We start from the raw sequence: 68,643 nt of genomic DNA, 5'->3' as shown, positions 1-68,643 counted from the left end.
CACCTTTTAGAAATTGAGTCCACCCTTGGCAGAGTCAGGGACGTGGAGTCCCAGGGAGGCTGGCAGGCGCTTCAGGACTGGAGGCTGGTTCCCCAGCTTGTCTCCAGTGTCTTCCGCTGTAATAATTTGGTAAATTCAGTGGATTTCTTTAATTCTTTCAAGAAACGACACGTGACACATGCTGACGCACTCTAAATGCACAGCCTGATGACCTTCTTTTTGTGCACGCATCTGTGGGACCGTTTCCCAGGTGGAGCTATGGAATATTGTTTTTTGTTAAGTAGATTCAGGATGTTATATTTTTCTAACCGGTTGCTGCTGCCTGCTGCGTCAGGCTCTGCCCCAAGTGGGCTGTGGATCATGTTAATATTTGTGACAGCCCTATAGTAAGTACATGGTCAGCAGGTGACAGGTAGGAGGCCACACGTAGCTTTGTTTGTTTCTTTAAAGTGGGCTCCTGGGGCACCTGGGTGGCTCAGTCGGTTGAGCATCTAACTTTGGCTCAGGTCATGATCTCACGGTCCGTGAGTTCGAGCCCCACGTTGGGCTCTGTGCAGAGCCTGGAGCCTGCTTTGGATTCTGTGTCTCTTTCTCTGCTCCTCCCCAACTCACGCTCTGTCTTTATCAAAAAAAATGAATAAATACTAACAAGGAAAAAAAAAATTTTTAAGTGGGCTTCAAACCCAACGTGGAGCACAAACTCATGCACCTGAAATCAAGAGGCACATGCTCTACCAACTGAGCTAGCCAGGTGCCCCCTGCCTGTTTTTTAACGATTTATTGGCACATAGCCCAGCCCACTCATTGCTTATTATCTGTGTTTTTGTGTTGGAGTGGCCAAGTTGGGTGACAGAAATCCTGTGTCAGGACTGTGTGACAGACTGAAAATATTTGCCGCCTGGTTTTTCATTGAAAGGTTTGCCTGCTGCCATTGTGGAGACTGTGAGCCCGTCTCAGAAGGCCAGCAAGGCAAGGGCATGATTAGTGGTCTCCCAGGGGACCTGGCTCGTGTCCAGAGTCGTCACTCTGCCATCTTCTTGTGCTGCCTTCTGCGCGTGTCCTTCACCCTGTGGGAGTGGACATCTCCCATCCAGGGACAGCGGCTCGGGGTGGTCTTCCCCTTGATGGAGGGGCTGTTGCTGTGATTAAACAGCTGAAGGGTCACTCGTGGATCTTCTCACATGAGGTTTGCCTGTCCAGAGGGGCCTGGGCGGGTAGTGGGATGTCGCAGGAAGTGTGAATCTGTCTTCAGGTTAAGCATCCTCCGCTCGGGCTTTTTCCATGGTGAAGTTCACGTTTTGATCTTTGCTTTTCAGAAAAAAGTAAGTCAATCTTAGTATAAAGAGGCTAAAGGGGAAAGTGTTTGATAAAGTTCAGGTGTTTGTGGTTGGAAGAGAAACAATTCAGGAACCTGGAAAGTGACTTCCTTGTCTTGATGGAATTGTGTTGACTTGAAAGTAAATATGCATCACCTGGAGTCATGAAACCTTAAATTCGTTCCCACCAAAGTCAGGCCCAGCTGTTCAGTGCTGATGTGGGGGTCCTGACTGTCCTTTAAGATAAGGGGGGAGGCAGGGAGAGCCAGAGCTGTCTTTGGAGGCAGGAAAGCACAGAACCCTTTGAGTTTGTGAATTTAGTTTGGCCCTCCACACCTTCCCGCTGCCAGGCTTTGTGCTTGGTGCTCTCCCCCACTGGACTCCTGCCAGTGGGGCTTCGCCTCTGCACCTGCTCCCTCAGCAGGGCCCTGCTCTGCCAGGCTCTGTGGTTAGCACATGTAGCAGGGTCCCTCTGCTGAGGAGGAAGTGCACGAGAAAGGATTGCTTGGTCGTTGGGGGTACAGCATGGCCTTTGGGAGGAGGTGAGGCTTCAAGATTGAGGATGAGAGGGGAGTGCCCCGTGGCCCCTCTGAGGGAAGAGGTTGTGTGATCAGGGAGGAGCCTGCCCATTGTGTTGGGAGGGGATGTTGCCGAGGGCTTGATTTTGGGCACCAGGACTGGCCTGGGCTCCCAGTTTGCATCACCCTCGCGTGAGTCCTTTTGCCCAGCTTCAGAACTATTGTCCACACGGGGTCTGCAGCCACTGGGGCCTTGGCATCTCGCTGGTCCTGGCCAGCCTTGCCTCAGGCCCCGTTTTAGGTGTGGGCCTTGTGAGTCATTCTCTGTTGTAGGTGTGAGGTTTCTCCCTGGTTCACAGATGAGAACACTGAGGCTCAGGGAGGCTCACTTGGGGCTGCATCCTGGGTTTGAGCCTCCGTCCCCGATGCCCTCGGCACTGTGTGCTTCCCTGGGGTGCCTGGCACAGCCTGGGCCTGATGGCTGAGGCGCCCCTGGCTCTGGCACTGCCCTGTTGGGGTGATGAGACTCCTTCCCGTGTGCTTGTCTGCCGTCGGTCAGAGCGGTGGTGCCTGTGTAGGCAAAGCCCGTAGCTTGCTGAGAGCTACCTGTGGGGTCGTGATTGATGGGGGCGGGGGGCAGGTGCTTGGAGGCCCCTCTTTCTGTCTGGGCGACTGCAGGGGACTAATTCCTTCCTGTGCCTTAGTCTGTTGCGTCTTGCTGCGATACGGCTTTGGAGAGCATCAAGGCATCGGGTTTCACGAGTTTGATGTGCAGGGCCTGGCCTGTGGCCTCTGCTTATCCTTCGGACACCCTGGTGGTGCTCGGCTCTGGTGGTCAGAGTGGCTGGGGTGGTGGGAGAGGGCACACCCTGCTTTGGGTCTGAGGCCCCCCGTCCCTCCCCAGGTCAGGAGGAAGTGGGGCGCAGCCACTTGGTGCGGACTGCAGAGGAGGGCCAGGTCATGCAGCCATTGAGGGAGGGTCTGGACTTGGAAAGTCAGGAACCGGTCAGGCTGGGTGGGTGGTGTTTCCCTTCCTTCGAGCCCTGGGTAGCTCACACCTGATGGGAGCCTCTGGGAGGTGTTAGGACCCTGGGCCGAGCCACCTGGCAGGCCCCTGAATCCAAAGATGAGTGGAGACGGTAGGGTTGGGGTAGACGAAGAGTGGTCGTTAAAGGCACTCTGCTGGTGTGACTGCACTGTGACAGCCCTCCTGGGCTCCAGGGTCTGGGTACTGAGTGAACTGGGCACGTCCCTGCCCTCGTGGACCCTGAACCCTGAGCAGCAGGCCTCTCCGAGGCACTCCCTGGTCTGCTGTGTGTGACAGTGCCGGGCTGTTGTAGTCGTGAAATGTGCAGGACCACAGAGGAAGGGACCGAGGGTCAGCCCGAGACCTGAGCTAGACATCGGGTGGTAGGGAAGGGGGTGGAGCTGTGGCCTGAGAGATGTGGAAGGGGGGTGGGTGTGCCCGTGGGATGAGCGCAGACATGACCTGCCGTGGTTGGCGGGTTTGGGACATGAGCTTGCGTCTTTGGGGCTCCCACCGGGGCTGTCTGCCATCGTGCCGCCATGCGCCCCAAGGAGAGCTGCTATTGGGGCGCTCGGAGGCTGGGTAGGTTTGGGAGACCCGTTTCTGTCAGCTGTGGCTGGGCTGCTATGCCTGGGGTAAGCTTGTGGATGGCGGGATGTGGGCCTGTTGTCACCACAGCAGGCGTAATGGGCCTGTCCCTGTGTGCTGGGTAAAGCTCCTGCCTTGGGGACCAAAGCCTACTTACTCCCGTTTTCCCCCAGGAGTTGTGTCCACCGTGGTCCCGGACTCTGCCCACAAGCTGTTCATCGGGGGCTTACCCAATTACCTGAATGATGACCAGGTAGACCCCTCGCCTCCTCCTGACTGCTCCCCTCCCAGCCTTTACCCAAACCAGCCCTGACAGAGTTGCGGCCCTGTCTCAGGTAAAAGAGCTGCTGACATCGTTCGGGCCTCTCAAGGCCTTCAACCTGGTCAAGGACAGTGCCACGGGGCTCTCCAAGGGCTATGCCTTCTGTGAGTACGTGGACATCAACGTTACAGATCAGGTGAGCCCCGGGCCCCTGGTGCTGCTGCGTCCGTCCTTGCCCTGCACCTTGCTCTGTGTCCACACTGGTCTCCCCTCCTCTGGATGGGCGGGAGGAGGCCGGCCTGCAGTGGGGCCCTGCGTGGGGGACTTGAGCCCTTTCCCTCGGTTCTGGCTCTTTCCAAGCTCTGACCCCTTTGCCTTCCCCTCTCCCCCACCAATGCCCGGCTCTGGGGTATTGGGGCTTGTGGGGAGGTGTCAAGCTCCTGGCCCCTAACCCGCACCTCTTCGCCGCACCCCCCCCCCCCCCCACCCCTCGCCCTTCAAACACAGGCCATCGCAGGGCTGAACGGGATGCAGCTGGGGGATAAGAAACTGCTCGTGCAGAGGGCAAGTGTGGGAGCCAAGAATGCCACGCTGGTGAGCCCCCCGGCACGTCATTTTCCATTGGCTAGAGGGACACCTGGGGGTGGGGTGGGGTGGGGTGGGTGGGGCTGGGAGGAGGTCCTTCTAAGTCTTTGGCTCTGGCTTTTTGGTGGTGCTGAGTGGGCACCTGAGCCTTACAGGGGCAGGGCCTGGTTTTCCCTGGGTAGGCCTCTGGGCAGCTGGTGTGGCCTTGGCTGTGACTGCTCTGCCCTTTGCCCCACAGAGCACCATCAACCAGACCCCCGTGACCCTGCAAGTGCCAGGCCTGATGAGCTCCCAGGTGCAGATGGGCGGCCACCCGACTGAGGTCCTGTGCCTCATGAACATGGTGCTGCCTGAGGAGCTGCTGGACGACGAGGAGTACGAGGAGATTGTGGAGGACGTGCGGGATGAGTGCAGCAAGTATGGGCTCGTCAAGTCCATTGAGATCCCCCGGCCTGTGGATGGCGTCGAGGTGCCCGGCTGTGGAAAGGTGCGTGCGTGTGTGTGCGTGAGCATGCGTGCGTGCGTGCCCATGCGTGCGTGCGTGCCCACCCTTCCCCTCACCTTTCCCCGCATGGTGTGGTGTCCCCAGGGAGTGTGGCCCCGCAACTGTCATAGCTTCGGTCTGTCTCATGACCTCTTGCAAGTGGTTTGGTCTTGTCTGTGCAGTGGGGAGAAAAGTGCTGACCATTGGTCTCAATGGCAGCAAGCACGCTTGTGTCTCCTGGGTGCCAGGTACTCACTAAGCTTCCCTGTGCGACTCTGGACTCCCACAGCAGCCTTCTGGGCCCTACCTCAGAGGACACAGGCCATACAGTCACATTTCCCAGCCCACTGAGGCATGTCACTTCTGGCCCCCTGCCAGGAGTCTGCACCTTCCGCTCTCCTTGGGAGGCATGAAAGAGGGGGTGACTTAGGTTCATCCAGCCACTCACCTAGTGATTCAGGCTTTAGCTGGCCAAGTCCTGGGGCCAGCCTTGTCAGACAACATATCTGCCACCTTAGGTGGTACCTGGGAAGGGAGGAGGAGTGCTCTGGATGCAGTGTTGAGATTGGAGGCCAAGAGGCAGTATTAAGCAGGTCCAAGTGACACCAGGTTATCCCGGCAGGCAGGTAGGGTCCTGGCCAGGGAGCCCAGTGAGCATAGATCTCCTGGTATCTTTGGGGACAGTGACCAGGCAGCCTGAGCAGAATAAAGCAGATGGGATTGGGGGCTGAGACCCAGGGTGGCAAATCAGCCCCAGAGGAATGTTGGGTGTTTTCTGCAGTGAGCAGGAAGCCTTTGAAAGGTCCCAACTGTGGTCTGTGGCCTGGCACATGGAGACGGTTCGTTAGAATAAGGTAGGGGTGGCCAGGGATTACAGAGCCGGTACCTCCTCTACCCTGCAGGGCTGGACTCCGCAGCCTGGGAATTTGGAGGGGGCAGAGGGGATAGTGGTAAGATCTCTGGAGCTTTGGCATCTAACAGCTTGTGATCAGCTTGGTGAAAGATGGTGATCAGGCGGACGGAGAGAAATAAGTCCATGGATTTGAGAAACACATTACCTGTAAATGCCCACTGATTTGAGTTATGCTGCAGGGGGAAGAGGAGTCCAGTAAAATGCTCAGACTTGTGGCTTTGGTGATTGGGTGGAACTGGCAGGTGAGAAGGAAGCGAGAGAGTTGAGCAGGTTTGTGGGGGAGGGGGTCAGTGTCGATGGGCAGGTTGACAACTCAGCAGAGATGTGTAGGAAGCCGTGAGCAGGACAGAGCTGCGTCCCAGGCATGAGGTCTGATAGAAGTGTAGGTGTCGTCAACATACTGACCCCTGTTTTGGTGTCAGCTGGATGAACTTGCCCAGGAAGCAGTGGAAAGAGCATCGGGGGCCAAGGGACGACAGGGCTTGGGTGAGGGGAGGGGGCGGATGGGCATTATGTCCTCTCCCGTTTTCCTGCCCAGTCCTCACTGTGTGGCAGAAACACCCACTCCCCGCATGTCCTTTGCAGTCAGTGCTATGACAGATGCTGGAATGGAGGCTGGCTCTTGAGGGGCGGAGTAAATACTTGTGGGAAGGATGAATGGGAAGACCTGGCTGGTCTCTGGGATCATCCTGCCTCTTTTGTTTTTTTGAAACTTTTCATTCTTTTCAAACATTTATAAGAGTAGAGTCATCGTAGTGGTGTATTACATACAGTACATCATTTAAGTTGTATTGAGCATACATAGCAGCGTTGTGATGCCCCATCACCCAGCTTCAGGTTATCCATATCTAGTCATTCTTAGTTTCTATATTTAGCTTCCCAGTTTCCCTTTTTTTTCCTAAAATAATTTAAAGCAGATTTCCAAATTTTACCTGTAACAAACAAGGGCGTTTCTATAATATCTGAACTTATTAATATTTGGGGCCTGGTAAAACTTGCTTTGGCTTTTGTGCTGTGTGCTTTTTGGATGTTAAGCTCCATTCCCAGCCTCCACCCAGTAAATGGAAGCACCTCCTAGATGGTAGCATCGGATCCCCATTTGTGACCACCAAAAACGTCTCCAGACATTGCAGAATGTTGCCTGGGGACACACAAGCTGGTTTTGAGAAGTGCTGCTCTAAACGTTTTAACAGATCATTTCTAAAAAAAAAATCTTAATGAAGCTACAATACTGTTACTACAGTAACAAAATTATCCTGAGGATGTATTTAAGTTTGTGTTCAGATTTCCTTTACGTTTCAAAAGACTTTTTATATTGTTTAAGGATCCAAACAAGGATTCATGCCATTTTGTTTAATAAAACTTTATCGAAATTTATCAGTTCTACATAATTGTCTCTGCCCCCCCTCCCCCAGCCATTTTGTTGAAGCAGTAGGTCAGATTTGTATTAACAGAATCCCGTATTGAGCATTAGGCTGGTATTATCCTCTCCCTCCCTCCACTTCCTGTAAACTGGTGGTTTAAACAAGATGACAAACTTCATTGGGTCAAATATCTGGGATTTTTTTTTTTTTTTTTAATCACCTTGGGTTTGAATCTTAATTTCTGAGCTTCCCTTCATCTGTCCTCTGGGGAGAACATGGCCCTTGGGGGGAGCTTGGGGAGCACCCGGCACAATGCCCGGTACAGGGAAGACATTCCACACAAGTGACCTCTTTCCTTGGCGAGCGTGCAGGTGTCCCATGTGACTCTTGACTCTAGCTCCCCTCTGTTCTTCCTCACTCTGCATGCCTCTTTGATCCTGGGGTTCTGCAGGACGTTGGCCAAATGCTCCCAAACCTGTAGCGAGGCCCTCTCCCTCTTGTGGAGTTCTGGGTTTTGGGTAGATGCTGGCTGGTTGCTCTGACTGAGCCAGTTTGTCCTTGGAGGCTGAAAGGCCACCTTGCCTTCACAACCCGTCTCTTATCCCCGCAGATCTTCGTGGAGTTCACCTCTGTGTTTGACTGCCAGAAAGCCATGCAGGGCCTGACGGGTCGCAAGTTCGCCAACAGAGTGGTTGTCACAAAATACTGTGACCCCGACTCTTACCACCGCCGGGACTTCTGGTAGAGGTGGAGGGGGAGGGTGGGGGAAGGGCTGGCTGGGGGCTGCTCCCCCTCCCACCCCCCCTCTTTTCTCCCTCTGAAGAAGATGGGCAGAGGAGTGACAGCCGAATGACAGCCGGCAGCAACTGGAATGGCAGCAATTAGGGTGGGGTGGGGGTTGGGGTGGGGAGGGGAATTGGGGAAGTGCGCGCACAGGCCCACACAGACACATGCACCCAGACACAGAGGGAAGGGGTCGGGATGGGGAGGGGGTGCACAGCAGGGCGGGGTAGGACCCCCAGAGCCCCTCCCCAAAACAGCCTCTCCTCCCTTTTACCCTTTTTCTCCCCTCCCCCACCGTAGAAACATAGTGTGTTTATATTTTATGGCCAAACTATTTTGAATTTTGTTGTCCGACCCCCAGAGCCCCGCCTTCTCCCTTTCCAGGACCACAGCTCCCGTCCTCTTGGCCTCTGGTCCTCTCCCTGGTGCCCGCCCTCCCCGGTTTCTTACGTAGTTGATTCTCTTCTCCTTAGTCTTCCCCGACCTGTGCCCCAGTCCCGTGGCCCCGTCCCTCTCCTCTCTGTGGCAGTTTCATATTTGCTAAGACGAATTTGCTCATTAAACATTTTGTTGTATTTTACTTTACGGAGCTGCTCTGTGTCCGGTGTGTGTACCCCGTGCCCCCACCCCGGTCATTGGCCCTAGGCTGCGGGCGCCTGGCTGTCCCTGCCCTCCGGCCGCGGCGCCCTTGGCGCGCCCTGCCGGGCACACCCCCGCCTGCGTGGCCGGTTGCCCGGGGCAGGCGCTTGGGGGCGGGGCTCCGCGTGTGCGCCCGCTGGGCAAGGAGAGGGGGCGCCTAGAGCACCACCGCGGGGTGCCGGGGGTGTGGCCTCGCGAGCCCGGCACGGCGCGGCCCCTTCCTCGCCTCCCCCACCTCCCTCGGCCGAGATTGCCGGCCGGGCCTCTCTGAGGCCTCCACTCTTTCAAGGGCGTCCCCATGGCCTCGCAGCCGCGTCTGGCCACGGCGCTCGCGCGCCGGAAGTGACGTAGAAGGGCGGGCGGGGCCGCGGAAGCGGCGACTGCGCAGGCTCCCTGCGGGCCGAGTCGCCGGGGCCAAATGCGGCGCGGAGGGCGGGGCGCGCCGCCACTTCCGCTTCCGGTCCGTCGCCTCCTTCGGTTGCTTCCCGTCCGCTCGGCGGCTCCCCTCCCCCGCCCGGCTCTCTGCGCCCCTCCCGGGCGCCGGGGCGGCGGGGCCGTCGGCGTGCGGCCCTCCGTGCGTTCGCGCGTGCGCCCGACTGCGCCTCCGTGTCCGCCGCCTGCGGCCAGGCGCGCGCCCCGCGACACCGAGGCCAAGCGGGGCAGGGGGCTGCCCGCCATGACCCCCCGGAGCCCGGCGTGAGAGGCCGAGGTGAGCGCGGGCCGGGGTACGGCGGTACGGGGGCGCTCGGGCGTCCGTCGCGTGCGGCCCCTGGCTCATCACCGCGGCCTTTGTGTGTCGGCGCCCGCGCCTTTCCACCCCGCGGTGTCTGTGTTGGTCCGTATCCCGCCGGCCTCCGCCCGGGCCTCGGCGCTGCCCGCGTCCGCTGTGGCGCTTCCACTGGGCGCCGGTCCCCGTGTGTCGACCCCTGTCAGTGTCGGTGTGTGGTGTTCAGGATTGGTGGTCGTGCCGCTGTCTCTTTCTCTCTCTCCCTCTCTCTCTCTCCCTCTCCCTCACCCTTCTGCCTCCTCTCTTCCTCCGGGCCTCCGTGTCTGCAGTTCCCGGTGACCCTAGTCCCCGTCTCTGTGCATCTTCCTCCCCTCCGTTTTCCCATTCATCGTCCTCGCGCACATCCCCAACCCCGAGGTCCCTCTGCACGTCTGCTGCTTGGTCTGGAATCTGCCCCCTCCCCCAGGTCCTGGAGTCTCCAGAGGGGTGGGAGGTCGAGAGCCGGGCTGTAGAATCGAGGCCCACTCCTTGGCCAGCCTGTACTGGTTATCAGGTGACTTCTTTCATTTCCAAACCTTCGCTTCCTAGTGTTTAAAGTTAGGGTCGTTCACAGTTCCTGCATCCTGGCGTCGCTGTGCGTGTTCCTGGAGGCGGTAGCGGTGAAGCAGCTCGCCCCGCAGTTAACTGCTGGGACCCCTGCATTCCGCTCTTACAGGTTTTCAGCTCCGCGCAGCACATGTTTGACATCAGTCATTTGAGTACCCCTTGAGGGTTTTGCCATATCGTTCGTTCTCTACTCGATCTAATACTTCTCTTTGTGAGTCCGTTTGTGTTGAAAAACTTGCTCTCATTCTGAGCAGCATGCGTGCACTTTCGTGGATTGTTTTTTCTAACACAGCTTAGTGTAATTACCCGGCGTTAAAGTAGTGCGTTTTCCTTTACCGGCCCTTTGGAAATGTTCTTTTTCTCTGATAACAGCAGGCAGCGTTACTGAGCCCCTACTATCTGTGGGCAGGGCGCCAAGCACTTTATGTACCCATCTTATTTAATCAGCAAGCCTGCTGGGTAAGAATTCTTTCCTTCTTTTCAGAGTTGAGCAAACTGAGTCTCAAGGAGGTTGTTCTGCTGGTAGCTCATGGCCAGGATTTGGGCCCAAGTTACTTGTTCTTTGTTTCACACATTGGTTTTTCTTTCTCTGATGAGTTTGTAGTGCTGGGTCGCTGTCTCTTTCTTTTCCTTCTAGGGCCTTGATCCTTTCTCTTCGTTGTCATTCGGTCTCTGAGTACTGTCTCTGCCTGGGTTTCTCTGTGCCTCTTTCTCTTCTTGTTGGTCTTGTTCCCTTCCCTCTGTCTCTTCTGTGCTGGTCACATCAGCTCTTTGTCCTGGTGCATCCAGCTGGCCTGCTGGGCCCCCTGACCGCCTCACATCTGCCTCCCTGTGCCTGGGCTCTCCAGCTGGAATTCAAAGCTGGGGCCAGCCGGCCGTCCCAGGACGTAGGTAGGTTGTGGGAGGGCTTATTGGAGTGGATGTGGACCGAGGTGCTCAGTCTGCTCTGCAGCCAGGGTGAGGCCTGTGTCCCAGGGCAAGGGAGTCTCTCTTCCTGTGCCTCAGTTTCCTCCCCCCGTGAGGTGCTGTGAATCACGGAGTTGGGAGGATTAATTGAGTCACTGTGTGTAAAGCATGGAGAAGAATGCCTAGCACGGGGTAAGGCTCGTGCCACCGCTTGCTGTGATAGTCACCTTCCACCTGGTTCCCGCCCTTCTGTTCCTTCCCGTCATCTTGCCCTCAACACGGGTTAGTTTAAAAGTGTAGGTTTTGGTGTCCAAGCAGCCAGAGGTTGAGTCTGTGCTGCTGCGCTTAGTGTGTGACCTGGGCTGAATTGTTTGGCCTCCGAAAGCCCCGCTGGTGGTGTTGAGATAATGGGCATCTCTTGGTCAGCGAGCCCCTGGCATGCGGCTCAGACCCAGTGGGCAGCCGGGCTCATCCTTATCTCTCCTCCCCGAGCCTCCCGCCCCCCCCACCCTTGGTACGCCTGTCCCCCTGGCGTTCCCTGCCTCTTGCTCCATTCCCTTTAGTGGTCTCCCTGTGTGTCCTTGTTTCTGCCACAGATTCTGCCCCTTCCACTCCAGCCCTCCCTCCTTCCCTTCTTCCTAGCTGTTTATTGAATGGCTCTTCCGGGACGGCTGTCCCCAGAGACGTGGTCTCTGTCCCCATGGGGCTATTGGGTTGGCCTCAGCCACAGAATCAGACCCACGGGTATAAAATACTGATGGGGCCCCTAGGGAACCATGACTGTGGCATTTGGGTGTGTAACATCTGGGAAGCTTAAGCAGAGCCCTGGGGGTGATGAGGAGTGACCTGGGTGCTGAGGAAGAGCAGGATGACCATCTCGTGACACCACCCACGTTTATAGTGCACTGCCTACGTGCCGGGTTCTTAGCCCCCTGGGTTGTAGAACAAAACCCCACTCTACAGGGGAGAAAACAGGTGTGGAAGTTCCTGGCTCACCCAGGGCAGCGGGCTCGGAAGTACCGAGCTGCGGTGTCCCGTCTGTGATCTATCACTGCACACCCTGCCTCACTGAGCAGGGCCCCCAAGCAGGAAGGAGCTGGGCATGTTTGAGGAACTGAAAGACGGACCGGGTGACTAAGATGGGGGTTAACGAGGGCCAGAGCCTTCTAGGCCATGGTTAGGACCTCATCCTTGACTCCGGGGTGGGGGTGGGGGGCCACAGGGCGGAGCTGCAGGCTGGACAGCCCCAGGTCCCAATTGTGTTTCTAAAGGGCCTTTCTTCCTCAGATGCGGTGACCCCCAGCCCCTGCTGCTGTCTTTTCCTCCAGTCGCCCCTGTCTCGCCACATCCCGGGGGGCCCACCACCCTCACCATCACCCGCCGCCATGTCGACCTCGTCGCTGCGGCGCCAGATGAAGAACATAGTCCACAACTACTCGGAGGCCGAGATCAAGGTCCGAGAAGCCACGAGCAACGACCCCTGGGGCCCATCCAGCTCCCTCATGTCTGAGATCGCTGACCTCACCTACAACGTTGTCGCCTTCTCCGAGATCATGAGCATGATCTGGAAGCGGCTCAATGACCATGGCAAGAACTGGCGGCATGTCTACAAGGTCAGTGCCCGGGGCCTGCAGCCCGGCCCTCACATGCACGCGTGCTTGAGGGCGGGCGGGGGTGTGCGCAGGGCTCCGGTGGTGGTGTGCCCGAGGACTTGGAGTTCTGGGTGTTTATGTGAACCTCTCTCCCTCCCGCCCTCCTTTTCACCTAACGAAGGCAGCAAACGGGTAAGGGTCTTAGGAGTTTTGAGTCATAGGGTTTAAACTTCTTGAAAACGTGGCACAGTTGCAAGATTCGTCCGCACAGAAGGCCTAAGCAGGTGCACGGCGCGCGTCCCTCTGTGTGCCCAGAGCCCAGGTCCCTCTCAGAGGCAGCTGGTGTCTCCCGCTTCTGTTTTTCCTCCGGAACAATCTGTGTGCACATGTCCCCTGGCACCAGGGAGTTTGGGGGGCCGTGGAGCCGCAGTACCACTGCAGCGCTGGATACGTGGCCGTGTGCAATTATCAGGGCTCAGGACTGCAGTGGAGGACGGTGGGCTGTAGCAAGTGTAAATAGTACCCCAGTTTTTTTTTGTTGTTTTTTTTTTTTAAATTTTTTTTTTTCAACGTTTATTTATTTTTGGGACAAAGAGAGACAGAGCATGAACGGGGGAGGGGCAGAGAGAGAGGCAGACACAGAATCGGAAACAGGCTCCAGGCTCTGAGCCATCAGCCCAGAGCCCGACGCGGGGCTCGAACTCACAGACCGCGAGATCGTGACCTGGCTGAAGTCGGACGCTCAACCGACTGCGCCACCCAGGCGCCCCAATAGTACCCCAGTTTTAAGAAGGAAGGTGAAGTCACATCTCAGAGGTCATTCCTCTTTAGGATATAAAAGATTCGTACTTTATTTTCTTCCTTTTTTTACTTTTTCAACAAGTGCTACCTGGGGACGGACAGATCGTTAAGTGATCTGTGACGCTTTGCTTTTGTGAACAAGACTGCCGCGAATCCCCTTGTATGTTCACCATTTTCTAGAACTGGAACTTTTGGGCGGAAGGACACACGCAAGTGTCACGTTGAGAAACGTGGACACAGTGCCCACCACAGAAGTGGTCTGTTGACTGGTTCCTGGTGGCGGATGTGTGCGTCCTCACCCAGCGAACAGATTGGAGGCTTTGGTCAAAGGGAACGTGTCTTTGGGGAGTGCCCATGAGCGGTTTTTCAGCTTACTGGTCTGGGGCCTGGCATCTTCCCCTTGGGCCAAGAAGCGGCGGTGGGCACAGGCTGGCGTGGGTGGCCGGCCCCCACTCCCAGCAGTGGGGCTCGGGGCGGCCTGTGGACGTTCTTGCGTGTGAGGGTCCGGCTGCTGGGGTGGGAGCCGGAGAGCGAGGTTCAGGCAAGTCCTCTTGTCGACGTTTGTTTGGGGACCGTTGGCCAAGGGCCTGTTGTGTCTGGTGGTGGATGAGGCAGCCGAGGTCCCCGGTCTCATGGACTCTGGCTGGGACCTGCGCTGTGCCCCAGGGCACGGTGCTCCCTCGTTTCTCAGACCTGGAAATGCTGTGTTCTTTCTCACACCCACCCTGACAAACCCGGACTGGGGCCTCAATCCCCCGGACCCGATGTTGGGTCCGATATTTGGTGGTTTGTTGTGAAGGACTGGGTGGCATTTGTCTAGCTGAGAATCGGGGAAGGGGTGGGGGGGTCTGGGTGAGCCCTTGTGTGGAGGTGAAGGGAGGGGATGGGATTTGGAGGGCCTCTTGAAACTGCAAGGGAAGCTCACTGGGGCTCATGGACCAAGTGCAGCCGGAGAAACACTGCTGTAGGCAGAGAACCACGAAGTACTTTTCCTGTCCCCACTTTTTAGGTGAGGAAACTGAGGCACAAAGAGGCTCGGGGCCACCCGGGGGCAAGGGGTGGGAGGGGAGCCTTGGAACCCGTTCTCTTGACTGGGTTGTGTCACCTCCCTGCTCCGAGGAATGCAGGGTCTCCATTTTTATCTTTTAAATGTTTACTTATCTTTTAACGTTTATGAGAGAGAGCGGGAGCACGGGAGGGGCAGAGAGAGAGGGAGACACAGAATCTGAAGCAGGCTCCAGGCTCTGAGCTGTCAGCACAGAGCCCAACGTGGGGCTCGAACCCACAAACTGCAAGATTGTGACCTAAGCTGAAGTTGGACGTTTAACCGACTGAGCTACCCAGGTGCCTCTCAGTTTTTATCTTTTAAAACAAGAGGTCAACAAACTATGGGCCAGAGGTTGAATCTGGGCAGCCACCTGTGTTGGTGGGTGAAGCTCTATCCGTCATGGCCAGGCCCGCTCATCTGCGGCTGCTTCCCCTATAGCATGGGGGCCATGTGGCCTGAAAAGCTGGGTTATCTAGCACCTGGCCCTTTGAGAAGTTGTTTGTGGACTCCTGTTTTTTTGTTTTTTTACTTTTGTAAACATTGATTTTTTATTTAAGTTTATTTATTTTGAGAGAGAGAGAGAGAGAGAGAGCCCAAGAATGCATGTGCATGTGGACAGGCAGGGGAGGAGGAGGAGCAGGGAAAGGGGGGGAAAGAGAATCCTAAGCAGGCTCCATGCTGTCAGTGCAGAGCCCGACACGGGGCTTGAACCCACAAACCGCGAGGTGATGATCTGAGGCGAAGCCAAGAGTCAGACGCTCAACCAACTGAGTGCCCAGGTGCCCCGTGTGGCTCCTTGATGCGTGTTCTGGTGTCCTGGGGGATCCAGGAGCAAGCTGTTTCAAAAATTAGCAGGGACTATTGGGCTGTCTAGTTGCTTACTTTTAAGAATAGGTTCACGTTTTCTGTTGTGACACGTGTCACGAGCGTACAGCCTGGTTAGTGCTCACGTGTACGCTCACCTGTGTAGCCACCATCCCGATGGAGAGAGAGAGAGGATGTCCCCGCCTCCCCCAGCAGCATCCTGTCCTGCCTTCTGTCTGCCACGTTTGTTCTAGAACTTTCCACGGACCCATGCTCCTGGTTCTTTGCACCTGCGTATGTTGCTCACGGCCTCATCTGGGAGGTTGGCGTGTGCGGCATCCGCTTGCGTGTTTACGTTACGTTGCTGTGCGTGTGCTGCTCCCGCACCACGGGCCCGCTGTGCTTCACACGTATGCGTGTTACCCGTGGGGTGTTTGGATTCTTTCTGGGTTCACAGGCCATTCAACTGCAGCTCCAGAGCTTTGAAAACGAGTTTTTGTGAGTTGTTGGGTGCAAGTCCCATCCCAGGCTGAGGGGAGGTGGTCTGTCTGCCATCTGTGGGTCTCGGGTAGCTTGACTGTTGGTGGGACCTTCTGCTGGGAGATCCTGTTTTATGTGTCGTGTGGCCTTTCTGGTCTGAACCCGGGAAAGCTGAATTCCAGAGCACGGCTGGCCCAGGACCTTGGGAGCCTGCTTTCCACCCTGTCCCTCCTACCGTGATGCGTAAACACCTCGAGGGCTGGTTAAAGACTAACCTCTGATTACTGGCGTAAATACCGTTCACACACCTTCAGGAAGCCTGTGAGATTCAGGTTTGGCTCCCCAGGAAGGTTGGGGAGACGTCAAGCCCCCACAGCGGGGGTTCCCCGGCAAATCGCGTAGCTCTTCAGACAGCTCAGCCGAAGCAGAAGGTCCTCTCTCTGTTGCTTTGCAGTGGTCTGGGTGACCTTCAGGGGCTCCGGGAAGCTCCCGGAGTCCCCTGCAAACCATAAGGTGCCCTGTCGTCCGACGACCGGAGTCTCTTTCCCCGTTTTGTTTTAACTTGTTGGAAAGAGAATTTGTTCTTACCTCTTAAATGCAGAAGCTGTCACGGTGTTTCCTCCTCCCTGTCCCTTTGTTCCTGCTGTCCCAGTGCACGAGTGCCCTGCAGAGAGCCCTGCCTCAACAGGCCCCGAGGCCCCGGTGCCTGCCTCCCTCCCTCCCACCTCGAGGAGCAAGTCGCTTCCTTGTCTGCAGAGGCACAAAGCTCTACACGGGCGGTAATGACACACGTTCCAGATGGACAGGACGGGAGAGAAACCAGTCTGGCCGTCCGAGCACTGGGTGCTGTCGAACGTGACTTAACAGGCGTATTTTTGTGGTTTCAGAGAAATAGAGTGGGGTCTGCTTGGCTCGGGGAAGCCTGGGAGGGGCTGCAGCGACCATACCTGCCTTTTCCCCGTTTCTGGATTTTTACTGACCTGCACACAGATCCCGTGCCGTACGGTTCACCCTTGTAAAGTGTGCGGTTCAGTGGCACAGAGCACCGGCCCGGGGTTAGGCGACCACCACCACTGCCTGGGTGCAGAGTATCTTTGTCACCTGCACACAGATCCCGTGTCCACCGAGAGTCTCCCAGCCCTGGCAGCCCCGAATCTCCTGTGATCCACATCCTCTGTGGATGTGCCTGTCGGGGACGCCCGCCTCGCATGCTCTTTGGTGTCTGTGGGGTCCCTCCAAGTGGCTGCACGTGGCCGCGCTGCGTCCTCTCTCGCGGCCATGTAGTCACCTGCTGGGCTGCGCGTGTCTGTCCGTGTGCGGCTGACGTGAGGGTTGGCGCCGGGACTGGGATCCTGGCCGCCGTGTTCGTGACCGGTGTGCCCCCCGCCCTGAAGGCCATGACGCTGATGGAGTACCTCATCAAGACCGGCTCGGAGCGCGTGTCCCAGCAGTGCAAGGAGAACATGTACGCGGTGCAGACGCTCAAGGACTTCCAGTACGTGGACCGTGACGGCAAGGACCAGGGCGTGAACGTGCGTGAGAAGGCCAAGCAGCTGGTGGCCCTGCTCCGTGACGAGGACCGGCTGCGGGAGGAGCGCGCCCACGCGCTCAAGACCAAGGAGAAGCTGGCGCAGACCGCCACGGGTGAGGCCTGCCTCGGGAGCCCCCCGCGCCTCTGCGCCCTCACTGCTCCCTCCAGGCCCACCCCCCTCCGTCTTGAAGCTTCCTGTCGTTGCCAGGCACCCCTTGCCCAGCCGCTGGGCTCTCCCCGCCCTGTGCCATCCTTTCTGTGTCCTCATCTGAGGGGTGACGAGCCGTGAGCCTCCTCTGCACTCCTGTGTCCCTTCCCTCTCGCTGTGGGACCTTAGAGCTGAGAGGTACCCTGTTCACCTGCAAATACTAACCGAGGGCCGCCTGAGGGCCCAGGTGTGCCCCTTCCTGAGAGCGGGCAATGCCGAAGACGGAGAGGAGTGACCTGGAGGGGGTTGCCGGAGGTCTGAGGTCAGGGACGGCAGGCACTCTGGGGGGCCTGCCGACAGTGAGGGGCCAGCTGCGAGCAGCAGGCAGGTGGGCGCTTCCCCTGGCTCAGCATTAGGCCCTGCACCCTGTCCGTGCCACCTTCTGGGTAGTCACCCCCTTCTGGGTCACGTCTTGTCTCCGCCACACCCACGGTGGGGGTGGGGGCTGAGGGTGCAGGTTCTCTTCTTCCCCTGACACCCAGCTGGTCCCAGCCACGCAGCCCTGGACCCGTGGGAGCACGTGGGCCTGGAGACCGGTGTGCCCTGGGGCTCTGAGCAGACCCCGGGCATGCAGCTCGGGAACCAAGGTTGTGGGCTCTGAGGCTCCTGCACATCCTCCCTTTGCTGCTGGCTTTTGTTCTTGGGCCCACAGGGCTGTCCTTCCTTGACACCCACCCCCCCCCTCCTTATTCCATGTTCTCCCCGGGGCGGGGGGAGGGGAGGCTGGACAAACCCGGCTCACAGTCTGCCCCCCCCCTGGAAAGGAAGCCTTCCTCCCCCCCCCCGCCTGGGCTGTGTGGTCCCTTCTCTTTGTCCAGCCGGGTCTCACTGCCCCTCCCCACCGCAGCGTCCTCAGCAGCCGTGGGCTCGGGGCCCCCACCTGAGGCAGAGCAGGCATGGCCGCAGAGCAGCGGGGAGGAGGAGCTCCAGCTCCAGCTGGCCTTGGCCATGAGCAAGGAGGAGGCCGACCAGGTACTGGGCCCGGCCGGGCGCACCAGTTTGACTCTGGGGGTTTGACTTCCGTTCTCATCCCATCTCATGCCTCAGCCCCTGCCCCTCCACCTCCTGAGGGCCTGTGCCCTCTCTCTCCCCACCCCCACCCTCTCTCTGCTGGCCCTCCCACCTGGTCTTCCTGTGTCCTCGTCCTGACCGCTTTCGTCCCCTTTACTCGGGTGTTTGTCCTGAGTGGCTCCTTCCCTGCTAGTCTCTCTGCTCTGTCTCTGCCCGTCCCTCGCCGGTTTGGGTGACTGTGTCTGTGCCTTTGGTTCTGTCCGTCCTGGCTCTGTTTCTGTTTCCTTTCCTTTTCTCCTTCTCTCTCTCTCTCCCCTTCCTTCCTCCTCTCTCTCCTTCCCTCCTTCTTTCTCCCGCCCCCAACCTTGTGTCCTGTCGTGGACCCCTCACACTCCCCGTCTCTCTCCTCCTCTCTCTCTCTCTCTCTCTCTCTCTCTCTCTCTCTCTCTTCTCTACTTTTCTCTCTCCTTCCCTCCTTCTTTATCTCGCCCGCCCCCAACCTTGTGTCCTGCCCTGGACCCCTCACACTCCCCGTCTCTCTCTTCCTCTCTCTCCTTCCCTCCTTCTCTTTCTCTCCCACCCCCCACCTCGTGTCCTGCCCTGGACCCCTCACGCTCTCTCTCCCCCAGCCCCCATCCTGCGGCCCTGAGGACGACGTCCAGCTCCAGCTGGCCCTTAGTTTGAGCCGTGAGGAACACGACAAGGTCAGAAGAGCCCCCTCCCCTCCCTAGGGCTCCCCTCAGACCCTCCTCAGGTCCCCGGCTCCTTGCACCCCCTTGCCCGCCCCACAGCAGCCCTGCCCCTGCCGTACGCACGTGTCACGTGGGTCCTCCAACGGTGCAGTCGCAGCATGGGAAGCAGATGCCTCGTGGCCACTCCGTCCCCTCTGCCACAGCCCAGGCCTTGGTCACCTCCACCCAGCGCAGCAGACACTGCAGAGTCAGACGCCTGGCCCCCGCTTCCCGAGCCTGTCAGAGCAGTGCCTGGCCAGGCCCGTGTCCCCAGCCCAGACCGCACGCGCCTCCCCATCCTCCCCTCCCACATCGTCCACATCCCATTTTAATTTTCAGTCACCTTTGTCGGGTCGGGGGTGGGGGGCAGCCGTGCTGCTCGTATTCTGACCCTCCCTTGTCGCCTGCCTCCATGACCCAAACAGGAAGAGCGGATCCGCCGTGGGGACGACCTGAGGCTTCAGATGGCCATAGAGGAGAGCAGGAGGGAGACTGGTGGCCAGGAGGAGGTGAGCACGGGAGGCCGTCCTGCCCTCAGGCGCCCGGGGCCTTGGGCGGGGCCCTAGGCGGCTGTGGCTGTGGCTGCAGGGAACCGTTTTCTCGGGGAGACGTGTGGGGGCTGGAGGGCGCTCGAGTGTGACCCCGCCACGGAGATGTTTCGAGTGGCGGTCGGTGCCTGTAGCTGAGCGAGACCAGAGCGAGATACAGTGAGAGCACCGGTCTGATCGGGCAGGAAGGGGGTGGCTCACGTGTGCCCAGGCACCTCCTGAGCATCCACCTTCGCCCGGGACACCGAGGGTCAGCGGGCGAGCGACACAGGGCTGGTCCCTGGCCTCCGGGGGCCGCAGTCCCCCAGTGCAGACGTGATGTTTGCTGGCAGTTCAGCTTGTGCTTTTCATCCCGCCTCTCTTGGCCTCACGGGTGAATGAGGCATGGCCGTGCACATTGAGGCCAGGGTCCCTCACGTGGCCGGGCATCCAAGCTGGCCTCGTTCTGTGGCCTCACTCGGGTTGCTGTCTCGAGCGTCTTCACTGTGGGACCGGCCTCAAGGATGCTGGCCTGGGAGGGTAGCCGCCTTCCTGATGGGCAGGCGGAGGGCGGGTAGCCAGGTGGCCAGGGCTGGCCCCGCAGCCACAACAGGGCACTGGATAGAGGAGCCTGCTTGGGCTAGCCTCAGCCGGAGGGTCTCCCTGATGCCCCACCTCTCGAGAGCCTGGAGGAAGGGGGTGCCAGGCCTGCGCCCGCTGTCCTGTGGGAGGTGGGGCACCTCCTTGTCCAGAGAGGCGTGTGCTCTTGGGACACAGGGTCATTGTGTGAGAGTGAGTGCGCGCGCGCGCATGCGTGTGTGTGTGTGCGTGCGCATGTGCATGCTCACAGGTGCTCCAGGCTTCCAGGGCTATGGGTGAGCGCCTGTGAGCGCGTGCGCACACTCACACACACACACACACACACACAGCCCTGGAAGCCTGGAGCATGCTCCAGGTGACGTGGGACGTGTACTGGGCTTGAGGCCAGGACTGTTCAGGGTGACCCATAATCACCTGACACTCAGTGGGCGACCCCAGTGGGCCTCCCATGGGCAGGGCTGGGGTGGGCTCCTCTGGGCTCTGGTCGCTTTCCTTGTTCCCCAGTGGGCCTCCCATGGGCAGGGCTGGGGTGGGCTCCTCTGGGCTCTGGTCGCTTTCCTTGTTCTGGCGGGAACTGGGGAGGGCTGAGTGGTGGGGGGTGGCGGACAGCAGGGGTGTAGTGGGTGGGAGATGGGGAGACTGCCTTCTTCGGTCTCATGACCACAGCACCTGGCTCTTGCTTCTCTCTTGCTCTGCAGCCGTTCCCCCCCCCCCACCCCCCCCGCCCCAGGGCCCTCCTCCCGGACCCCTGGGGTCCCCTGGCCCAGCCTGCTCGGGCCTCATGTACTTTCTTTCCTCTGTACCCTGCAGTCCTCCCTCATGGATCTTGCTGACGTCTTCACGGCCCCGGCTCCACCACCAGCCACGGACCCCTGGGGAGGCCCCCAGGCGGCACCCATGACTGCCCCCACCTCGGACCCTTGGGGAGGGGCCCCTGTCCCTCCAGCTGCTGATCCCTGGGGTGGTCCGGCCCCTACACCAGCCTCCGGGGACCCTTGGAGGCCTGCTGCCCCTGCAGGGCCCCCGGTTGACCCTTGGGGTGGGACCCAGGCCCCTGCAGCTGGAGAGGGGCCCACGCCTGATCCGTGGGGGAGCTCTGATGGTGAGTGCTGGCTGCCTGCCTGCTCTGGCCCCACATCCAGTGTGTGATCCCGGGCATGCCTTAGGGATTGGGACAGATGCAGTACAGTGGGTGGCTGTGGGGGTCAGATAGAACAGCCCAGAGGAGCGGGCATGAGGGAGCCTGTAGGACCATGGCGGGGTGCCAAGGGGCGCGGGGTAGAGAGGTTGCTGCAGTGGAACCAGGGCGGGTGGCTGGTGAGGCTGGGTGCAGGAGGGCTGGGACGGGGCTGGACGCCCTGGGGGGGTCTCAAGGGAGCCATGGGGTTTGGGCAGGTCTGGGTGAGCCATACCGCCTTACCCAGCTGGGGAGGTCTTTGGGGGCTTCCCAGAGGCCTCACGGCCGAGGAGGGACGTGTGGGCAGAGGCCCCGCAGTGTGTGTAGCCATGGCTCATTCGTGGGGACGAGGCGGGAAAGGCTGCGGGTGGGCCCATGCTGGGGTGCCCAGCTGCGTCCCAGGACACGGCAGGGCAGGGCGAGGCTTTGGGGAGGTACGGGCCTAGGAGTGAGGCTGGAGGGAGTGGGCACAGGTTCTCAGAGGTAAACCCTCCACCCAGCAGCCGCGTACATGCCTCCTTCCTCACTCAGGTGGGGCTCCGGTAGGTGGACCCCCAGCCTCTGATCCCTGGGCTCCAGCCCCGGCCTTCTCGGACCCCTGGGGAGGGTCACCTGCCAAGCCCAGCACCAATGGCACCACAGGTACTGGGTGGGTGCTGGGGTCAGGCTGACGGGGCCCAAGGGTGTGGCGGGTGTGTGTGGGAGCTTGGGGGTATCTGGTCTCTGGAGTGCCGGGGGCTGGGGAGTGGGAGGTGGGTCCCCATGGGGAGCTGAGTGGGCATCCTGGACCCCCACAGCCGTCGGGTTTGACGCGGAGCCAGATGAGTTCTCGGACTTCGACCGCCTGCGTTCGGCCCTGCCGACCTCCGGGAGCAGCACGGGTGAGCCACCCTCTGGGCTGTGTGGGCCGGCACCCAGACCCTCTCATTGCAGTTATAACTGATCCTGAACATCTTCAAAAGAAAGTTTGATCTTGGTTTTGAATAATTTCATACTCAGAAGAGCTGCAGAAGTAGCATAAGGAACTGTGTTTTTGCAGCTTCCCTAGATTCCGAACTCTGACTTCTGTGTCCCTGGAATGTTCCTCTGGTGTTTCTGGGGGCCCGGCCGGCTGTGTCCTGCATTACCAGCAGTGTGGTGACTGCGGGGGCCCGCCCCCCTGGCCTGCCCGCTGGTGCCTCAGCGCCCAGTGCCTTCCCCACCTGGCGTCCCGTCTTCGGGGCACCTTGCGTTTGGGCGTCCTGGCTCTTGTGTCCCTCCCTTCCCGGCACGGACTGGACTGGCTTGTGTCTGGAGAACATGCCGTCTGTGCGAGGTGTTGGTAGGGCACTGAGCCTGTCCCCAGGAGGCGCCGATGTGTCTCCCTGCGCCAGTGGCCTGAAGCGGACCCGGGAAGCAGAAGCAGGAATTCTTGGGACTGACTGGGCAGGCCGGGCGCCAGGGATCCCTCCCTCCCCTTGCGCCCCCTGAGGTTATTGTCCAGTCCCCTGTCTGTCTGTGGTTTGCTACCTTCCCGGGTCTGTTTTCCTCTCTCCCTGCCGATTTTGTGCATTTCCCAGCAGCAGGGGGGATTCTCAGATCTCAGAAACAAGCAGACAGTCTCACAGATGCTCTCCTGTCTGCGGGGCCATTGTGCTTCTCCGCCGTGATGTTTCTGTTGGGGACGGACGCTGGAGCCAGTGGGGTTTTGTGGGATTGCGTGAACGTCCCTTGGTAGTTTTCTGCCCTGGAGACTATCTGCTGGAGTTCCCTGAGTGGGTCCCCCTGGCTTGGCGCTAGGCTGGGCCTCTCAATTTGAGGCCCCCGCTGCCCGCCCTCCCCTGACCCCTCTCTGGCTCCTTGTAGGGGAGCTGGAGCTGCTCGCTGGAGAGGTACCCGCACGCAGTCCCGGGGCGTTCGACATGAGTGGGGTCGGAGGCTCTCTGGCCGAGGCTGTGGGGAGCCCCCCGCCGGCGGTTGCCCCCACCCCGCCGCCGCCCACACGGAAGACGCCAGAGTCATTCCTGGGGCCTAATGCAGCCCTCGTGGACCTCGACTCACTGGTGAGCCGGCCGGGCCCCACGCCGCCAGGAGCCAAGGCCTCCAACCCCTTCCTGCCAAGCGGTGAGTGCCAGCCTCCCGGACGGATCCCACCTGTTGACCTCCTACCCGGGCAGGCCCCTGACTCTGCTCTGTTGTCTCCTCTTCTCTTCTCTCCCTGTAGGAGCCCCGACCACCGGCCCCTCCATCACCAACCCCTTCCAGCCCGCGCCCCCTGCGACGCTCACCCTGAACCAGCTCCGGCTCAGCCCTGTGCCCCCGGTCCCCGGAGCACCACCGACATACATCTCTCCCCTTGGTGGGGGCCCTGGCCTGCCCCCCATGATGCCCCCAGGCCCCCCAGCCCCCAACACTAACCCCTTCCTCCTATAATCCAGGAGGGAGGGGGATTTGGCCTGGCCGGGCTTCCCCCATTTCTGCTCCCTGGGAGAACAGTGTTGTGAGTGCATGTGAAGCGGGGGACCCCTGCCCCCACCCCAGCACCCTCCCCTCCTGGGGCCCACTCACACTACACCCTCTTCCATGTCCCCCACCCCACCTCCCCGGAGAGAAACTGGACGTGACATGGGGGATGGGGAGGGGTGCTGGCCGGAGGAGGACCCCTTTCCTGTGGCATTAGAAAGGGGAGGGACAGCTGGGGGTCCCCCACCCATTCCTCTCCCTCCCAACTCCTGACTGGCCCCTCAATCAGTGTTTGAGCCTCCTCGTCCCTATGCGCACCCCTTGGTGAATCCTTGGTGATAATTTTGGCAACTTCGGGAATAAATGGCAATTCTCATGGGTATCACTCCCCCAAGTTCCCATCCGTGGTTCACACAACCTCCTCCCCCGAGGGACCCAGGGCTCTGGGCCTCTTTGTTGCCCCTTGGGGCAGCTGAGAGCCCGTGCGTCTCAGAAGTGTCGGTTCCGGAGGCTTCAGTTCCGGTGGGCAGCCGTGTTGGGGCGTGGGGGGTGCCTGAGTCCCCGTGGGCGGCAGCCCACTCGGGGCTGGAGAGCTTAATGAGGTTCTTGGGTGTGGGTGCTTCACACATGCTTGTGGCCAGTGGACCCCACGTGGGGGTCGGGGGTCGTGCAGGGCTGGGTGAGCTGTGGATGAGCAGGTGAGGGTTCCTGAGACGATGGCGGGGTGCACTTGACACGCGGCGGTGCTGCCGTGCTGTGAACCAGTGCGCATGCCCATCCGGGTACAGCCGGCAGTGGTCTATGCTGCTACCGGAGCAGAGGGACACCGGGTCTGAGCTCTTGCTCTTCCGCCCACCCCCCCGCCCTGCCGTGGGTCCCTCTCCCATGGTGGTGAGGGACACCGGGTCTGAGCTCTTGCTCTTCCGCCCCCCCCCCCCCGCCCTGCCGTGGGTCCCTCTCCCATGGTGGTGAGGGCTGTGTCTCACACTCCAAGGAGGCGGCCGACATGAGGGGATGGCATGTGAGCCCCAGGGACAGCCACGGGGACGGCAGGTCAGAGACAGATGGCGGAGCGGGAGTGAGCTTGCCGGCAGGGCGGCTGGACTTCTGTCCTTGCTGTCGAGGGGCGCGGTGGCTGAATGCATGGGACAGCGGCAGCTTCCGCACCCAGAGAAGGGAGGGCCTGGGGTGCTGGGAGCACGGGGGCAGGTGGGCGAGCCCCGGTCTTGGTCTTCCCGGGGCTCCAGGGGCCCGGCGGGCTGGACCCTCCTTCCATGGGGCGGGGAGGGGCGGGGGGGGAGACAGAAACACGACCTGGGTTTGTTGTCCAGAAGCCCTGAGGGTCTGTCCCCAGACGGCGGCCGCAGCACTTAGCGCGTCCCCTCTCGTTCCCTCGGTATGAACGCACGTCAGCTCCAAAGCCCCGGTGCCCCCGCCTCGTCCCTCTAAGAGCCCCGACCCCTGATTAGGCCTGTGCGCCGGGTTTGTAGTGACCGGCCCCCCACCTGAGCGCTGAGGAGCCCAGCCGGCCGTTCCTGCCTCACTGGCTCGCTCCTCCTCCTCCTCCTCCTCCTCCTCCTCCTGTGAGTCGCTCGGACTCCGGCCCCAATGTTGTGGGAGCTGGTGGGGGTCCCGGTGGGTGTGTCTGCAGGGGCTTTGGGCCACCTGTGCCAGGGCCGGAGGGGACAGGCCCGGCCGGGGCTTGTCTGGGGGTGAGTGTGTGGGTCTGTGACCCGCCCGGGCACCGGAGGCCAAGATGGAGGCAGAGGCCCCGCCCACTCGCAGGCCTGCCCCCGCGTTTCAGGACGTGTGCTCGCACGGCCCACTGCGCTAGCTGCTAGCGCTCAGGCTCCCTTGCGTTCGGTGTCCCCGCCTCTCACCTGTGTCCTAGAAGCACGACACAGAGCCTGCCTCGGCCAGCCTCTGCCTCTGCCTCACCTTCCCTTCAGAACTCGTCTGCCCTCGATGCAGAATCCTGACCTACTTGGCCCCCCTGCCGCCCGGCCCGGCACACGGGACCCCACACCCCTTCCACGCTCTCAGTGTGCACACGCCCCACTCTGTGCTGCACGGGACCCATGTGCAGTCAGCGCATGACGCCCCAACTCAGGTGGGCAAACTACGGCCCCGGCCGCTGCTTATTTTTGTAAATAAAGTTTTATTGGAACACAGCCGCTGTTGTTTTCCTATTGTCTGTGGCAGCTGCCACTTACACAGGCAGCCTTCCGTACGTGTGGGCGACACCACGTGGCCTGAGAGCCTAGTGTACTTACTGCCGACTGAGGAAAGTTAGCTCCCTGCACGGCCTTGTGCTTTGAGTGACTTCCAGCCCTGCAGGCCTGTCGGGCCCCAGCCCCTGGGACAAGGACACGCCTGCCGTGGGCCCGGTCTCTGCCCTCTGTTGCTTCCTACTGAGTATTTCTGTTTTTTCATTCTGTGTGTAAGGCTAATTCTTTTTCATCACTCATGTATTTTAGTTTGCACATTTGTAATTTCAGAGTTCTATTTAATGATTCCTTCTTAAACGGGTCTCCTGGACACTTTCAAGCAAACATGACTCTAGACAACGGTGCTCTAACCTGCTTGCCAACCCCTTGATGCCCGCCTGGCTGTACCATCCGTGCTGAGGGCCGGCCCCCCTCATCCTCGGCACCCTGGAGGCCCCTCCTGAGAACTGCACACGGGTGGCCCCCTCTACTGCCGGGGGATGTGCTAGCCTGCGTTGATGTGGGGCCCTGTAACAGTTAACCCCAGTCCCCTGCTCTCCAAGGGGAGTGGACTGCAGGGGGAGAGGCCCTGGGTGGGGTGTTCTCACCGGTTCACTTACCGTCACTCCAAGCCTAGCCCTAACTAGGCAGCGATAACTGAACATTAGAAAATAAAGTGGGATGACTTCGGCACACAAAAAGGAAATGTTAAAAATGGCGCTGTATTGGAAAGGGGTGGATCCTGCCGGGGTGACACAGCCCCGCCCCCTGCCCGCAAAGAACCTCCCTGGGCTGACAGTGGTATGTGTGTGGAAACCCGGGGGGGGGGGGGGGGGGGGGGGGGGCGTGCAGCCCAATGCAGAGTGACCAGGGGCGAACCTCTTGCTTTAAGCTGGCACTCCGGTGGTACCAAGTGCATCCGAGCCCCCGTGATGCCAGGCTGCCACCTCCTGGACGGCCCTATCTGCCTCCTTCCCGCGTTCCTGGACTGGTGTGCACTTGAAAGGAATGTGTGCCTTTCAGCGGTTGAGTAAAGCCGAAAATACACACACACACACACACACACACACACACACATTTTTACTGTTTACATAGGTCTTGGCCCACATATCACCTAGAAAGTCAGTTAACCCGTTGGGTCACATCCAAGTTTTTACTTCGTTTATAACCTCCATTACACACTAAGTTAATACTGCAGAAAATAAAAAAACACTCAGAAACTGATGTGAAAACCCAGAACCCAGTCATCGGAACAGAAATAGGAACAAGTCCCCAGAGAAACAACTGTGCTGACGCTTAAATGCTTTCATGTAATTAGCGTTCGCGATTCACCAGCCGTTGCGTGTTTTCCTGCCACGTCTGCACCACGCACCTAACCGGCAGGAGAGTTCCCGGCTCTGGCTGTGAGCACACGGGAATTCTCTACAAATGTTCTGTATCGGAGGTTCGTTTGCCCTGCCCAGAACCCGCGGGGTGGCTGGCAACGCCTGGGCTCCTCACAGGGCAGATTCTCAGGACTTCTTGCCCGTCCGTGGTCGGATTCCCAGGAGCAAAAAACGGACGCAGCGTCTCCGCGGCAGGAATTTCAGTGAATGTGAAAATGTGGGATCCGTCGCTAACGTGGTAAAAGGAAACAGTGCCAAAATTCCTATCCAGGAAGACCCCTACGCGGTGTAACCGGGGGCTCACCGAGAGAACAGTCACAGGCATGGTGCCGGCTTGGAAGAGATCTGTCCTCAGACCCACCGTCCAGAAGCCAAACTCTGAGGACAGCAGAACCGGCCCTTGCCGACGAGCAGAGTCTCTGCAAACACCCACGTCCCATTCCTTGCTGGTCCCCACGTCCACCTCCCAGTAGTGGCGGCCAGAGGAGAACCCAGGGGAGCCCAGCACACAGAGGGCGTAGTCGAATCTCTCGGCCCGGGGCGTCCGGTTCTGTCTGGAATACCCGCAGTGGACACTCTTCAGGTCCTCAGAAATGACGAGGTAGCCGTTGGCCGTGTCAACGTCCAAGGTCACGTCCACTGTGGGAGAGAGAGAAGCCAGTCAGCAAGCACACGCGCCCGGCAGCCCTCTGCACGTCTGCTGCAAAGGCCCAGACGTCTCGGCCGCGGTCACCCCTTCACCCTCCGCTCCGTGCTGCTCGGAATTTCCCGGGGAAACTTCCCTGGTCCCTGAGGAGGTCGAGTTTATAGACCGAGTGGGTGACGGTGCTCAGAACTAGTCCCTCTGACTCCTAGCGTGTGTTCTCTTCACACCAAGTGATCTGACCGAAGATGCCGGGCGGCATGGTCTCAAATTATCATGCAAAGTAGTGCGGGCCCTGCTGACCTGCAGGCATCAGGTGAATGTGTGAAGGACGGAAACTAGTGCACTTAGTGCAGAATAACAGTAAATATGCAAGTTTTTCACATATTTCGTTGTCCTTGGCCAGTACCTTCCTCGTCTACCGATGTTGAGCAGACAAGTGCATCCCGGGCCCTTGCTCCCTGGAGTTGTAATCACACAGGAGTAAGGCTGGGGGTCCCGAAGGAGACGGGTGAACTCTGGACAGTCCAGGCAGAGGAAGGGACCCCTGTGGACACCAGTGGGGACGTGCTGGGCTCTGGCAGTGACATAGACACAGGGCAGTGCCAGAGGGGCAGGGGGTGGAAGGAAAAGGACTGTGGGTGCTGCCCACGTCTCTGGCTTGCCCTGTAGGGAGGCCAGGTGACCGCATGGGTGGAGCCAGTAGCCTTGGAAATAAACCCTCTGGACCCAACACCAACGGCTGCACTTGGCGTCCCAGCACACAGGTGTTTGGAAGATGCCCAGACCCTCCAACCGTCACAGGGGACGTGTCGAGACCGGTCACGTTTCTGGGACACGGCTCACCATCTCAGATTCAGGTTGCAAGGAGCTGGAATGTAAACTCCGGGAACACAGAGACCCGTGTCCTTGGCACGACACTGTGGGCTGGCGTGCCCACCCCAGCACCCTCCTCACAGCCCATTCACACCCACGGGACCCGCCACCCCTCAGGACCCAGCACAGGGGAGTCGGGACAGAGTCGGGACAGAGCCAGGAGGAGCAAGGGCTCTGCGAGCTCCAAGGAGCCTGGGAGGTCCCTCCTGGCATCCTTGAGCACGTTAGACGCGCAGCTGAGCCGTGAGAATCCACGGTAACCCTGACTTGGGAGAGAGTCAGGCGTGACTCCTCTCGGGTGCAGGCCACGGCCGGAAGCTGAAATTGTTTTCTCATAGGTGGCGCTAATCTGTACTTCCAGGAAAGCATGACCGGGCCTTGGAAAGCTATGTTTCAGCTCATCCCCTTAAGAAATGGGTAGGCAGGGGGCGCCTGGGTGGCTCAGTCGGGTTAAACGTCCGACTTCGGCTCCGGTCATGATCTCACGGTTTGTGAGTTCGAGCCCTGCATCGGGCTCTGTGCTGGCAGCTCAGAGCCTGGAACCTTCGTTTCAGATTCTGTGTCTCCTCTTTCTCTGCCCCTCCCCCATTCGTGCTCTCTCTCCCTCTGTCTCAAAAATAAATAAACCTTAAAAAAAAAAAGAAACATTAGAAGAAACGGGTAGGCAGGCTGCGTCTTCCAGAGCATTTATGTGTGGGGACAGGCTGTACCTTGGAACTTGCGTATCTTTGGGTTCATCCGTAGAACAGCTCGCAGCTGGGGCTCTAACTCCTTGATCTTTGCAACCAGGCTCCCAAGCTGGCTTCCGGGCCTGAGGTCCTCCTTCTGAGAGACCACGGAGCAGGAGGGGCACAGTAGGCCCGCCCCGTCGGGCTCCCTCTGCAGCGAATCCAGGCACTGCAGGCAGCAGACGTAGCCACATTTCAGGTACATGGGCGTTTCGAGGTAGGCCAGGCACACGAGACACCTGCTTACTTCTTTAAAGTGTTCGGCCATGGCCCCTGTCTGGGGAGAGACGTGCACGTTGGAATTTTCCATGAGGCCTTGGGCCACTCTCCCCTTACACCCGCGGTGATTTGCAGTCACTACTAACCGGCGGCAAAGGTCCCGCACACGTACAAACATACGGGACTCGCGGCCCTTGGGTTCTGAGGTTTAAGATGCTAGACGGGATGAAGGACACGATTCGCCCTCAGGCCCTAAGTGGGTGGTGAGAGGGGCCCTACCGCACCCGAGCTGTCCCAGCTGGTGGCCGGCCAGCCAGCCCTGGCTAGGAGCACCCGGGGTGGGGCTTGTCCACACAGAACAGTGCCGCGAACGTGAGACACGCACGCGTGTAGCGGGGAGGACCCGACGAGACACACAGAGCGAGTATACCATCTCATGCAGAACTTCCAGAAACCAGTTCATTCTGGGAGGCTTGCATCTTGCTGAGGTCGATTAGATTTGCCTCATTGTCTGTGTGAGGCTGCCAGAGAAGGAGCTTGCCGTTCCACAGGTGGGTCAGCTCCTGGGGCAGCCAGGACTGCACCCCCCGCTCCCCCCCACTCCCACCCCCCCCTCAACCCCCCCCCCCCGCTCCCACCCCTCAACCCCCCCACTGCCACGCCCACCCCCCTCAACCCCCCCAGTCCCATCCCCACCCCCCTCCCCACCCCCCCTCAACCCCCCCACCCCCCACCCCCCTCAACCCCCTCACTCCCACCCCCACCCCCTCTACCCTCCCACCCCCCACCCCCACCCCCCCTCAACCCCCCCCCGCTCCCACCCCCCTCAACCCCCCCCACGGCCACCCCCACCCCCCTCAACCCCCCCAGTCCCATCCCCACCCCACTCCCCACCCCCTCAACCCCCCCACCCCCCTCAACCCCCCCAGTCCCATCCCACCCCCCTCCCCACCCCCCTCAACCCCCCCACCCCCCTCAACCCCCCTCAACCCCCCTCCCCCCACCCCCACCCGCTCAACCCCCCTCCCCCCCCACCCCACCCACACCCCGTCAACCCCCCCCACTCCCACCCCCCTCTACCCTCCCCCCCCACACCCACCCCCTCAACCCCCCACACCCACCCCATCAACCCCCCCACTCCACCCCCCTCTACCCTCCCCACCCCCCACCCCCCCCTCAACCCCCCCCCCAGCAGCTACCCCACCTGCACAGGACAGAAGCCGCAGCCCAGCGTGAGAGCAGGATGGCGGTGGCTGGGGCTTTGCTCACCACGTCTGCGTTGGCCAAGCTCTGTTCTGGCCCAGCACGGGGCGACCGTCCCGAATCTGCAAGCCGGTGTGGGGAACCTACGCCGCTCCCTTCAGAGGGGCCCAGGACCCCAGGAGCACACGCTGTGCCTGCCCTGAGTTGGCATCAGATGGCACTGGCTGCATTTATCGATCGCTCCCTTCTGAGACTTTGCTTTCTCCTATGAGCTCTTGTAGATATTTAACATTTTTCAAGTTTTTTTTTTTTTTAAATTTATTTTGAGACAGCGTGAGCAGGGGAGGGGCAGAGACAGAGGCAGAGAGAGAAGCCCCAGCGGGCTCCGCACTGTCAGCACAGAGTCCGATGCGGGGCTCGAACACCCAGACCGTGAGGTCGTGACCTGAGCTGAAACCCGGGTGCCCCCAAAGTTTGAAAAAATTAAAAAATTTGGCTACAGTTGGCACTCAAAGTTATGTTAGTTTCAGGCGTACAACATAGTGATTGGACGGGTCTGTAGTTACGCTGGGCTCAGCACCAGGGTCCCCCGACCACACTGTCAGAAGCTCACTGACCATGTTCCCTGCACCTGCCTTTCCTCCCCGTGACTCACTCCTTAACTGGAAGCCGGGACCCCCCTCTGCCCTTCACCCGTGCCTCCCACCTCCACCCCAACCCCCCTGGCAACCGCCCGTTTGTCCTCCGTAGTTATAGGTCTGTGTAGACACTTGGAAATAAGAAGCTTGTACGCACCTCTTCTGCTCTGGCCCCAGGTCTTGTCCCAGCAGCAGTTCTGAAGTGAGATCTCCCAGGAGGGGCTTTTATTAGCACTGCTCCCCGCCCATCCCACCCATTTCCTCCCCTCTAATCCAGTCAGAATTGGATGAGTTCTAGCATCCCTGGGACTTTTCTCTGTTAGAGAGGCCACCGAAAACAAAGGAGGTTAACTCAAAGTGTTACTTTTAATGTGATAAGACCACAAGGTTGCCTCGGGATCATTCTAGACAAATGTTGCATCTTTCCTCTGTGGGTGATAAGAATTGGGGTTATGGTTAACATTTTTTAAAGATACATCGTCCTTATTGATCCCTATACATGAATGAGGCTAGCTTCAAATAGTTTTTTTTTTAAACATTTTCTTTTTTTTTTTGTAATGTTTATTTATTTTTGAGAGAGAGAGAGACAGAGCTGGAGTGGGGGAGGGGCAGAGAGAGAGGGAGACAGAATGGAAGCAGGCTCCAGGCTCTGAGCTGTCAGCACAGAGCCTGACGTGCGGATCAAACTCACAAACTGTGAGACCATGACCTGAGCCAAAGTCGGATGCTCAACCGACTGAGTCACCCGGGCACCCCATCAAATAGTTTTGGTCATGAAGGTGAATTCCCCCATTTTGGTCCACACAAATGGTTAAGCCCACTCAGAAGTCTCTCCCCAAATCACACGGACTAGGTCACGGCCACTTCTCCACAAGTGTTTTCTCCACAAACGTGAGGACCCTTGCTTAGAAGTTCGGTAAACATGGGCGCCTGGGTGGCTCAGTCGGTTGAGCGTCCGACTTCGACTCAGGTCATGATTTCATGGTTCGTGGGTTCAGCCCCTTGTTGGGCTCTGTGCTGACAGCTCAGAACCTGGAGCCTGCTTCTGATTCTGTGTCTCCCTCTCTCTGACCCTCCCCTGTTCATGCTCTGTCTCTCTCTGTCTCAGAAATAAATAAACGTTAAAAAAATAAAAAAAAAAAAGTTCGGTAAACAGGGGCACCTGAGTGGCTCAGTCGGTTGAGCATCCGACTTGGGCTCAGGTCATGATCTCACTGTTCGTGGGTTCAAGCCCCTCGTCGGGCTCTGTGCTGACAGCTCAGAACCTGGAGCCTGCTTTGGATTCTGTGTCTCCCTCTCTCTCTGACCCTCCCCTGTTCATGCTCTGTCTCTCTCTGTCTCAAAAATAAATAAACATTAAAAAAAAAAAAGTTCTGTAAACAAACCCCAAAGCTCATCCCTGACGACAAGTGAGCCCGAGAAGGTCTGGCTTCACGTTCTTTACAGAATCAAAGACTGAAGATGTTTTACAATATTACCATGGGATATGCTCCATCACAACAGAGATGAGATACATAGGAGGCATTTCTTTTCAATCACGTGCAAAAGCTGTCCCTTGCAGTTTAGAGGACTCCGTGTTGATCACAGATTAAGGGGCAGGATGAGAAAGTGGGAGACAGCGGGGGTGAGAGGGGGTTAGACTGTGTCTATGTGGTTACGTTAAGTATCATTCAGTTGCTCACTTCCACAGAATCCCTTGCTGGCACCTACTGGGCGTCCGTATCGCTTCTCATGGAAACTGAGGCACGTCCCCCAGCCACGTTTGCCATCCCTGCTCTCCCGCCTCCCGGGTTCTTAACCACACCTCCTCCTCAGGGTCCCTCCCGGGACCCAGCCTGAAGGGAGACCCGTGCAGATGACGGGGGGGGGGGGGGGGGCAGCAAGGCCCCCATGTCTGCTCTTTGTTTCCTCACAAGATACTTGACGTCATTAACATTATCTTGTCTCTTTTTCTTAGACTCGCGGGAAAAGAAATCTCTGTAATTCTAACTTGTGGTTAAGCGGCTGATTTGGGAAACAATTCAGTCCAGTTAACACGAGCCGTTAACTCAGTCCTGGCTCCGGAGCCAGGAAAGATTGCTGCGGCAAAGCTTTGGCAACCAGAGCCAGACAGACGGTAGACCGGATGAAGTGCATCGGGGGCATTTGGCCATGGGGTCTGCCCACTCGTGAAGTGCTTCCTTCTGTCCACAGTGGATACGACCCTGCCTGGGGCACAGAAACCCCACCCGGTCATCTCTGATGGCCCAGGAGTGTGCCACGCGGGCATCTCCTCCGATTCCAATAAAGCACGCAAGACTTCAGTATTGTACTCTGTGCCCTGGACTTTGCTGGGTTCATCTCAGACACCACCGGGGAGGTGGGGACCAGCCATGAGTGGGATCGTGGCCTTTGCAAATAACATGTTTCCCCATGTGTGAAAGTCAATGGGTCTTTGGGAGTTGGGACTCTGGGCGGTGACGGGGACTGTCCTGGATGGGGACCCCAACCTGCGCCTGGTGAGGCTTCTCCTTTGGAAATCATTATTTTATTTCAACATTAGCAATGGATCTCATACCTTCACCTGACCACACTTTCTGCTCTGAGGAGATACAGGTCCAAGCTGACAGAGGAACAACATAGTCGCTAAGTAGTCACGTTGTACTGTGGTCCAGAGCAAGGTGAAATGGAAGTTCGCTGCACATTATCCCCTCGTAGGAGATCCCCTCCTCCCCCCCGACCCCCCGTATTACAGCCAATCACTGACTAGAGAAAAGAAATCCCTTCTTGTCATCTGTCTTTAATGCACATTAAAAACATTTTTTAAATGTTTATTTAGTCTTGAGAGAGAGAGAGAAAGAGAGAGACAGAGAGAGAGAGACAGAGCATGAACAGGGGAGGGGCAGACACAGAGGGAGACAAAATCTGGACAAAACAGGCTCAGAGCGGTCAGCACAGAGCCCAAAGCTGGGCTCCAACCCACGAGCAGTGAGATCATGACCTGAGCTGAAGTCGGACGCTTCACTGACTGAGCCACCCAGGCTCCCAACTGCACATTTAAAGTAAAAAAAAAAAAGTAAATTGTGTGAAAAATCATTTAAAATATTTTTGAAATTAAAGATGAGTCATGGGGCACCTGGGTGGCTCGGTCGGTTAAGCGACCGACTTCGGCTCAGGTCGGGATCTTGCCGTCTGTCAGTTCGAGCCCCATGTCAGGCTCTGTGCTGACAGCTCAGAGCCTGGAGCCTGCTTCGGATTCTGTGTCTCCCTCTCTCTCTGCCCCTCCCCTAGTCACGCTCTGTTGCTCTGTCTCTCTCTCAAAGATGAATAAACAGGGGCGCCTGGGTGGCGCAGTCGGTTAAGCGTCCAACTTCAACCAGGTCACGATCTCGTGCTCCGTGAGTTCAAGCCCCGCATCAGGCTCTGGGCTGATGGCTCAGAGCCTGGAGCCTGTTTCGGATTCTGTGTCTCCCTCTCTCTCTGCCCCTCCACCCGTTCATGCTCTGTCTCTCTCTGTCCCCAAAAATAAATAAACGTTGAAAAAAAAATTTAAAAAAGATGAATAAACATTAAAAAAATAAAAAAAGATGAGTCATAAATAGCTCATAAATATAAACATAAATATAAAACACATATATTTTCGCAATGAAATTTGGGGTTTGGTTTTTGTTAAATATTCTCCTACTTATTTCGTCCTTGATTCTCCATATATAAAAAACCTGGGCAAGATTTGCTTTGTGAGTGTCTTAGGCTTCTAACAACCTCTGATAAATGAAGTAATTCTAAAATCTGACTCGGGTCAGCTCGCCGCCACTCTCCAGGAGGCCCCCTTGTGCCTCTCGGTTCTGGTGCAGGCTTCCTGCCTCCACCCTACTTTCCCAGACAACCTGGAGAGGCCCGGGACTCCCCTGCTGCCAGGCGGCTCCGTTTAGCAAACGTCTATTGCCTCCTGATGCCTTGGGGCACCTTGACTACCTGCTCTTCACAAGACTATTTAAAATCACCGCAGTGTAAACTCACAGGTACATGATGTCCCATCCTTCCTTCAGCGTGGAAATACTTCAGCATGTTTGATCTGGCAAAACTCCAAGAAAGTCACAGCCCCTTGGTTGTTCCTTCCTATCGGGACCTTTCCTCTGGTCCCAAGACAAATCTTTCCTCTACCTTGTGTTCCCAGGACAGTTTGTAAACCCTTCTCCTGTAAGGGTTAAATTGTAGTGTAGGGCTAACGCTTAGCTTGAAAAATAACAGCTTTGTTCTGACACTGAAGGTTAAAGATAACAGCCTTGTTTTTACTCTGGTAAAATACGCTTCATACTCTTGTAAATCAGGCTTCACCAAGGAAGGAAACAAAAGCTCAAAGAAAAGAGCATCAGAGGCAAGGTCAAGGAGATCCACAGGTTGCAACTTAGCGGCAGAAAGTCTAAAATAAACACCTCACTCGGCAACTGTTTCTAACTCATCTGGGAACTGTTTCTCTGTTCTGTTCCCAGGTAATGATAAAATGATGTGATTGGCTTTAAAAACTCTGTACCCCAGCTGTTCCGGGCCACACTCTTATCAAGAGTGTTGGTCCCGATCGGTCGGCCTTGCCTCTCATTGTAATAAACTTTGTTGTGACTGTCGCTGGTGCCTGTAGCAGTCTGTTTCAGGAGTCGTGTGGATGCAACACTCCTAGAATCGTTCTCCGCAGACTTGTGTGTTGATCTTCAGGTTTCCTTGTTGAGACAGCCACTCGTGAAAGTTGGTACCGTGGCCTTGATCTTTGACATTAAATAGCAGAGTATTGGTACATCATTGCATAGGAATGACGCACAATGTCATTTAATGCTTGAACTGTGATCATTTACACTTGATTTAGTCACTTAAACTTTAAATGATTAAGTCTAAATTTTAAAGTCAATCTTGTCTTTTTCATTTTTTTTCCCCTGGATTAAAAAAAATTTTTTTTAATGTTTATTTCTGACAGAGACAAAGAGTGAGTGGGGGAGGGGCAGAGAGAGAGGGAGACATAGAATCTGAAGCAGGCTCCAGGCTCTGAGCCGTCAGCCCAGAGCCCAACGTGGGGCTCGAACCCATGAACCACAAGATCATGACCTGAGCTGAAGACAGATGGACACTCAACTGACTGAGCCACCCAGGTGCCCCGAAAAATGGCTTTTTAATCACATGTAAAAGCATGGGAAATTCCTCTGAGTTTTGGTAAGGCATGGTAAAAAGGAAACATTAAGAGTACATGCAAGGTATTTGTGATACATGTCTCGGGTGTAAAGATTACATTTCACATGAGGAAAAGGAAGGAGAGCTTTGAAAAACAGATTTGGGGATGTCACAAACTGCACGTAGTACAATGTCATTGAAGGATACTCACCAGACTTCTGACAGCCTGAAGCCCAGGAGAATCAAGGTCTTACTTTATCCTGTGTTGAATCTCACTGTTCTGTAAGGTGCTTACTGCCACTGAGCTTTGTTCTTTATTTTAATGCCTCCGTTTTCCTCCTTATATAAATAATAATTGTTCATTTGTGAAAGTTTCCAAACCCAAGATAAGCAAATAGAAAATGCGAAACAGACAAAATATCAAACAGGAAAAAAAAATGGTCACAGTGGAATATCATTTCATTCTATTATAGATACATGAGTTTTAGAATTTTGTAAAGTTAAGGGGTGCCTGGGTGGTTCTGTTGGTTGAGCGTCCGACTTCGGCTCAGGTCATGATCTCACGGTTTGTAGGTTTGAACTCCAAATTAGGCTCTGTGCTGACAGCTCGGATTCTGTGTCTCCCTCTCTGCCCCTCCCCTGCTCACACTCTGTCTCTCTCTCTCTGTCTCTCAAAAATAAATGTTAAAAAAATTTAAATATCTTTTGGGGTGCCTGGTGGCTCAGTTGGCTAAGCATCTGACTCTTGATTTCCACTCAGGTCATGATCTCACGGTTCATGGAGATCGAGCCCCGCCTCGGGGCTCAGTGTGAGCCTTCTTGGGATTCTCTCTCTTTGTCTCTCTCTACCCCTCCTCCCCTCAAAATAAGTAAGAACAAAAAACTTTAAATATCTTTTATTTGGAGCAATATTTATGGCAAAAAAGAATCAAAGGAATGTTCTCATTGACCTAACAAGGCATCCCAGATAGTTTCTAGTTTGTTTAATGAACCTCTAAAAATAAATTTCTGCAAACATAGAGAAAAACATGTCTGAGGAAATGATTCTGTTCACTGACGAGGCTTTACAGAATGTTCTGAGTAGGCTTTATTCATTTTATTTATCTGAATATAAGACATTTTATCACTTTAGGTATCAAAAGGGCTTACAACTAAATAAGTTTGTTACATGGGGGTAGGACATAGTTTCTCAGTTCTCACCCACACCCTTAATAGGTGAGGTCTGAGTAATATAACCTCTGCCTGGGTGGGAAATTCCAACTTCTGCTCGGATGAAATAAAAATAAACCAGATCAGAGAGGCATGGTGGGTGTGCTCAAGGGGTGAGGGTAGGAGAGAGTGTCCAGTGGAGGGCCAGGGGTTTGTGCATTTCCCACCAGAAGGGGGCGTCCTTTGTAACCTTTGGAGGCCCAAAGACAGAAGCAGCCAACAGGAGAGGTGAATCTGGAACCCAACAATGGCTTTGCCTTCGAACTTCTGCAGAGTTCTAGAAAGGATGGCTTGAGGTAGCTAGAGGGAGAGACTTTACTCACTCATTGAGCTGTTATTGGCAGAGCTTTGACTATCTGTTTTGACTATCTACACACTTTTTTAAAAATGCTTTTTTTTTTTGAGAGACACTGCAAATGGGGGAGGGGCAGAGAGAGAGGGAGACACAGAATCCGAAGCAGGCTCCAGGCTCTGGGCTGTCAGCACAGAGCCCAAGGCGGGGCTTGAACTCACAGACTGTGAGATCATGACCTGAGCCAAAGTTGGACACTTAACCTACTGAGCCACCCAGGCGCCCCATAACACTTTTGTTACAAGTCAACTCTCCCCTGTAGGAAGGCTGGTAGACTTGATTTTCAGTACCCAGACTGGAGTCATGTGTTTATGTAAAATAAAGCATAGTCTGATACTCCAAGCATGGTTGGCCAACACCCTCTATGAAAGTCCAGATAGAAGATGTCTTTGGGGGCGCCTGGGTGGCTCAGTCGGTTGACCGACTGAGGACAAACACTGCATGATTCCACTTGAATGGGGTATCTAAAAGAGACCCAAGGAAGCAGAGTAGATTGGTGGTTTCTGAGGGTTGGGGGAAGGGCAAGGATGGCGTTACTGTTCCGGGGATATAAACTTCTGGTTATGCAGGATGAGTGAGTTCTAGGGCTGTGGTGTGCAATGTTGTGTCTACAGTTAACAACACGGTATTGTGCACTGAAGACTTTGTTAAGGGTACAGGTGTCATCTTAAGTGTTCTTATCACAGTAATAAAAAGAAAGACATTCCTAAGATCTAACTTCTGCCTTTTCCATCCCTGGCGAGTTATTCGAGAATACTCATCGGTTTCCTCATCTATAGATGCTCCTCATTGTAGGTGCTGTTGTGGAAGTTTAAGAAATTGCACAAGATGATGGGACAGCAGAAGTCAGATATTCAGATCAGGAGAGAGTGGCTCCTGTGGGAGAAGATTGCCCACAGAAGCCCGGTGGTTATATCACACAGGGGGATGTAATTAGTAGTGTCATCAGAAAATCCATCAGTCAGCAGCCGTCAGCAATGCCTGAAGGAAGATTGCTCACACCTGAGGTGGAGAGAACACGCCTCAATGGTTTCCCATCACCTCCAGAGTGTAGGCGATCAAGAGTCATGCCAGCCAATGGGGAAGGAGAGATTTTATGGCCAATCAAAGTTCAGGCACAGACTTTTAGTGTGGCTGCCACAGCTGTTCTTTGATGGAGACCAGCCAGGAGGACCGGGGGCCGGATTGGGTGAGGACGTCTTCTCCTTGATCTTTCTTTTTTCCTTTGTTTCTCCCTTTCAGCACTTAGTGCAGATCTGGCGTGCATAAAGAGCCAGGTAGAGGGGTACCAGAAATGCTCAAGCCCTGCCCCCTAGTTTTGGCAAGGATGTACCAATGTGACAAGCATTTTAGGTCACAGAGAAGTTGTCTTCCCCCCCCCCCCCCCAACTCTAGGTGACAGGACGGGACTCTTCAGGCTGACCCGGGGCCCCCTGTATTTCTAAAATGTAACCGGGGACATGGAGAATTGGAGGACCTCACGTATCAGATAAACTAAGGAGAGAGGGTGAAAACACCAGAGAGCTATTTCTCAGACTCGGTTGGTCTGTCAGTTCTGACTTGTGAGATGCACATGACCTGGGGAGAGATATGAAAAACAGAATTTTAGCAAGGGGGATTTATGAAAGAGGGAGGAAACTCTGGGTGCCCCAGAGTTTATTTTATTTTATGTTTTTAATTTATTTTGAGAAAGAGAAAGCGAGCAGGGGCGGGGCAGAGAGCGGGAGAGAGAATCCCAAGCAGACTCTTGGGAGTCAGTGCAGAGCCTGACTCATCGCTTGATCTCAGGAACTGTGAGATCATGACCTGAGCCGAAATCAAGAGTCTGACATAGTCGTATGCTTAACCCACTGAGCCACCCAGGTGCCTCAGCAGGATTAGCAATAATTTTAAGCCACTCTCAACTGCAGATTTATCTCTGTAATCGCATCATTCTCCCTCAGGTACTACTTAATCCTTGTTTTTGAGGAATTTTTTTCTCTCTGGAGATTTCCAAGTTCACAACCCCAGGGCAAGATGGCTGAATCCTTTTTTTCGGACTTTGGCTTATTGTGGTACCTGGAGGAGCTCAGAAAGGAAGAGTTCTGGAAATTTAAGGAACTCCTCAAGCAAGAACCTCTGCAACTTGAGCTCAAGCCAATCCCGTGGACCGAGTTAAAGAAGGCTTCAAGAGAAGATGTAGCAAAGCTGTTGGGCAAACACTACCCAGGAAAGCAGGCATGGGAGCTGACACTGAACCTGTTTCTACAGATTGAGCGGCGTGACCTCTGGACAAAGGCTCAGGAAGAGATCAGAAGTAAGTGTAAGAGGATGAAGGGGGCAGGGACCCGTGGAAGAAGCTTGGTTCACTGGAACCTTGTGAGAATGAAGGGGATAGTATTAAATTAGTGGCTACTCTCCATCAGTTGAGAATGCATTGTGGATCAAGGGAGCCTTGGAGGTCATGGAATTGTAAGGCAACTCTGGCCATGCATGGGCCAGTGATGGCCTGTGGGCGGGTAGTGTCCTGTTCATCTAAGGGGCGTCTCCCCATTTTCCTGTCAGGAGCTGAGCCCCGTGCTCTTAAGAGGGATGCTCCGGGTGTCCATCACCAGGTGTGCTGAGATAGAGTTGCATTATGGTAGTTGACTGTCCTTTTGAATAGACCTGCTCCAGGGATGAGGCAGAATCCTAACATTAGGAAATAATCAGAGACAGCTTATGTCCCTGGCACTACTGTAAGTGCTACTGATGCCTAATATCTTTTTATTCCCACCACTATCCTGAGGTTTACAAATGGAAAAACCATGGTCCCAACAGCATTTCCTCATGTTAGATGGCTTTTTCAGCAGGGACAGGTCTGACTTGACATTAGTTATTTTTTTTAATTCTTTTTTATTTTTATTTGTTAACATTTTTGAGAGACAGGGAGAGACTTGAGAGACAGGGCGTGAGCAGGGGAGGGGCAGACAGAGAGGGAGACACAGAATCCGAAGCAGGCTCCAGGCTCCGAGCTGTCAGCACAGAGCCCAACGTGGGGCTTGAACTCATGAGCCTCGAGATCATGACCTGAGCCAAAGTTGAACACTTAGCCAACTGAGCCACCCATGTGCCCCCAAATCAGTTATTTAAAAAAAATATATAATTTGTCAAATTGGTTTCCATACAACACTCAGTGCTCATCCCAACAGGTGCCCTCCTCAATGCCCTTCACCCACTTTCCCCTCTTCCCCACCAGCTCCCCCCATCCACCCTCAGTTTGTTCTCTGTCTTTAAGAGTCTCTTATGGTTTGTCTCCCTCCCTCTCTGTAACTTTTTTTCCCCCTTTTCCTCCCCCATGGTCTTCTGTTAAGTTTCTCAAGATCCACATATGAATGAAAACATGTGATATCTGTCTTTCTCTGACTTATTTCACTTAGCATAATACCCTTCAGTTCCATCCATGTTGCTGCAAATGGCCAGATTCCATTCTTTCTCATTGCCAAGGAGTATTCCATGTATATATAAACCACATCTTCTTTATCCATTCGTCAGTTGATGGACATTTAGGCTCTTTCCATAATTTATCTATAAAGAACTCACCAAACTCCACGCCTGAAAAGCAAATAATCCAGTGAAGAAATGGGCAGAAGACATGAACAGACACTTTTCCAAATCAGTTATTTTTTGACTCATTGATGGCTCATTTACACCCTCTGCTGGAAGGATACTCTTTAAAAAAAAAAAAAGAGAGAGACAAAATGTCAGACATTTAAAAAAAAAAAAGTATTTCTTTAAAAAAAATTTTTTTTTTCAACGTTTATTTATTTTTGGGACAGAGAGAGACAGAGCATGAACGGGGGAGGGGCAGAGAGAGAGGGAGACACAGAATCGGAAACAGGCTCCAGGCTCTGAGCCATCAGCCCAGAGCCCCACGCGGGGCTCGAACTCCCGGAACGCGAGATCGTGACCTGGCTGAAGTCGGACGCTTAACCGACTGCGCCACCCAAGCGCCCCAGTATTTCTTTTTTTAAAAAAGTTTATTTATTTATTTTGAGAGAGACTGAGACAGCACGTGCGAAGAAGGGGCAGAGGGAGAGAGAGAATCCCAAGCAGGTTTCGCACCATCAGTGCAGGGCCCCTCGTGGGACTTGAACTCACAAACCACGAAATCATGACCTGAACCAAAACCAAGAATCAGTCGCTTAACTGAGCCACCCAGGTGCCTCCAGACAAGTAATTTTTTTTTTTCATTTTTAAAAAATTTATTTTTTTAAAATTTACATCCAAGTTAGTTAATATACAGTGCAATAATGACTTCAGGAGTAGAATCCATTGATTCGCTACCTACATATAATACCCAGTGCTCATCACATCAAGTGCCCTCCTTTTTTTTATTTTTAAATTAAAAAAAAAGTTTTTATTTGTTTTTGAAGGAGAGAGACAGAGCATGAGTGGGGGAGGAGCAGAGAGAGAGGGAGACACAGAATTCGAAGCAGGCTTCAGGCTCTGAGCCGTCAGCACAGAGCCCGATGCAGGGCTCGAACCCACAAACTGTGAGATCATGACCTGAGCTGAAGCCAGATGCTCATCCGACTGAGCCACCCAGGCACCCCTCAAGTGCTCTCCTTAATGCCCATCACTCAATTAGCCCATCTCCCCACTCACCCCTCCTCCAGCAACCCTCAGTTTGTTTTCTGTATTTAAGAGTCTCTTATGGTTTGTCCTCCTCCCTGTTTTTATATTATTTTTGCTTCCCTTCCCTTATGTTCATCTGTTGTATTTCTTTAAAAAAAAAATTTTTTTTAACATTTATTTATTTTTGAGACAGAGAGAGACAGAGAGAGACAGAGCATGAATGGGGGAGGGTCACAGAGAGAGGGAGACACAGAATCTGAAACAGGCTCCAGGCTCTGAGCGGTCAGCACAGAGCCCGACGCAGGGCTCGAACCCACGGACCGTGAGATCATGACCTGAGCTGAAGTCAGACGCTTAACCGACCGAGCCACCCAGGCGCCCCATCTGTTGTATTTCTTAAATCCCACATATGAGTGAAATCATATGATATGTATCTTTTTCTGAGTGACTAATTTTGCTTAGCATAATCCACTTTACTTCCATCCATGTTTTTGCAAATGGCAAGATTTCATTCTTTTTGATTGCTAAATAATACCCCATTGTGTGTCCATGGATGGCCAGGCTAATTAACTTAGTTTTTATTAGGACCATAAGCTATCTCAAATCACGTCCATGTAAGCACCTAGCCCAAACCAGAAGTCTATCTCAGAGCTACAAGGCAATATACACACCACACCACATTTTCTTTATCCATTCATCCATTGATGGACATTTGGGCTCTTTCCACACACACACACCACACACCACACACACACCACACCACATTTTCTTTATCCATTCATCCATTGATGGACATTTGGGCTCTTTCCATACTTTGGCTATTGCCGGAAAAGTCATTGTTTTAAAATTTACCTTTGATACAGTAACTCAAGTTGCAGGATGCTTTGCCCAATTTTACATGTTATTCTCTCATTGATTTTTATCTACTTGTGGGAGTAGACTTCCTATTCTGGTAAGTAAGCCAAGATTCAGATGGATTATAATAGTCCTAAAGTCTCACGATGCAAAGTAGTTGAACCAAGGCATGTCTGCTGGGCTGCGGACCCATCACGCAGTGGCTGGACTGTCAATTGCCACGGCTATTCCTAGGCAGCAAGCTGCTGTTGGACCAGCGTGCCACATGTCCATAAATGTGGTCCGTGAGGACAGAATGAGCCAGATGGATTTAGAAGATTCATTGCTCCCTGAATAACAGGAAATGAGATTTATGTTCACATTAGTTCTTCTTGTCCTTTGAGTCTCCCTGGGGCTGCAGAGGGAGGGTTTGGAGGTGGGCTCAGATAGATCTGAGACATAGTTGAGGAGCCTGGAGAGTCAGACATCCCGACCTTACCTAACACCCGTTGACAGCCCTGCCCTCTGCCCTCCAGGGACTGACATTAGCTTTATTACCCTGGCAAGTCTCCAGGGAGCGAGAGACATGTCTAAATTTCTCCAGAGGGGAAAGAAACATCCGTTTTTATTGTGAAAACGTTTTTAATTATTACTTTTTAAAGTTTGTTTATTTTGACAGAGAGAGAGAGAGAGCGCGCAAGCAGAGGGGGAGCAGAGAGGGGAGTGGGTGGAGAGAGAGAATCCCAAGCAGATTCCGCAATGTCAGTGCAGAGCCTGATATGGGGCTTGAACTCACTAACTGTGAGATCATGACCTGAGCCGAAATCAAGAGTCAGATCCCTTCTTTATTCTTTTCATGCAAAAAGGTGATTTTATTAAAGCACGGGGACAGGACCCACGGGCAGGAAGAGATGCACTATAAGTGTGTGTGTGGGGGGGGCACTATTGATGGAGTCCAGGGAGATAAAGTCTAGGGGGAATTTCCAAAGAGACTTTCACATGCTACAGACTTACTGGAGGCCTAGCTGTTGTCAAGCTAAGGTTGTTTTTCTCTCTAGCAAGGCATTAACATTGACACAGTAGGGAGTTCCTGGACTTTAGGCTATGATGGGATTGCCTTTTTCTGGTAAACTGGTGGAGACTGTTATCAGTTTCACCATTTGTTTTTTGTCCTTTCTTGTTTTTGGGTAGCTGGGAGTGTCCAAGGAATATCACATATGTCCCACCTGGGGGAGGGCAGTGCTATCTTGTGTTTTTCCTCAGCCTGCTTTACACTCTCTCAACCTTTAAATCTTTAAGGTTGTTGAAGGTAGAAGCTCTCATCTTCCATAGCTTCTTCCTGCTGAGTAGGGGCATAGAAAGAGTCAGATCCTTAACCGACTGAGCTACCCACATGCCCTGAAACACCTGATTTTAGAAACAAATCTTCCTCTGCCCCAGAGAGAGGAAGGGCCGTCGCTACATTCCAAGAGTGTTATCTAGTCCTACATCCTTGGACAAAACCATCAGTGCCCTTTGCTTGGAAAACATGCAGAAGAACCTCCCCTACTGTGGTGTAGATTTCTCCGATGCAGGCTATGGTCCTTGACCACATTTGTCATTTTATTTAACCTCCTGTAATGTGTTGCCTTGAACATGGCAGGAACATCGTAAGGGTGGGTTGGAAGAATGATGATTCAGGGGTGCGTTTCTGAAATTAACCTGCAGTCAGCATGGCAGAACAGAAATAGCTTAGACCTTATGGTTTCAAATCAGACAGATGTGCAACAGGCACCTGACCCTAATAGTTATTCACTAGCGCAAATTAATCAAGAGACAACATTCTCCCTCTCTGATTTTTTTGGGTAAAGTGGGAGTAGAACAAATCTCGATGGGTTGTTGACATGAAAGACATAGTAACCATAGTAACATTCTCAGCCCTGGTTCCTGGCAGACACTCAGTAAACGATAGTGGTTATGGGATTCTTCACTGGGGAGATTTTGAATGTGACTCTGAAGCATTCACACAATATATTGCCTTGTAGCTCTGAGATAGACTTCTGGTTTGGGCTAGGTGCTTACATGGATGTGATTTGAGATGGCTTATGGTCCTAATAAAAACTAAGTTAATTAGCCTGGCCATCCATGGACAGACCATAGTCTTCATACAGGTGGTCAAGTAAATCTCTAGGGATCATTCTGGGTGTCAAAGAATGAGTGACCCTTTTAAAAAAAATTTTTAACTATCTGGTATTCTACCCCTGTCTACTCAGATAAACCAAACCCATACAGAAACCACATGAGAGAAAAATTCCGTCTCATATGGGAGAAAGAAACCTGCCTTCCAGTTCCCAGTGATTTCTATAAAGAAACCACAAAGAATGAGTATGAAACCCTGAAGGCTGCATATCCTGCCAGCCAGGCTGGAGAGCCCACACCCACGGTGGTCTTGCAAGGTCCAGAAGGGATTGGCAAAACCACCCTTTTGAGGAAAGCCGTACTGGAATGGGCAGAGGGCAACCTTTGGAAGGACAGATTCGCATTTATCTTCTTCCTCAATGGCTGTGAAATGAACGCCATTGCAGAGACCAGCTTAGTGGAGCTCATCTCCAGGGACTGGCCTCAGTCTTCAGAGCCAGTCGAGGACATTTTTTCCCAGCAAGAGAGGATCCTGTTCATCATGGACGGCTTTGAGGAACTCAAGTTTGATTTGGAGATTACGACTCAGCTGTGCGATGACCAGAAGCAGCGGAAGCCAATGCAGATTATCGTGAGGAGTTTGCTGCAGAGAAAAATGCTTCCAAAGTCTTCTCTGCTTGTCGCATTGGGAACAGTGGGCATGAGAAGATATTATTTCCTGTTGCAGCATCCAAAATACATAGTCCTCCCAGGATTCTCTCATCATGAAAGGAAGCTGTATTTCTACCATTTCTTCCGCGAGAGGAGCAAAGCCATGAAAGCCTTCAGTTTTGTGAGGGACAACGTTCCGCTCTGTATGTTCTGCCATAATCCTCTTGTATGCTGGCTGGTCTGTACTTGTATGAAATGGCAGCTGGAGAAAGGAAAAGACCTTGAGGTTGCGTCTGAAAGCACCACTTCTTTGTATGCATCCTTTTTAATTAACGTATTCAAGTCAAGAAATGAAAACTGTCCCCCCAAGCAGAGCAGAGCCCGACTGAAAGGCCTGTGTACCTTGGCTGCAGAGGGAATATGGACGCGCACATTTGTGTTTCGCCACGGGGACCTCAGGAGGAGTGGGGTATCTGAGTCCGATACCTTGATGTGGGTGGGCATGAGACTCCTTCTCAGGAACGGCCACTGTTTTACCTTCAAGCATTTGTGCATCCAAGAGTTTTGTGCTGCCATGTTCTATCTGCTCAGACAACCCGAGGACAATCCTGACCCGGCCATTGGAAGTGTGACCCAGCTTGTAACAGCAGGTGTGAGTCGGGTCCAGAGCCACTTGTCCCAGATGATAACATTCTTGTTTGGAGTTTCAACTGGAAAAATAACCAACATGCTGGAGACGTCCTTTGGTTTTCTCCTGTCCAAAGAGATAAGGCAGGAAATAACCCAGTGCCTTAAAAGTTTAAGTCAATGTGACACCAATCAGGTTGTGGTGAATTTCCAGGAATTGTTCAGCGGTTTGTTTGAGACCCATGAGAAAGAGTTTGTAAGACAAGTGATGGATTTCTTCGAGGAAGTTGATATTTACATTGGTAACATTGAAGAATTGGTAATATCAGCATTCTGTATGAAACATTGCCAAAATTTGCAGAAACTTCACCTGTCTATAGAAAATGTCTTTTCAGATGACTCTGGATCCATCACAAAGTGAGTCCTTCTATTAATCACCCCTGTCCCCACCCTACACACACCATACTTGTATCTTGTTTTAGTTCCCAATGGGTCCTCCATGGATGTTTACACTGAAAAAACATGGCTTTTGCAATCAGAGATTTTTCACGGTCACAGTTTTGGTTTTTAGTTTTTAAATTGAGGTATAATTGACATATAACATTATGTTAGTGTCAAGTGAACAACTTCATGATTCAGTATTTTTTATTTTTTTTTAAGTTTATTTATTTACTGAGAGAGAGAGAGAGAGAGAGAGAGAGAGAGAGAGAGAGAGAGATAGTTGGGGGCGGGAGGGCAGAGAGAGAGAGAGGGGGAGAGAGAATCCCAAGCAGGCTCGCACTGTCAGCACAGAGACCAACACGGGGCTCAGACGCATGAACTGCAACATCATGACCAGAGCCTGAATCAAGAGTCAGATGCTTAACCAACTGAGCCACCCAGGCACCCCATAATTCAGTATTTTTTTAAAAAAATTTTAAATGTTTATTTATTTTTGAGAGAGAGAGAGAGAGAGAGCACAAGCAGGGGAGGGGCAGAGAAAGAGGGTGACAGATATCCAAAACAGGCTCTGCACTGACAGCAGATAGTCTGACACAGGGCTCGAACTACAAACCACAAGATCATGACCTGAGCTGAAGTCAGACGCTTAACCCACTGAGCCATCAGGCGCCCCTCAGTAATTTTTTATGTTGCAAAATGATCACCTCAATATGTCTAGTTAACAGCTGTCACCACACATAGTTACAAAAATTTTTCTTGTGATGAGAACTTTTAAAATTTTTAAATTTCTTATTTTTTAAACAATAAATAAAAAAATATTTATCTATTTTTGAGAGAGAGAGAGCAAGAGTGAGAGCAGGGGAGGGACAGAGAGAGAGGGAGACACAGAATCTGAAGAAGGCTCCAGGCTCCAAGCTGTCAGCACAGAGCCTGATATGGGGATTGCACCTGTGAACTCTGAGATTATAACCTGAGCTGAAGTTGGATGCTCAACTGACTGAGCCACCTAGGCACAACTTATTCTTATTTTTATTTTTTAAAGTTTATTTATTTTTGAGAGAGAGAGAGAGAGGAGAGAGAGAGAATCGCAAGCAGGTTCTGCACTGTCAGCACAAAGCCTGATGTGGGGCTTGGACTCCCCAACCTCGAGATCATGATCTGAGCTGAAACTAAGAGACGCTTAACCTACTGTGCCACCCAGGTGCCCTGAGAACTACTTTTAAAAAGTGAACTCTACACCTCACATGGGGCTCAAACTCAGTCCCAAGGTCAAGAGTTGCATGCTCTATGGAATGAGCCAGCCAGACACCCCATGATGAGAACTTTTAAGATCTGCTCTCTTAGCAACTTCCAAAAATGTAATACAGTATTATTAAGTGTAGTCACACCCATGCTGTACATTACATCTCCATGACTTTATTTTGTACCTATATGTTCATATTTTTGGATGTAGTTTCCTGTTTTACTGACGGATCACCAAATCTCAACCTTCATTCATACAACAGTCAGGTATTGTTGCCTAAAACTGGAAGAAAAGGAGGCTGAATAAGACTGAATAGCTTGTCTAGGGTCACTTAGCTAAGTGGTTCAACTGGGGTTTGATTCCCATTGCTCTGGCCTCAGGGTCCTTTCCTTAGCCACTTGACCTGTTAGCTCAGCCAACCTGGCCTTCCCTCTCCTTGTTCAGGCCCAGGTGTCTTTTGGGGAGCTTTGGAGGCTCTGGGGATGGTGTTCTGCCTGTTTTGAGAATGTGTTGAGTTGCACTGAGCCACTGGAGAGTCATGGTCTTTGTTCTCCCACAGTGACGAGGAGAAGCTCTCCTTCTGGAAGGACCTTTGTTCTGTGTTCACGGCCAACAAGAACTTTCAGATGTTAGATCTGGACAATTGTATGTTTGACGAGCCCTCCCTGGAAATTCTCTGGAAAGCCCTGGCTCATCCTGTTTGTAAACTCCAAAAGTTAGGGTAGGTTGGATGTTGACCTGTAAACAACTGAGTTTCGTCCTTTCTACTCTGGATTTTGTGGGAAATACCAATGCACAGAGCTGCAATCCAATGGCTCAAGAAAAATTTGGGGAGCACTTTCTTTGATACCAATATTTTATTGACAAGAAGCAACTGTGAGCAAACTGGGGGACTTTAGGATTGAACATGGTCAACAGGCTAGGTCCCCAGCCACTATAGGTCAGTTTCCAAGCACAAATGGGGAAGTGCTTTGTTTTCTGGGGTGGGTGGCCACCATTGGTCCCCTCTTCTTTTTTTAATGTTTATTTATTTGAGAGAGAGAGAGAGAGACACCATGAGTGGAGGGCACAGAGAGAGAGAGGGAGACACAGAATTAATTACAAGCAGGCTCCAGGCTCTGAGCTGTCAGCACAGAGCCCGATCCGATGTGGGGCTTGAACTCATGGACAGCGAGATCATGACCTGAGCTGAAGTCAGAAACTTAACCGACTGAGCCACCCAGGCGCCCCAAAACCTTAGTTTTTAAACAAATGGATCCTTTCCTTGGGAAACATGGTTCTTCTTGGAGAGTTAACTCAAATACGTGCATCCCTGTTGTATGTCAAGCTCCGGCCTGGACCTGTGGGTGCAAAGATGCACAAGCATCATGTCCCCATCCTGACGGTGCTTAGAATTTAATATGGGATGAGTTTGGTTCACTTCCTTCCAGTATGGACGGTGGTGTGTGGGCATGCAGGGACCAGCAAGAAAGGAGAGAACCGAGCAGCTGAGCCTCTGTGTTTGTCTGCTGTCTGAAAACCCCAGGTAGAGAGAATTTACAGGTGGCAGTAACGGGATATCTACAAACAGTGTTGTGAGCCTAAGCATGGTAGACAGGTGGGAAGAATTGTGTAAGACGTATCTTCCTTTGTGCTTGGACTCTGCTGCATGAGTTTCCACATTTTTTCTAGGTATAATTTTGCATCTTATGTTGGAAATGGCCCAGATTTCTTTGAGGCTGTTCTTCACAACGCTTATCTGAAATGCCTGAACCTGCACGGCACTAGACTTTCCCTTGTGAACGTCAGGCAGCTGTGTGAGACGCTGAAGCACCCCGTGTGCATCGTGGAACAGCTGATGTGAGTCTTGGCTTGTCCGCACTCAGTGATGTTTCTTGTCCAGCATGGAATTTTCCGTGGAATGTGCCCATTTCTTTCCTGCATCAGTCTTTTGTCTCTTACATGGTAAATTTTCCATCTCAGCCTCTCCAGACCTCAGAAGAGCGATCTTCAGACCTCTCAGAAGGCTTGTTACAGCTTTCCCTCCTTTGGTAGTCACTTGGATTACTTCTCGTGGACACCTTACCTTCCTCTTCTTGGTTCTGTCCTCAACCACCTGTGCCAAAACCAAAACTCCATTTTTTCCCCCTGAAGATATTCATAGACACTTAAAATGAGAAATCATATCAATGACCACAAGTGTACTTATGTGAATCTGGTAGGTGACAACATGGAAGCCAGAGGGAAAGCGATTTGCCTCATATCATTTCTTCTTCTTGAAAATTATCTGGGATGCCCCTACCTACCATAGTTGGGTGGTTTCTAGACAGGATCAATCCATTTTTTAGAAGAAAGAAAAAGGGGGGTGTAATTGAGAATCAACTCATTAAACCCACCTGGAGAATATGCTCTTCTCTCCCCTGCTTCAGAGTCTCTTCTTTGCTGGAAAAGTTGCAAATGTAATTGACAGATTCACATACACTTGGTTAACTGTAACTTGGTTGAGATCCATCAGGAGAGAGAGGTGCATTCCGTGCATGAGTTGTTTGAACACACAGGCTTTCTGTAGATCCTTTTCCTCATTTGAACTCTTTCCATATCATGACTTTTTTTTTTTTTCTACTCTAGCTCTCTCTAGTGATGGAGAACTTAGAAAATTCCTGAGTATTTTGCTCCATTTCATGTTAGGCCATTTGCACAGGGTTTTAATATTCCACATTAGCATAAGAATTGGGGAACAGATCTAGGAAACCAGGGGTCATTTGTAGACATTTACTGAGGGAAACTTTGCCTCTTTGGGGCAGACCAATTGTAATCTTGACTTCAGTTTGGTATTAGGGGTGGGAGGTCCCCCAAATCAGGTTCCCCCCAGACCATTAGTTCTCAACAGAGGGCAGTTTTTTCTCTTAGGAAATGTCAGCATCTGGACATTTTTAATGGTCATCATTGCCTTGGAAGGATGCTATAGGCATGTAGTGGGTGGAGGTCGGGGTGCTACTCTTAACATCCAATAACATCCAGGACAGGTCCCACAACAAAGAATTTTCCAGTTCAAAATGTCAATAGTGCTGAGATTGAGAAAGCTGCTCTAGCCTATGATATGTCCTATTTTTTAAAAAATATTTTTTATTTTTAAGTCATCTCTACACCCACCAGGGGGCTTGAATTCACAACCTGAGATCAACAATTGCATTCTCCACCAATTGAGCCAACCATGTGCCCCCACAAGATGCTCTTTTCAGCTGCATTAAGGCGCAGACCAGGGCTTCTCAACCTTAGAACTATTGACGGATAATCAGATTTATTGAGCTCCAGATCATTCTTTGCTGTGGGGGGAGGGGCTGTCCACAACAATGTAGGATGTTGAACAGCATCCCTGGCCTCCATCTACTAGATGCTAGTAGCACCCCTCTCCCTAGTTGTGACAACCAACAATTTCTCCAGACACTGACAAATGTCCCCCTGGGGTAAAAAATCATGCCCCTGTTGAGAACCACTGGCTCTGATTTTTTTTTTTTTTAATTTACATCCAAATTAGTTAGCATATAGTACAACAACGTTTTCAGGAGTAGATTCCTTAATGCCCCTTATCCATTTAGCCCATCCTCCCTCCCACAACCCCTCAGTAACCCTCTGTTTGTTCTCCATATTTGAGAGTCTCTTCTGTTTTGTCCCCCTCCCTCTTTCAGTATTATTTTTGCTTCCCTTCCCTTATGTTCATCTGTTCTGTGTCTTAAAGTCCTCATATGAGTGAATTCATATGATGTTTGTCTTTCTCTGACTGACTAATTTCGCTTAGCATACTACCCTCCAGTTCCGTCCATGTAGTTGCAAATGGCAAGATTTCACTCTTATTGATTGCTGAGTAATACTCCATTGTATATATATACCACATCTTCTTTATCCATTCATCCATTGATGGACATTTGGACTCTTTCCATACTTTGGCTATTGTTGATGGTGTTGATAAAAACATTGGGGTGCGTGTGTCCCTCTGAAACAACATTTCTGTATCCCTTGGGTAAATACCTAGTAGTGCAATTGTTGGGCCATAGGGTAGTTCTATTTTTAATTTTTTGAGGAACCTCCATTCTGTTTTTCAGAGTGGCTGCACCAGTTTGCATTCCCTTGCATTCTCTTGGAAAAGAGATCCTCTTTCTCTGCATCCTCACCAACATCTGTTGTTGTCTGAGTTGTTAATGTTAGGCATTCTGACAGGTGTGAGGTGGTATCTCAATGCGATTTTGATTTGTATTTCCCTGATGATGAGTGATGTTGAGCAGTTTTTCATGTGTCTGTTGCCCATCTGGATGTCTTCTTTGGAGAAGTGTCTGTTCATGTCTTTTGTCCATTTCTTCACTGGATTATTTGTTTTTTGGGTGTTGAGTTTGATAAGTTCTTTTTAGATTTTGGATGCTAACCTTTTATCTGATCTGTCATTTGCAAATATCTTCTCCCATTTCATTGGTTGCCTTTTAGTTTTGCTGATTGTTTCCAGATTTTTTCCTAACTTCAGTGGAAAGCAATAGGGATAAATAAATAGAGTCATGTAATTACATTACGTGCTTTTATTTTTATTTTATTAAAAAAATCTTTAAATACTTCTTTATTTTTGAGAGAGAGACACACAGAATTTGATTGGGGAGGGGAAGAGAGAGAGGGAGAGACAGAATCTGAAGCAGGCTGCAGACTCTGAGCTGTCAGCACAGGGCCCCATGTGGGGCTCAAACTCATGAACAGTGAGATCATGACCTGAGTCAAAGTCGGATCCTTAACCGACTGAGCCAAGCAGGGGTCCTGCCACATTTGTGCTTTTCAAGTCTGGAATGTAGATGGTGGATTTGCTGGTGTAAGACTGGAAGCTGGGATATGGTCCGTGGCCGCTCAAAGCCTGTGGTCACATCCTGCAACATGTGTCTCACATGCAGGTTGGGGAGGTGTGACATCACAGCAAAAGCTTGCGACGATATTGCCTCGGTCCTGGTCTGCAACAAGAAGCTGAAGCTTCTCTCCCTGGTGGAAAACCCTCTGAGGAATGAAGGCATGCTGATGCTGTGTGATGCCCTGAAGCACCCAGACTGTGCCCTGGAGACACTGCTGTGAGTCCATCTGGGGAAAGTGGGCTCTGGGGAGACTGTGGACATGTACATGTGGACCCATCAATAGTGGAGGCAATCAACTGCTCACTGAGGGAGACTGCAGAACTCAGAGTCTATAGTCAGACCTGCCTCTCCATGCCTCAGTTGCCCTGTCAGTAAAATGGAGCTAGTACAACACCTCCTCCATAGCGGCACCATGAGGTTGAATTCGAGAGTTGGAGACCCACCCTTAGGTACCTCGTGTCTACTTGAGAGCCCAGTAAATCCTGGTTATTGTGAACAAGGACCATGCCTTAGATACATTTGGTGCTGGGGAGAGGGAGCGTGTAAGCATCTAAGACAAGGCATTCATTTGGTCCGTTTTAGGAGCAAGGTTTGCACGTTCTAGGTTATTACTGGGGCCCTTCAGAGCTGCCATTTCTCTTATGCTGCAAATATGCACAGTGGAGTGCTTCCTCTGTGGTGGGCGGTTGGCCAGGGCAGCGGTAGAGTGGGACCCCTGTTTGCCCAGTGAGGCCACATGGGAAACTTAGTGTTAGATCAGGTGGAATGTCGTGGTGCTTCCACGTGGGGGCAGGTGCAAGAACGCCAAATCCGTGGGTGTGCATGAGCAACCCAGAAACAGCTGTGTTGTGTGTGCACACACATGCATGTATGTGTGCACATAGGCCTGTGCATCACACACACACACACACACACACACACACACACACACACACACAGGCATCTAAGACAGGAAAGGGAAAGAATACTACCACTGAGATGACATTCTAGACTGTATAGGAAAATCAACAGTGAAATATGTTCCAGGAACATTAAACACTAAAACCAAACCATGAAAGAAAGAAAGAACCACCCCCCCAACTTTGATCTATAAAGATTAGAATGAAAAACCATCGGGGGTACGAAAGAAATGACATATTGGAAGGTGGAAAGATTTGGCTATGAAATAAGTGGCTGATGTTATACAATGAATAGAATTAACATGTACTTGATGACCAGCAATTAAAATGGGCTGTATTTTTCTTTCTTAAAAAAAATTTTTTTTAATGTTTATTTATTCTCGAGAGAGAGACAGACAGAGACAGAGTGTGAGTGGGGGAGGGGCAGAGAGAGAGGGAGACACAGAATCTGAAGTAGGCTCCAGGCCCTAAGCTATTGGCGCAGAGCCCAATGCAGGGCTCGAACTCACAAACTGTGAGGTCATGACCTGAGCCGAAGTCCGATGCTTAACAGACTGAGCCACCCAGGTGCCTCTCAAATGGGCTGTATTTTTCTAAAGGGTACTTCAAGATCCATCACTTAACACGGTTTTTTTTGTTTGTTTATTTGTTTGTTTTTACACCATAATCAGTATTCCTTAAAAATAGGTGGAATTTGGGCCATCTGGGTGGCTCATTTGATTGAGCATCTGACTTTTGATCTCAGCTCTGGTCTTGATCTCAGGGTTGTGAGTTCAGGTCCTGTGCTGGGCTCCATGCTGAGTGTGAAGCCTATTTAAGAAAGAGAAAGTGGAAGTTAAGAAACAAAGCAAACAAACAAATGAATGAAAAAAGAGAGAAAATGCCAGACTCTTAAAAAAATATTTGTTTATTTTTGAGAAAGAGTGAGAGCATGCACACAAGTGAGTAGAGAAGGGGCAGAGAGAGAGGGAGACACACAATCCAAAGCAGGCTCCAGGCTCTGAGCTGTTAGCACAGAGCCTGATGAAGCGCTTGAACTCACAAACCATGAATTTATGACCTGAGCCAAGGTTGGACACTTAACTGAGCCACCCAGGTGCCCCCAGATTCTTAAATACTGAGAACAAATTGGTGGTTGCCAGAAGGGAGGTAGGTGGCGGGATGGGTGAAATAATGAATTATGTGATGGGGATGAAGAATACATTTACCGTGATGCTCATTGAGTAATTAATATACAGAATTGTTGAATCATTTTATTGTACATCTGAGGCTATTATAACCCTGTATGTTAATTATACTTCAATAAAAAAAAAACTTTTTTAATGAAAGACTGCTGAACATGTACAAATGTCACTAGTAATTTTAAAAGTAAAAATGTTCAACAAAATAATGCTCTTTATAACGAATGCTCAAAAATTTAAAATACATTCCACTTGGCCAGGATTCTGCCAAATGGACAAATTTATACAATGATTGGGAGTATTAATTTGTTGAGGTTTTTTGCAAAGTATGTTAGCAAATAAAGTGAAATGAAAAGTCTTAATAGTAAGCCTTAAAAAAGCATTAAAAAAAATTTGAGGCAAGGTAGTAATTCAATATAACTTAAAATGGCAGAAAGTATAAAGAATACAAGTGGAGATATTTAGGAAATATATACAGTAGTGAAGCCACTGGAGATTATCTTATGCAACCATTAACGTATTAATGAATTTTCAAAACACGTATCAGTGAAGTTTCAAAATTCAGAATACTTATTTCATTGAAAAAAGTATGAAGTACGTGCCATTGGCTGATCTTAAACACGAGAAGATGGGAAGAAAAATCCATCATAGATGAGCAGTGTTTGTTTATCAGAGACTTGTGCTTGCTTCCTGCCAGAGGTCGTGCTCAGGGGTCCCCTGAAGCCCAGGCAAACAACCAGAGTGAGTGAGGGGCTGGGTGGAGGTGCTGGTGAGTTGGACAGTGCCTGCCCCTGCCACATGGGAGTTTCTGTTCCCCGCCGTTTCTGTTCCCCGCCGTGTGTCTTTTGCTGCATGACCACCTGCCACGGAGTTTCAGGTAGCTGGCTTGTCTGTGGGAGGTAGAGGTAGGAAATTCCCTGTGAAATCTCTTGGTTCTTACATGTTGACCGCTAATTAAAAACAAAACAAAACATGTCAAACATAATAGCAACTAAATTCACTACATCCAGGGGTAACATTCACTCGTGAGCTGCTGGTGTCTTACGCTTCCCGCGGCTTTCCAAATTTCCAACAGTGGGTATAACCAGAGAAATCATGTTAAATACTACGTCATCCAGCACATTCCACCACATACATGACAAGCACAACAAGTCCCTAGAAGGGATGACTTTGGCTAAGGTCACCTAGCCGGTGGTGACCTGACTTGAAGCTGGAATCTGAGATTCTGTTGCCCAGTTTGGGATGCCCTATTCCAGATCCCACATTCTTGCTTCTGTGTTTGTGCAGCTGTCGGGTGTTCTAATTCTCTTACTTTTCTCAAGTGACTCTGGAGTATGAGGAATAACTTGCATGTGGCTTCATGAAAAGGTTACCAGTTGGAGCCTGAGCGGGTTGACAAGTTGAATGTGTGTGTGTGTGTGTGTGTGTGTGTGTGTGTGTGTGTCTTTGCAGGCTTATGTGCTGTGGCCTCACCTCTGTGGCCTGCGACTACCTCTCCCAAGCCCTTGTGTGCAACACATCCCTGTCCGTGCTCGATCTGGAGTCAAATCTCCTGGAAGATAGTGGAGTGGCATCTCTTTGTGAGGCACTGAAGCATCCAAATTGCAACATCGAGCAGCTGTGGTAGGTCTGGCTGTGATTTGCATGAATGTCAGAGTATCCTTTTTGGATATCAGCACCCTGAAAAGGAAACAGGAAGGGGGAACATCACGGGGTCTGCTGAAAAAAGCAAGGCCCAGCCTGATACTTGCAGGGGTGTCCAGTGGTACTCGCGTGTGTCTTGACCGAAGAGCTTGACAGGTCTTGGGTAGGACACACTGCTCTGGAGTTGGGTCTCTGGCCTCAGGAAGGCCAGAAATGGAATCCCCCTGTGCCTTAGGCTAGCCAATGAACATGTGAGGATGCCTCACCTCTCCTCCAGTGTGACGTGAGGATAATTATGTTTCCCATGTCAAAGAATTGAGGTGACCAGCGGGAATAGTGCACATAAAGAACTATTACCAATGACTTACCCAAAATAAACAATCGATAAATGATGGCAGGAGGCATAGCATTATTGCTTCTACTGGGCACTGGAAACTCTTCTGGGTAGATAAGATGATGAATTAGTTAACGAAACACTCTAATATCTCTGTTTCCATGGAAGTCAATTTTATGGGCTCGCTCTCTCTCTCTCTCTCTCTCTCTCTCTCTCTCTCACACACACACACACACACACGCACACACATGAGTGTGGGCTGCAAGTATGTGTGTATATATCATGGTTTATCAATCTTAGCACTATGACATTTGACCTGCATCATTCTTTTTTTTTTTTTTTAAACTTTTTTTTTTCAACGTTTATTTATTTTTGGGACAGAGAGAGACAGAGCATGAACGGGCGAGGGGCAGAGAGAGAGGGAGACACAGATTCGGAAACAGGCTCCAGGCTCTGAACCATCTGCCCAGAGCCCGACACGGGGCTCGAACTCACGGACCGCGAGATCGTGACCTGGCTGAAGTCGGACGCTTAACCGACTGCGCCACCCAGGCGTCCCATGACCTGCATCATTCTTTATTGTGGGGACCAGCTGTCCTGTAGGATCTTTTATAGGATGTTTAGCACCATCTCTGGCTTCTACCCACTAGATGCTGTTATACCCTCTTTCCCAGTATGGCAGACCAACATTGTTTGTGGACAGTGCCCAAAGTCCCCTGGGGCAGGAGGGAGGGACAAAAATCATTCCTGCTTGAGAACCACAGAAACACATACACACATATATCAGACAGATACATACATACACACACACATATATAACATATGTATGTCTAGGTATGTCCATACATGTGTATGTGTCCATACAGACTTATGAATATATGCATACATTATATAAGACTTATGAACATATGTATACATATGTTGTGGGTGATAAATACTGTGGAGAGCTTGGAGGTAGGACAGAGACTGGGGACATGATGCTATATAAAATAGTGAGAAAGGTCCTCACCAAAGGTGATGTTAGTGCAGGGAGTTGAAGGCAGTGAGGGAGTAACCCCACTGATACTTGGGCTGGAACATTCAACCAGCAAGAACAGGTACAGAGACCCTGGGAGAGCAGAGACAGGCAGCAGAATCACAGCCCAGCATGTTGGGCAGGAAGGCGGAGGAAACATCACCATCGTCATCTCAGAAATACTCGGGGACATCTTCCTTCATATGCATAATTGAAAATAAGCTAAGATGTGCAAGATGGGACCCATGATTGTATCTCTTGGTGTGTATTTTCTCCCCAGGTTGTCGGATTGTTACCTTACTCCTCTTTGTTGCAAGCACCTCTCTGCTGTTCTTGTTTGCAATGAAAAACTAAAGACCCTGAAACTAGGGAGCAATGACATACAAGACGCCGGAGTCAAGGAATTATGTGAAGCTCTGAAGCATCCGAACTGTAAAGTAGAGACTCTTGGGTGAGCGTCACTGATTATCTTTATGAGAAGTCTTGCCCATTTCAAGAATAAGAAAGGCTGGAGGATTAGTGGTACTTAGGGGAAGCAGGTTTAAAACCATGTGTGTCTGGAATGATCTGATTAGCAAAATGCCATACTGTGAAGCCAGGGCTTACTCAACTTTGGCTCCATTGACATTTGGGACTGAGTAGTTCTTTGCTGTGGTGGGGAAGGGGCTGTCCTGTTCACTGTATGATGTTCAGCTGTATCCCTGGCTTCTTTCTACCTGAGAGATGCCAGCAGCACTGTCCAGGTGTGTCAGATGTCTTCACATGTTGCCACATGTCCCCCAGAGGACACAATGGCCCTGGTTGAGAACCAGTGGTCTAGACTCTAAAGTTTCCTGCTCAGGGGCGCCTGGGTGGCGCAGTCGGTTGAGCGTCCAACTTCAGCCAGGTCACGATCTCGCGGTCCGTGAGTTCGAGCCCTGCGTCAGGCTCTGGGCTGATGGCTCGGAGCCTGGAGCCTGTTTCCGATTCTGTGTTTCCCTCTCTCTCGATGCCCCTCCCCCGTTCATGCTCTGTCTCTCTCTGTCCCAAAAATAAATAAAAAAAAAAAAAATAAAGTTTCCTGCTCAGAGGCATGGAATTGGCATCTCACAATGGTGTGCCTTCTGGCCTGCCAAAGCTGCTGTGTTTCCCTGTTGCAGGCTGGAAATATGTCACCTCACCACTGCCTGTTGTGAGGCCCTGGCCTCGGCCCTCACTGGCTGCAAATCACTGAGAAACCTGAACCTGGACTGGATTAGCTTGGACCATGATGGGGCAGTGGTGCTTTGTGAAGCCATGTGCCACCTGGACTGCACCCTGCAGCGGCTTGGGTGAGTGGACGCCATTTCCCTTGTTGGTGAGACACCTCAGAGTGAGTGAGGTTAGTCTACGGTAGGTTTTTCTCACTCTTGGCGTGACTGACATTTGGGTTGGAGGGTTCTTTGCTATGGGGGTATCCTGTGCATTGCAGGATGTTAAGCAGTGTCTCTGGCCTCTTCCTGCCCATTACGTGCCCGTAGCACCTTTCTCTGGTCATGATGATAAAAAGTGGAAACGTTGAGGTTGCTGAGAGCCAAGATTTTAATTGTTCTCACCACAAAAAAGGAAATTATAATAATGTGACATGATGGATGTTGCTAACGCTAAGTTGGCAATATATAGATGTATCAAACCAACGTTGTACATTTTAAGCTTATCCAATGTTATGTATCCATCGTATCTCAATAAAATAATAATAATTTGAAATTTAATAATTAATGAAAAAAGAATAGCTATGACATCCGTTCCCTGAAGTAAAACACAAATGTCTCCTGACCTTGTCACATGTCCTCTGAGAGGCAAAATTGCCCAGGTAAGAACTGCCACCTTCCTATAAACACCATCTCCTGCCTTGTATTGCCCGTAAAGATGTAACCTCATCGTGGACATGACAGATGGGTCTATAAAGGGCTGAGCAGTTTTGACCCAGAAGCACTTTCCTAGAAGAGTAGCAGTCAGTGTTATTCTGAACATGATATTTGCATGTACAGTGTATGTATTTGGCATCTGTAGAATGAATATTTGGGTGCCCTCCATATGCCAGGCCCCTGGATGATATGCTGATGAGGAACAGAATGATTCGCAACCCCATTCTGCACATTCCTACCCTTTCTCCACTCATTCACAATGATTTTCCCAGTCACTTCTAGGAAAGAATGGATTGGGAAGCAGCACTGGGATGTAGAGAGGCAAACGATGATGCATGAAGTCAAGAAAATGTGGTTTCCATTTTCCCAGGCTGGACAAATCTGCATTTGATGAGGAGACTCAGATGCTACTGACCGCTGTGGAAGAGAAAAATCCCCACCTGACCATTTCCCACCAACTTTGGGTCAACGAAGAGTACAGGGTCAGGGGTGTGCTCTCTTGATGGGGAACACCTCAAGTAAATGTCTCACAAAGGCTTCTCCTTAGTCACAGTGGGTGTTCTCATCCTGACATACCCTGTCCTATAAACTGTAATTCATGGCTGTGGGGGGCTGTGATTTCAGACCTGTCCCTTTACAGCGTCCTAGCGATGTGACAGTGGAATGTGACTCAGTTTATAAGTGTCAACTGTGCCTAAGTCCCCACCCCCATCCTTAAAATTCCCACCCTCCCTTGCAGTATTTAGAGGAATACATTAAATGGATAAACACTTTGGAAAGCATGACTTTATTTTCTTAGTGGGTGTCTTGGGATGGAGGTAGGCGCTTGGATTTGAAGGAACCATAATCTGACAATTTTGACTTAGAAGTGACGGTAGAATGTGTCTATAGATTTTAGGTTTTATTTGCTGTCCCTACATCCAGCATCCACCCAAACTTTCCATTTTTAGTTTGTACAAATTGAGATTTGATCGGTTTTGTGGTCAAATAATAAAAATACATTTCCAAATCTCGACTTATCTTTTATTTTTTCAAATATTTCTTTATTTTTTGGGAGAGTGCAAGCAGGGGAAGGGCAGAGAGAGGGGAACAGAGGATCTGAAGCGGGCTCTGTGCTGACATGTTGACAACAGCAAGCCTGATGTGGGGCTTGAACTCATGAACTGTGAGATCATGACCTGAGTTGAGGTTGGATGCTCAACTGACTGAGCCACTCAGGTGCCCCTCTACATATCCTTTAGAATATGCTACTCCAACAGCTTTTTAAAAAAATTCAGTATTCTTCAGGTGCCTGGGTGACTCAGTTTGTTAATCTGACTCTTGATTTTAGCTCAGGTCATGATCTCACGGTTCATGAGATCTAGCCCTGTGTCAGGCTCTGCACTGACAGTGTGGAACCTGATTGGGATTCTCTCTCTCCCTCTCTCTCTCTGACCCTCTCCCTCCCTCTCAAAGTAAATAATAAACACAAGAGAAAATTCAGTATTCTTTTTTTCACTTGCACCTACAGACTTTAATTCAATGTTTTTTTTTTCAAATATATGTAAATACATTGCTTAATTAAATATGGCCTGGTTTTCTGTTGCCCCTACCATAAATTATTCATGCCTTATTGACCCTATATAGAACTCAATTTTGGTTGAATATTAAAAATTTATTTATTTTTAATTTTTTTCAAATTTATTAAAAAATTTTTTTTCATTTATTTATTTTTGAGAGAGTGAGACAGAGCACAAGCAAGGGAGGGGCAGAGAGAGAAGGAGACACAGAATCTGAAGCAGGCTTCAGGCTCTGAGCAAGTGTTCAGCACAGAGCCTGACACGGGGCCTGAACCCACAAACTGCAAGATCATGACCTGAGCCGAAGTTGGTCACTTAACTGAGCCACACAGGTGCCCCTAAAATTTATTTATTATTTAATTTACATCCAAGTTAGTTTGTATATGGTACAACAATGATTTCAGGAGTAGATGCCACTTACCCATTTAGCCCATCCCCCCTCCCACAAACTTTTAGCAAACTTTATTTTTCAGAGCAGTTTTAGGTGCACAGCAAAACCAAGAGGAAGGTACAGAGATTTCCCATACATCCCTTGACCCTATTTATGCCCCCGTACATTGACAAATCTCAGTCCTGACTCCCTCCCACTTGTGTTGTATTTGTTGTTGCCGTTGTTGAAATTGGCAAGCTTATTCTAAAATTGTTAAAATGCAAAAAAAAAAAATAGAATATCCAAACCGATCTTGAAAAGCAACTAATTGACTTGCCATAATTAACGTTCATAGGATTGAGGGCCATCTTCTCATCTATCTTGTGAATTTTCTCTTTAATGTTTTGCCCAATTTTCTATTTGCTTTATGGCCTTTTCCTTGATTTTAAAGAATCTCATGCTACCCTACCATCTGTCCTACATATTACTTCTCCCTGAATCTTGTGTGTACATCTGGGAATACTTCTTCCCAGGGCAAAGTCTGAAAATAAAGAACAGCCTGGTTGACTGATGAGAGACGAGGGAGCAGTGCCCTCTGGATGATTTGGGAAGCAGGTCACAACCTCCTGTGGAGGTACATGGACATTGGGGCTGCCCATGGATTCTGAGGCAGGATAGACTAGCTTCAAGGGGGGTATTCTCCAGGAGTAAAAGACATGGGGCCATAAATGGTAAGAATTGTGGTATTTAAGTTAGAGGAGAGACTAAGTACCAGATCAAAGAGAGATGCTCAGTATGAGCCAATTGTGGTGTTGGCCCAATTCTGGAAACACGAGAGCACTGAGGAAAATACCCATTTGGAGATATTATGAAAGAGACCCTTGACCCAGCCTTGAGTTTCAATTCTACTATGGATGGCAATGCTGACTCTGAACTTAGATTTTTCCACAGGGAACATAGAAACAGCTACTCTTCAGGAACTTCCCATCAGTTACCAAAAATTACCATTAATTACCAGAAGTGGCTTGTAAAGACTTGCAGTGGGGATAAAATCCTCTCATTAGAGATGCCCCAGACTCTCCATGCAGACAGTGTCACCTAGACTACACATGACATGGTAATGGCATCTCTGTGGGGAGATCAGGTCTAGGGGCCCTATAACTATGGCTCATCCTGGTTGACACTTCTCTGCACAAAGCTCTGGAGCAAAGACAAGCCAGGTGAGTGCTTCTTTATGTTCAGTCTCAGGGCAATAACCAGGAGACAAGGAGTCTGCAATAGGACAAGAATTCAAAACTGGGTTTGTGTAGTAAGGTTGTAGAGGTGCTCTGGTTGGGCTGGTGACTAGTGCATATGTGCTGGGGAGTGTCCCTGGGTGGGACTACAGTGGGGAGATTCACTGCAGATCTCTGTGTGCTAGGGTCCCTGCCAAGGAGAGAGAAAGAAGATGGGGATCTCGTTGGGCTCTGAGCCAAGCTTTGGATGAGCAGAGCCACTGACCTTAGCCATGTTCAAAAGTCTGCTAATTTTCTCAGACCTAACAGATTTTTAGGCTTGTGTGTATATACAAGTAGAAACTTCACGTGTAGAGCTTAGGTTATAACTTCAAAATCCTGACATTAATAAGATCCGCTGACACACACATTCATGTACAAACAGATATTCCGAGAGAAAAACAGTCTGTGGTGTAATGATATTATGATTTAATGACCCTATTTTTTTTTCTTTCTGAAATCCTACTGCTAGAGGATGCAATTGCCTCTTTTATTCCTCCTGAGATTTTTGGGACGTCAGTTTTTTGGTTTTGTTCTGTATTGTGTGTGTGTGTGTGTGTGGCATCAAGAGAGAAAAAATGTTAGATGAATTGTATTTAATTTTCAAGTCTCAGAAGTAGTTTGGAGGAACATACCTGATCTGTTCTTCCCATTTAACATAGTAATACATTTTCTTCATATCCCTGGTAGTGGTAGATACTCAAAACAAGGGAAAAAATACTACCTACCATAATCAAAATTTCTACTCTTACCACTTTTAAAAAAATTATTTAATGTTTATTTATTTTGGAGAGAGAGAGAGAGACAGAGTATGGGCAGGGGAGGGACAGAGAGAGAGGGAGACACAGAATCTGAAACAGGCTCCAGGCTCTGAGCTGTCAGCACAGAGCCCAATGTGGGGCTCAAACTCACAAACCACGAGATCATGACATGAGCCAAGGTCAGACACTTAACCAACTGAGCTACCCAGGCACCCTGTCTACTTTTTTTTTTTTAATTTTTTTTAAACGTTTATTTATTTTTGAGACAGGGAGAGACAGCATGAATGGGGGAGGGTCAGAGAGAGAGGGAGACACAGAATGTGAAGCAGGCTCCAGGCTCCGAGCTGTCAGCACAGAGCCTGATGCGGGGCTCGAACTCACGGACCGCGAGATCATGACCTGAGCCGAAGTCGGATGCTTAACCGACTGAGCCACCCAGGCGCCCCACCCTGTCTACTTTTAACACTATATGGGAACTAACTTTCCTCTGGTCACTGTGATCAACACTTGACATGGAAATCACATTGTGTGTTCACTCTGAGGACATTTTAGGGTCATATTGTATATTCAGAAGGCTACTGATTTTTTTCCTTCTGTCTAATCACTCTGATGAATAACATTAAGAGTTCTCGAAAGCTGACAGTTGATTTTCTTGCAATTTTAATGAGTTATATTATCTTATACATTTGAACATGGGTTTGCATTTTCCTACTTCATTATCTTAGGTTAATGAATTGTGGTGACAGGATAATTGTGAACTCTAAAAGGGGTACAGTGTGCCTGTCTCCTCTCACTCATTTATTCACTAAATGTATATTTATTTAACACTTTTTGTGGGTCAATCACATTTTTTTTTAAACAAGGCAGGCATGGTGCTTAGATTCATGGCAACTTACATTTTGGCGAAGAGTCAGATTATAAAAGTAAATAGAAATACAAAGTAATAACATGGAATTGTGAATTGGTGTCCATGACATGCTCTCAAGGTTGAGTTGCCTGTAGGATATGACTGTGTCTCCCTTTTCAGAAGGAGAAAAGGCCCAGGATCCCTTCATGAGGTCATGTACGTATAAGAAGAGTCCTTATGGCAGCACTAACACAGCCTGCTGTTCACTCCAGACCGCCCTGAAGCATTCACCATGTCTTTTCAGAACAATGTCCAAAGAACCACAGGGGAAGTGGCTCTGACAACCATCTTGCTTTTCCAGATGGGCATTGGGACTCTGGCCAATGTCACCCTCTTCTTCTTTAATGTCTCTCCAATCTTGTGTGGACACAAGCAGAGGCTCCCCAACACCATTCTCACCCACAAGGCTGTAGCCAATCTCTTAGTTCTTCTCTCTGCTGGGATTCCCCAGAAGATGGCGGCTTTTGTTTTGAGGAAGCCCCTGTCCAGTCTTGGGTGTAAATTTGTATATTATGTACAGAGAATAGCTCGCAGCACCACCATGTGCTGCACCTGTGTCCTGAGCACCCATCAGTTCTTCATACTCATCCCAGAGAGGGAGGTGTGGACGATGCTCAGAGGAAGAGCCCCCAAGATCATTGATCCTTCCTGCTGTATCTGCTGGATGTTCAGTGTCTTAATGAATATCTATGTTCCTGTGAAGTCACTGGTTCACAGGACACAGGAAACAGTAGTGACATCCTCGGGAAGTGGTTCTGCTCGTCCTCCACTCTGAGTGCAGGCACTGTCATCCTGTGGTTTGTCTCCGATGCCATGTTTATTGGTCTCATGATCTGGTCCAGTGGCTCCATGGCGCTGTTCCTGTACAGGCACCACCAGAGAATGCAGTATATTCACACCCCCAATGGCTACCGCAAATGTTCCCCAGAGACCAGAGCTGCCCACACCGTCCTGATGCTGGTGGCCACCTTTGTGAACTTTTATGCGCTGAATTCCATTTTTGTGTTTTATGTCGCTGCCTTTTTAGATTTCCGTCTATGGTTGATAGAGACTTCTAATATTTTGGCTTTATGTTTCCCCACTGTTAGCCCCTTCTTGCTGATCCTTCGGGATTCTGGGGTTCCTAGGTCCCACTCTTGAGTTGTTAGAAATCAAATGTAAATATGCAGAAGACAGCTTTGATAACTACCATGATCACTGTATTCAGTGACCATTTACTCAGCACTGTTTTTTTTACATAATATTCACAGTGATCTTAAAGGGTGACTTTGATACTGGGGTTGCACCAAGAGACCTCAAAGTCAATCTGCAAATTATGAGCTTGAAACGGACACACAAAGTTGTTGAGGAAACATGTCTCCCCCTTGACCACTGCAGCTGCTGAAACGAATCTGTTTTCTTCAGGAGTATTCGAAGTGTTTCTGCAAATTTTATCTCAGTGTGGGCATGCCGGACACACTGGCATACATTGGTACATAAATCCAATATTTATGTAGATAAATACAACTCCATGGAGGGCAGAGACTTTATTTCATGGGTGCAGGTAAGAAACCTGGCAGATGGAGGAGTTTTCTATGTGACTTTCTTACTGTATTTCACTCCTGTTTCCCTAATATGCTGTAGTATTACACAGAAAATCAATGTTGTCCAATGGGTTGCTTTGCCTTTGAACCTTGCAGATTTTCTTTACATGGTTGAGTTCATTGATCAGATAAACAAAGTAGGAGTGCCTGGGTGGCTCAGTCGGTTGAGCATCGGACTTCAGCTGAGGTAATGATCTCGCAATTCATGAGTTCGAGCCCTGAGTCGGGCTCTTTGCTGACAGCTCAGAGCCTGGAGCCTGCTTCAGATTCTGTGTCTCCCTCTCTCTCTGCCCGTCCACTGCTTGGACTCTGTCTCTTCAAAAATAAATAAACATTAAATACACTTAAAAAAAGATAAAGTAATATTGAGGGTTAAAGCTACCATTTGTAGATTTGTCATTCAGATTTTTTTTTTTTTCAACGTTTATTTATTTTTGGGACAGAGAGATACAGAGCATGAACGGGCGAGGGGCAGAGAGAGAGGGAGACACAGAATCGGAAACAGGCTCCAGGCTCTGAGCCATCAGCCCAGAGCCTGACGCGGGGCTCGAACTCACCAACCGTGAGATCGTGACCTGGCTGAAGTCGGACGCTTAACCGACTGCGCCACCCAGGCGCCCCTGTCATTCAGATTTTTTAGTTTACCACTGAAATATAGAAACTGGGGACTTAATTTTGTCTTTGTCCCATCTGCTTTTTTCTTTGTTTTTCCTTTTGCCTCTTTTTGGGATGTCTGATATTTCTTTTTTTTTTTTTTTTTCTTCTCAACGCTTTTATTTATTTCTGGGACAGAGAGAGACAGAGCATGAATGGGGGAGGGGCAGAGAGAGAGGGAGACACAGAATCGGAAACAGGCTCCAGGCTCTGAGCCATCAGCCCAGAGCCTGACGCGGGGCTCGAACTCACGGACCGCGAGATCGTGACCTGGCTGAAGTCGGACGCTTAACCGACTGCGCCACCCAGGCGCCCCAAGAGGGGATGTCTGATGTTTCTAATAGTCCCTTTTAAAAATTAGTGGTGACAGGGAGCCTGGGTGGCTCAGTTGGTTAAGCGTCCAATGTGAGTTCGAGCCCCATGTTGGGTTCTGCTCTGACAGCACAGAGCCTGCTTGGGATCTTCTGTCTCCCTTTCTCCCTGCCCCCTCCCACTTTCACTTTCTATCTCTCTCAAAAATAAAGATTGAAAAATTAATGGTGTTAAGGTATAACTAATTTTAGTGGTTGTTGTAGCTGTTTTAAATTTTTTTTTAATGTTTATTTTTGAGAGAGAGAGAGACAGAGTGTGAGCAGGGGAGGGGCAGAGAGAGAGGGAGACACAGAATCAGAAGCGGGCTCCAGGCTCCGAGCTGTCAGCACAGAGCCTGATGCGGGGCTCGAACTCACAGACCGCAAGATCATGACCTGAGCTGAAGTCGGCCGCCTCAACCAACAGGCGCCCCGTGTTGTAGCTGTTTTAAAGCGGCTTTCCAGGGCACCTGCGTGGTTAGGTCATTAAGTGTCCAGCTTCAGCTCAGGTCATGATCTCACAGTCCGTGAGTTCGAGCCCCGTGTCAGGCTCCGTGCTGACAGCTCAGAGCCTGGAGCCTGTTT

General features: G+C 51.7%; 5 protein-coding genes across 6 annotated transcripts in view; 4 read left to right on the top strand and 1 right to left on the bottom strand.

Moving 5' to 3' along the window:
- The window catches only part of U2AF2 (U2 small nuclear RNA auxiliary factor 2), a 16,524-nt gene extending 8,099 nt beyond the window's left edge, over positions 1-8,425 (top strand). Inside the window, exons 8-12 of one of the 2 annotated variants that reach the window (XM_047834487.1) lie at positions 3,623-3,702; positions 3,785-3,907; positions 4,219-4,305; positions 4,535-4,783; positions 7,668-8,425. In XM_047834487.1, coding sequence (XP_047690443.1) covers positions 3,623-3,702; positions 3,785-3,907; positions 4,219-4,305; positions 4,535-4,783; positions 7,668-7,802 — 674 coding nt within the window. In that variant the 3' untranslated portion in view covers positions 7,803-8,425. Of the gene's footprint in view, positions 1-3,622; positions 3,703-3,784; positions 3,908-4,218; positions 4,318-4,534; positions 4,784-7,667 lie in introns of both variants that reach the window. The other variant, XM_047834486.1, reaches the window with a different exon arrangement.
- Positions 8,426-8,888: 463 nt separating this feature from the next.
- Positions 8,889-24,052, top strand: EPN1 (epsin 1). The gene is made up of 11 exons (XM_047834476.1): positions 8,889-9,188; positions 12,006-12,331; positions 16,838-17,087; positions 18,030-18,154; positions 18,823-18,897; positions 19,350-19,433; positions 20,862-21,153; positions 21,760-21,870; positions 22,026-22,109; positions 23,074-23,331; positions 23,432-24,052. The coding sequence occupies exons 2-11, from the start codon at positions 12,104-12,106 to the stop codon at positions 23,638-23,640; spliced, it is 1,716 nt and encodes a 571-aa protein (XP_047690432.1). The 5' UTR covers positions 8,889-9,188; positions 12,006-12,103; the 3' UTR covers positions 23,641-24,052.
- Positions 24,053-27,299: 3,247 nt separating this feature from the next.
- Positions 27,300-31,749, bottom strand: RFPL4A (ret finger protein like 4A). Its single transcript, XM_047836077.1, has 5 exons — positions 31,727-31,749; positions 30,933-31,130; positions 29,875-29,944; positions 29,492-29,786; positions 27,300-27,901 (listed from the first exon to the last, which is right to left on the bottom strand). Exons 4-5 carry the CDS (start codon positions 29,775-29,777, stop codon positions 27,300-27,302), a joined length of 888 nt encoding a protein of 295 aa, XP_047692033.1. The 5' UTR covers positions 29,778-29,786; positions 29,875-29,944; positions 30,933-31,130; positions 31,727-31,749.
- Positions 31,750-40,285: 8,536 nt separating this feature from the next.
- On the top strand, positions 40,286-61,103 carry NLRP9 (NLR family pyrin domain containing 9). Its single transcript, XM_047834436.1, has 9 exons — positions 40,286-40,565; positions 45,952-47,512; positions 49,339-49,500; positions 50,451-50,618; positions 53,687-53,857; positions 57,174-57,344; positions 58,995-59,165; positions 59,854-60,024; positions 60,971-61,103. Exons 1-9 carry the CDS (start codon positions 40,286-40,288, stop codon positions 61,101-61,103), a joined length of 2,988 nt encoding a protein of 995 aa, XP_047690392.1.
- A 4,600-nt stretch (positions 61,104-65,703) lies between these two features.
- On the top strand, positions 65,704-66,611 carry LOC125152495 (vomeronasal type-1 receptor 1-like). The gene is given in 2 exon segments (XM_047834501.1): positions 65,704-66,172; positions 66,175-66,611. Coding segments are annotated over 2 exon segments (906 nt in total).
- The last annotated feature ends 2,032 nt before the right edge of the window (positions 66,612-68,643 follow it).

The sequence above is a fragment of the Prionailurus viverrinus genome, chromosome E2 (genome assembly GCF_022837055.1).
Source record: "Prionailurus viverrinus isolate Anna chromosome E2, UM_Priviv_1.0, whole genome shotgun sequence".
NCBI classification, from domain to species: Eukaryota; Metazoa; Chordata; class Mammalia; order Carnivora; family Felidae; genus Prionailurus; species Prionailurus viverrinus.
This window is presented reverse-complemented; position numbering and strand designations above follow the sequence as displayed.

Excerpts from the sequence above, each read along its gene's own strand:
- EPN1 (XM_047834476.1), top strand. The coding sequence starts at position 12,104 with ATGTCGACCTCGTCGCTGCGGCGCCAGATGAAGAACATAGTCCACAAC. Across the intron at positions 12,332-16,837 it reads ACTGGCGGCATGTCTACAAG|GCCATGACGCTGATGGAGTA; the intron begins GTCAGTGCCCGG and ends CCCGCCCTGAAG. Across the intron at positions 19,434-20,861 it reads AGACTGGTGGCCAGGAGGAG|TCCTCCCTCATGGATCTTGC; the intron begins GTGAGCACGGGA and ends TGTACCCTGCAG.
- RFPL4A (XM_047836077.1), bottom strand. The coding sequence starts at position 29,777 with ATGGCCGAACACTTTAAAGAAGTAAGCAGGTGTCTCGTGTGCCTGGCC. Across the intron at positions 27,902-29,491 it reads AAAGATACGCAAGTTCCAAG|TGGACGTGACCTTGGACGTT; the intron begins GTACAGCCTGTC and ends TCTCTCCCACAG.
- NLRP9 (XM_047834436.1), top strand. The coding sequence starts at position 40,286 with ATGGCTGAATCCTTTTTTTCGGACTTTGGCTTATTGTGGTACCTGGAG. Across the intron at positions 40,566-45,951 it reads GGCTCAGGAAGAGATCAGAA|ATAAACCAAACCCATACAGA; the intron begins GTAAGTGTAAGA and ends CTGTCTACTCAG. Across the intron at positions 53,858-57,173 it reads TGTGCCCTGGAGACACTGCT|GCTTATGTGCTGTGGCCTCA; the intron begins GTGAGTCCATCT and ends GTGTCTTTGCAG.